General features: G+C 40.1%; 1 protein-coding gene across 10 annotated transcripts; it reads left to right on the plus strand.

Moving 5' to 3' along the window:
• Positions 1-3,722: 3,722 nt before the first annotated feature.
• Positions 3,723-54,797, plus strand: Dync1i2 (dynein cytoplasmic 1 intermediate chain 2). 10 transcript variants are annotated; one of them, XM_036185617.1, is made up of 18 exons: positions 3,736-3,860; positions 6,052-6,168; positions 9,137-9,254; positions 19,652-19,669; positions 20,447-20,537; positions 25,104-25,163; positions 27,944-28,059; positions 36,806-36,901; positions 37,116-37,278; positions 37,372-37,471; positions 37,897-38,022; positions 39,074-39,220; positions 39,607-39,720; positions 40,199-40,332; positions 41,323-41,467; positions 49,716-49,856; positions 52,278-52,403; positions 54,137-54,797. In XM_036185617.1, exons 2-18 carry the CDS (start codon positions 6,061-6,063, stop codon positions 54,248-54,250), a joined length of 1,917 nt encoding a protein of 638 aa, XP_036041510.1. In that variant the 5' UTR covers positions 3,736-3,860; positions 6,052-6,060; the 3' UTR covers positions 54,251-54,797. The 10 variants fall into 10 exon arrangements, with proteins under 10 accessions (XP_036041515.1, XP_036041513.1, XP_036041519.1 ...); XM_036185616.1 differs by lacking the exon at positions 3,736-3,860 and adding an exon at positions 3,908-4,083; XM_036185618.1 differs by lacking the exon at positions 3,736-3,860 and adding an exon at positions 4,117-4,368.
• The last annotated feature ends 1,766 nt before the right edge of the window (positions 54,798-56,563 follow it).

Here is a 56,563-nt window from a genome sequence, read left to right on the forward strand (position 1 = left end):
CGCCTCCACAGTGATACACTTCCTCCAACAAGACCACGCTCACTCCAAAAGGCCACACCTCCTAATTATGCCACACCCTTTGGGGCCATTTTTTTTCAAACCACCAGATGCTATCATTTATTTTTGCTCCTTCCAAGCCCAGAGAGCAAGTCTGCCCCAGCATTAAACCAGCTTTTGTTTGTGCATTCATGAACTATCTGGGAACTACCACTCCAGGCTGCAACTTTTATTTCTGTGAGAGCTTATTCTCAGGAGAGACTGCTTGGTTCCAGAGCCACAGAGAGTCAGGCTGCTGGACATTTTCCAGAAGGGGAGTCAGGGTTGGGGTGGATTTCTTCCATCAAAGATGCATTGGGAAGTGTGAAGTAGGCACTGGTGGGCTTTTTGGCTTGTGCTTACCCTACAAGGCTGTGGAGTCCACCAGGTTAAGCTATGAAGTTCACCTATATGAAGTTCATCTCACCTTGTCTTGCCCTCTGTGTTGTGGATTGAATTTGGGATCTCACACTTGTTAGGCAAACTCTCTGCCACTGAGTTATATCCCCAAACCTCTCCTTTTTTTTTTTTTTTTAATCCTAAGCATTTCTTACTTCCTTTCCAATGCCTTGACATAAGAAGGGGGGTGTTTTACCCAACAGGTTTAGGTATCCAGTAGAAAACTCAGTTGGGTGACTACTATGCTTTATTGCTATAAAAGTATTTGCATAACCTTAACATTTCTCTGATATATTTTTCCTAGTTTCTATTAATAATGCCTTGGTGTCTTTATGGTTTCTGATGCCATCCCCAAATCTTCCAACACTACACTCTGCTTCCAAACTCTCCTCCCCTCCCCTCCCCTCCCCTCCCCTCCCCTCCCCTTCTCCTCTTCTCGCATCCCTCTGAGAGAGGGGTAAAGAGAGCTAAGCAATAGTAAGTGAGCAAACAGGGATGAGATGGGGCTGAGGAGAAGACTCTGTAGGCAAAGGCACTTGCTGCCAAACCTGTCCACCCTGAGTTCAATCCTTAGGACCGGCTTGGTGGAAAATGAGAACAAACTCCTGCAAGTAGTCCTCTGATCTCCACATGTGCACTATAGTACAAGGGCACACGCACACACACACACACACACACACACACACACACTATAGTACAAGGGCACGTGCACACACACACACACACACACACACACACACACACACACACATACACACATACACACACTATAGTACAAGGGCACGTGCGCGCGCACGCACACACACACACACATACACACATACACACACATACACACACATACACACACATACACACATACACACATACACACACACACACACACACACACACACACACACACACACACACATACACACACTATAGTACAAGGGCACGTGCGCACACACACACACATACACACACATACACACACACATACACACACACACACACACACATACACACATACACACACATACACACATACACACACACATACACACACACATACACACATACACACACACATACACACACACACACACACAAATGTAAGAATTTTTTTTTAATGGATGAGGTGGCACTCGGAGAATAGCTATAATAGACCAGTTGATAAAGAAATAAAAGAGAAAGAAAAGGAGAAAACAGTCACCAGAAGCCAGTGAGAACCGGAGTTATAGAAGGAGGAAGAGCTGAAATCATTGGTAGAATGAAATCATTGCTGCCAATGTAACTGAGAAGAGGAGGAGTGGGGAAGAGGGTCCCACAAAGGAGAGTTAGAGGAATGGGTAGACACGGAGAGTGAAGTAGGCTCCCTGAGATGTCAGCCTCTATCCCCAGAAGATACTTTGAGGAGAAACATTGGGAAATCAGGTTAGGTGATGGCATCTAAACAGGACCAATAGGGAAAGGGGGGACTCAGGAGCTCTATAAAACCCCAGCCAGAGTCCAGTTAGTGGACTCAGGACCTTAGGCCTTCCATCCAGAAAAGAAAAGCTGCTACCTTCTCTTTCTCCGAGGCTCAGTCTTCCATTTTCCCCCAGACATTCATTTCTTGGTCTGTTCCAGAGAACCAGCTCAGTGACTGCCTATGTGAATAACCAGCAACACCGCACTACAACGTCTTCATTTTCCAGCTGCTGTATCCTTGCCTGGGGGACTCCTTTTTTGTTTGTTTGTTTGGGTTTTGGTTTTTTGAGACAGGGACTCTCTATTGTGTAACCCTGGTTGTCCCGGATCTCACTATGTAGACCAGGCTGGCTTGAACTCAGAGATCTGCCTATCCCTGCCAGGCCCCCAACCCCTGAGCTGCAAATAAAACCTTGTACCACCATGCCCTCCCTGAGAGGTCCTACACAGAACAGTCCTTAGAGAGGCACCCCCAAGCATGAAAACCACAGAGTTCAGTATAAAAGGGCAGGAAAGAATCAGAGGAACCAAGAAAACACCAGTAAATTGCCTTTCTCCAGTCCGTTTCTAAAGAACTATCCAACATGTAAGCATGATCATGCCATTCTCCTCTTTAAAATCTTTGCTTACATTCACCACCTCAGGTCTCAATCTAAGCTGGATATGAGACTTCGTCCTTCCCATGGCTTCGATCCCCAGGTCTTAGCCTATAGCCCTTCTGAATTATTCCTTGATTCTCCACCATGCTCTGCTCTCTCTTCTTTGATCCTATTTTTCTTCCTTCTCTTCCGCCTTCCCCCTATGGTACCCTGGTATCTTTCTGCTTCTTGTTTACATGGCTAACATCTCATCCACTTTCCAGAATCAAAAACCTTGTCTCTAGAATCATCTCTTCATGAAATGTTTCCTCTCTCTCCTAGTTCTATGGCTTACTCAGTCTTGTCCTAATAGTTGATTGAACTGAGAACCCAGTCTCTCCCTTGAGAAGAGGAGATGTTTTAGCTCTTCTAGTATCAAGCCCCATTCCTGGTACACAATGAGTGACGCTCAGAAGAATTTTTCAAGTAAATAAACAAAAACTAAATATTTGGAAAGAAGGAAACAAAGTTTGTATAGCTAAATACTCTTTGAAATTTTAGAACTTCAAATTTGAGAACAATCTAAACTTAAACAATGTACTCAGTTTTCTAGAAGATAAGAAAGATAATGCTTTGGTATTAGCTTTAATACTTGGCAAATAATGCTTCAAATTATTCAAATAAACATTTCAAGCCATGTGTATCAACCCATACATTTCTGGTAAATTCACATTTCAATAATTTTCTTTATATTTAAAATCTAATCAGATCCAATAAGAGAAAGGTATTCTACTATAAAATGCTATAAATTATTTTATACACTAATTAGTATCTTTTTATTTAGATCTTGTGTTACATGCTACACGAATCCTCAATAAACATACACACACAACCGGCGCGGGAGGCTCCCTTGTAGGCGCTAAAGTTCTATCTACAGGTAAGGTACATGTCTATAGATAAACTCCTTAAAAAGTGTCCCTTTCTCAGGTTCATTATGGAAAACAGAATTTCCTAAGATTTTTGTCAATGTTGGGCTACGGAGCTTAAGAAACAACACATACAACATTGTGAGCACTATTCAACCAAAGAAAACACTTTCAAGACAGGAGACGGAATGTTCCTATTGGCATTTTAAGGGCAGAAGGAGGGCCTTGGTGCTGGAGACTGAAGTTAGGAGAGACTACATTTCCCAGCATACCTTGCTTCTATCGGGGGCCACAATTCCCACAACCATGCAATGCGCCCAGTTGCCGGGGCTTGTAGTTCTCTGGTGTGTTGCGGGCTCCGCCCCAGGATGTGAGGTGCAGTTGTCCAGCTTTTGCCAAAGCGGAAACACTTCGGGCCCTGCGGCCGGTGTATATCTTGTTTCACCCGTCAGTTTAGGCTTCACACAAGGTAAGTAACTCCGCCCCTCCCCGCCAGGCGGCCGCGACTCTGCTTCTGTGAGCGACCGCGTCTCTGCGCAGACGTTTGTCCCTTGGCCCTCGCCGTAGCGGCCGCCGCCCATCCCTCTTTGTGTGTCTGGGACGCCGCGGATCTGCGGTGGGGACAGTTGGAGAGGGACGTTCCCGGGAAGTTACCGGCCGGAGGAAGCTTTCTCCACCCTGCCACCTGACAGGTGGGTCGGCTGCGCTTCCTTCAAGGCCCCGTTGCCGCCGGTGGCCGCGTCGGAGGTCGCGGGGCCGGCCGGCGATCGTTCTGACAGCGCCGGCCCTGGTGACTCTAGGCCTGGGGAGGCCACTGCCGCCCTTGGCAACACTTCGGGACCCTCCGCCGGAGACCGGAGCCTCGGGGCCGGGACACACCCCAGCCCGGACCGCGCGTCCTCTTGGCCTTAAGCCCAGGGAGAAACTAATTCCTTAAGCTTCGCTTGGTTTTACGAATAAAGGTCGCTACTACTTAGGTGGGCAGCATATCCAGGCACCTGGGGGGTGTGGTGTGTGTGTGTGTGTGTGTGTGTGTGTGTGTGTGTGTGTGTGTGTGTGTGTGTGTGTGTGTGTGTGTTTTGTGGAGGTCTCTGAACACTTGAGAGGTTTTGGAGCAGCTGATCACCTGTGCTTCAGCCGAACAGACTAGTTACGGTCGACTGAAGATAGATCTCTTTAATCTAGATAGCAGGTAGGATTGGTATACTTGTTGACAGCTAGCCGTAAACAGAAAATAACCTCGAGTGCAGAGTAATGTGTATGGAAGCTCTCTTCAACAGCCCTTACAGTCTGAAGCTTTTTAGAGACATGGAAAGGGTGGGTGAAGAAACACGGGCTCTTGCTTTGTGAGTTTGTTCAAATGACTTGGCTGGGAGTATATGTAAGAGTATATTTGATATGATTATATTAAAGGGATTTCCCTGTCACCTGCTCACCACTTTTGTCCTCTGTCCTGTCAGTCTTTCTGGAGTACTGTAATCAAGATTTCCCTTTTGCATTTACAGTAGGTGAATTTTGCCTCCTTACCAACTTGCCCTGAATCCAAATTTATTGTGTTTCCTAAGAGAGCCTCCTAAGATTTTCAAGATGTTGTTCGTCCAGTTCCCTAAATCTAAAACATATATTCCTGAAATTGTGCTGAGAGAGACACTGACAGAAAGTAAACCAGTAATGTAGATAAGGTAACAAGTTCCTGGCTCCTAACTTACATTCAGCCCAAAGGTTACTTTTCTAGTTCAGAAAGATCCTAGTTCATCACTCCTTCACGACAGTATGAAGTCATGTTCATGTTTGTAAGTCCATCTGCCTTACACAGGATTCATGTAGCCACTATCATTTTAATGTTAAGATTGCCACACTGTGAAGGTCACAGAAATGACAAAACAGTCCCAGACTCAAATAGATGATAATCACATCCAAATGCTGTGAGAAAGTGTAAGGGTGGGAAAATATCATTTCATTTGATCGTTATGGAACATCTATGGAACTTAAAGAATTTTTAGGAATTTTCTTTCTAACCATTCAGTGTTTTTATCAAGTTTCTTGGAACAAATGCATAAATCTCTGTTAATATTTTTGGTTTCGTGGCTGAAGACTAACCATTCTTGCTATATATGGCCCAGGCTACTTGGAACTCAAAATCTTCCTGCCCTGCTTTTGGAGAGCTGGGATTATAGGTGTGAACCATCATACCCTGTTAAGACTTAAGTTTAATGCCAACCCTGTCTTTTGTTTTAAACACTAGTTATGACTTTTATTACCTAGTACTCAAATACAGAGTCATCAAAAACCTTTGGATCTGGGTGTGCTGGCTGACTCCTGTAACCCTAGGATTGCCATGAGGACATCCTAGGCTACATCATGATTTCAAGGACAGCCTGGCTACAGAGTGAGACATTGTTAAATTTGGTCTTAGGAGCATTAAAGCACTCACTGTCTGCTAGCTATTGTGCTCAAGTTTTGGGTGATACTTGTTCACATATTTGTTCATCATTTTTCTTTTGTCTTAATAGTATGCATCTGTTTTTATTATTTAAAAATAAACTTGTGTGTTCTCCCTTAGGTAGCATTGAAATTCCTAGCTTCTTGGTAAATTTTAAGTCTGCTACTTTTTTTTAATCAATGTAATGATGATTGTAAATGTTGGTATGCTTTTTAAGGTCACAATCATGTCGGACAAAAGTGAATTAAAAGCCGAGTTGGAACGTAAGAAGCAGCGGTTGGCCCAAATCAGAGAAGAAAAGAAGAGAAAAGAAGAGGAAAGGAAAAAAAAGGAAGTATGTTTGAGTTGATAAAACAAACATCCCCTTCATACATAAATCCACTCAGTTTCAGGTGCTTAGCCCTCCAGTAAGAACTGCAGGCGAGTTGATGACAAGCAGTTGCTGTTGTCAATGTAGCATCACCAGTGGATCTTACTCTACAGCTCAGCAGATGAAAGCGATGGACAGGTACAGTATGTACCTTAACAGGCCAGGAGTAGTTCATATCAGTTGGTGCATTTCTAAGTTTTGAGTTATGGAAATTGAATTTATTCCTGTAGTCTTCTAAGGATATATTTTATGCCAAGTAAAGTCACCTGCATTATAATACTTTATAAGATAGCATATGTATATGTTTATCATAATAAATTCATTATTCAGATACTTTGCTAATTTGCTAGAATGATATTACTGGCAAACAGCTATATATAACAATTTATTTGAGTGGAAGATATGCATGTACTTAATGTTAAAATATATTTACTGAGCAGTAGATTTGATAGTACCAAAAAAGTACTTTTATCTTCTGATTTTGCTTATCCCATACTGTAATCTATAAATATCACAAATATACACTAGCTCTGAGCTGGACATGTTTCATTTGTCCTACATTGACATTTACACATTCGTTCCTATTGTAGCTCTTCGGGCAGATTTGTTTACTTGTATTACAGATACATTTCAAATGGCCAATATACCATAACTTGCCCTAAGTGTGCCTGTTGTACCAAGTTTATGTATGTAAATGCCAGCACTACAACACGACTATTAGACATCTCTCAGGAACTAGAGAAAGAGCATTGGCAGAAACAGTTAACACAGTGACTCAGAAGTTATGTGCAGCATTGCTAAGATACTTCTAAGGACTGGAATGAAGAGTTTCCTACTTTTTCCTATAATTTCCCAAACCTTTCTGTGATATACAGAAGAAAGTTGAAGCTTGCATTGGCTATTTGATTCACAGATGACTGGCAGAGTCGATCCAAAGAGTATTTATAACATCAAACTGTTTGGTAGTGAGAACAAACTTGATTTTTATTTTTTACAGGTGGCCATAAGTAGCCTCTAAGGAATAATTACTACGGGATTGATGTCTAACTTAAAATCTTTACAACATCATGAGACAGTAAGCAGTGAGTCTACTATACTGCACACAGTGAAGGGTCAGCTTGATAACAGTATCTCTTTTGCTATATTTTGATGAAAATAAGTTAATATGGCATAAAAATATTGTGACTAACAAAATTCATTCAACATATGAGTAATAGTTGTTTACTTAACAAGCTTTTCACTGAAAGCTTGAGCTTTACTTGATATTTTATATGCTCTAAGCATGTTGAAATTGTCCCGTGTAGCTAGAAGATTTTTCTAAAATTATATATAAATAGCTAAAATAAAAGTTGACAGCTGGGCTTGGGAGGGAGAGGCAGGCAGATGTCTGAGTTCTGAGTTTGACGCCAGCCTGGTCTATAGAGCGAGTTCCAGGACAGCCAAGGCTACACAAAGAAACCCTGTCTTGAAAAAAACAAAACAACAACAAAAAAAGTTGGTAAAAATTTTCTAACATAAATGTTTGCTTTATTAAAAATATAAATTTTGGTTTTAACCCATCCCAGCTATGTGTTTTTGTTACTAAAATAAGACCTGAAAGCTGGCCTTCGTGGCGTTTGCTTGTAACCCTAGCTACTTGGGAGGGTTAGAAAGGAAGATTTCACAAGTCCCTAGAGTTGAGGCCAACATGAGTAACACGAAGAAAAGTAATGACAATGTCTGAACTTTTTAAAAATTAGTGTTCACACACACACACACATAAATACAGGTGCCTCAGGAAGAGTCCAGAAGAGAGTTTAACAGCTGGAGTTAGAGGTGTCGTGAGTTGCCAGACATGGGTGCTGGGGGGCTGAACTCGGGTCCTGCATAAGAGCAGTGTGGACTCTCAACCACTGAGTCATCTCTTCAGCTTCTCTAGAAGAGTTTTTGATAAATAGTCTTTATATAAATTCATTGAAAATTTTATGTAGAACTTAAAAAATTTTTTTCCAACAAATCAAATTGTCTCTTACTTACTTTTTATATCTTAAATTCATCTAATTTCCCCCCTCTGTCACACTTATATCTAAGCTTTTGTACCATAGGGTTGGAAACTTCCATGATTCCTCTCTTTGGTCATTAGTTTCATACTATAGAGATTTGAAATTGACTGCTTTTTAAAGATGTATTTGCTTCTTAAAAAGTTACTTATGCATTTTAAGACAGACTCTTGCATGTAACCTTGGCTGATCTGGAGTTTACTATGTAGACCAGCCTGTCCTTGAATTCAGGGAAATTCTTTGCCCACTGAATTCTGGGATTATAGGCATGAACTATCATTCCTAGCCTTTTTGAAAATATACTTGTGGAGATGCCTTGGTTTGTAGAAACATGGATCCAATGAGAATGATTTATAAAAAGAATGTTATATTAAAAACTAATTTTATCCTAAAAGTTTACAGTTATCACTTTGTTTAAAAATATTTTTCTAGCCAGGCGGTGGTGGCACATGCCTTTAATTCCAGCACTTGGGAGGCAGAGGCAGGTAGATCTCTGTGAGTTCCCAGCCTGGGCTACAGAGTGAGATCCAGGAAAGGCACAAAGCTACACAGAGTAACCCTGTCTCGGAAAAAAAAAAAAAATTTTTTTTTTCATATAGGGCTGGAGAGATGCCTCAGTGGTTAATTGCACTGACTGCTCTCTTTGAGGACTGGGTTTGATTCCCAGTACCCACATGGCAGCTCACAAACATTGATAGGTCCAGTTCTAGGGGGTCCATCTTCTTTTGGCCTCAGTGAGCACCAGGCAAACATGTGGTGCACATACATAACATTCAAGTAAAACACCATACACATCATATAAATAAAACTAAAAAAATTGAAATAAAATATTTTTATAAATAGCAATGTGTCATATTATACATAAACTTGAGTTTTTAACTTAAAACATTTAGACTGATCAGAAGAAGGAAGCTGCTGTTTCTGTGCAAGAAGAATCTGATCTTGAAAAAAAAAGAAGAGAAGCTGAGGCGTTGCTTCAAAGCATGGGGCTGACCACAGACTCCCCTATTGGTAAGGATCTGACTATATCTGTTCATGGGAGACAGGCAGATAGTCTGTCGGGCTCAGACACAGTTGAGCTCAGTGCATTGGTTTGTAGAATATAGTTCTTTCATTTGTTTGAGAAATCAAGATTAATACCTATTAACACATACCAAGCTATGAAACCAAATTTTCTTATTTAAATCAGTAATTTACTGTGCATCATACGGTGTTAAATTTAAAGATGAATATTTCCTAATCTTAACTGTGTATTCCTTTTTGTATACTAGGGAAAGGTATACCAAGTCACAGTTATATCACTGGTACTCACAAGCAGATGAGAAGGAAGAGAAATTTATAGTGTTCTCTCGGAGCAGTTAGACATAATGCTGGCTGCTGCTTTGCTAGTAATTTCACTTGCTCTTGTCCTTCTCCCGGGTCATTCATTTTGACAGTTACATTAGACCAATAGGCTGCCTAGAGATACTGGGACAATCAGAAAACACTTAATGCTTTCTTAAGTAATAATAGTTCTGTGTTGGGGTGCTGCTATGGAGAATGTATTGTAGTGTGGCAATGACATTTATCCTTTAGGGACCTGGCATTTCAAGGTTATTTTTTGAGGTAACATCTTTGTGTGTTTGTGTGTGTGATGTGTGATGTGTGTTTGCGTGTATGCAGTTAGGTGTCCATGCATGTAGAAGCCAAAGATAACCCTGGTATGGTTCCTTGGGTGCTACCCACCTTCCTGACCTAGGGCCCTCAGAGTAGACTAGGCTGCTGGCCATTGAGTGCAGGGATCCACCCGTCTCCATCTCCCGGGCTGGGACCACAAGCATATGCCACCAGGCTGGTTCTGGGGCTAGAACTCAGGCGCTTGTACTTGTGCAGAAAGCACTTGGCGAAGGGAACTATCTCCTCAGCCATGTTCCAGGTTGTTGGGGGCTTGTTTGGAGTTTGGGACAGGATTTTTCTGCCCAGTCTGACCTTGAACTCACAATCCTTTTGCCTTGGCCTCCTGAGTGCTGGGATTACAGGTGTGTAGGCTAATTGCATCTAGCCTAGGGGACATAGACCAGAGCAGTAGCAGAGTGACTGCTGTGTGCCTGTTGTGGAACTTCACTGTCCTTAGTAAAGCTGGTATTCTAAAGGTTTTAAGACAAAAAGGCTAATTACTCTTAGGATCTGTTCATTGTTACTTCTTCCTGCTCCTATTTTTCTTATTGATAGAATCTGAAGACTATAGCACATTAACTTTTATGTCTTTAGTAATCCTGTGCTATATACTTTGATTTTATAACAAATTAGTTAGATTTTTTTTTTTTTAATCCTAGTAACTGAACTACATCACTTACTAGTGGTACAGTCCTTGAGGGGTCTTGTTTTTTGTTTCCTGTGCCGTTGGGTTTGGCTTTCTTCCATGTTTTTCCTCCCCTGTTCCTTTTGCCCCCTTGGACTTCCATTTCACTTGCTCACATGTCTTCACTCCTAGCCTACCTCTGGTGGTGGTTCTTGAGAGAAGTGGGCTGGAAAGGCTTGCCCTCTTTCTCCAGTTCTAATTCTCCTTCCCATCCCAGAATAACCACTCTAGAATTTCTAGAATACATGGCTTCTTTGGGTCCATCTTCTGAGTGCCTATATTTCTAATGTTTTTCATATCTGTGTGTGTTTAACATTGATAACACTGTGTTGTTTAATTGTTTATTCCATGTTGCTACATACGTGTCTGGTTATTTTTAACCTGTATTGTATTCCCTTGTGCATTATATTTTACTTCTCCAGTTCCCTACTGTGCACTTAGGTTGCTTCTGTCTGTTTTAATGCCATAAACAACACTGCAGAGAATGTAGTCCTTCCCTTTGAAGGACAGAAAAGTTTCTCTGGGGATATGTCCAGGAATTGACTTGGCTGTGATGTTTTATATATAGGCTACTTAGGTTCTGCTTATCAGTCTCAAGAGTGGCTACAATTGCTTACCCTCATGTGTCTGTATTATCAGTGAATATTTTCCAAGTTTCTAATTTTTGCCAACTTGATGGGCATTTCTGTTGCTGTGATAAAATTTCCTGACAAAAAGCAACTTAGGGAAGAGTTTACTTTAGCTCACAGTTCCAAGTCACAGACTGTCAAAGAGAAATCAGGTGGCGGCAAGAACTCAAGCCATCTCGTCCCATCACATCCCCAGCCCAGAGCAGAGCAAAGTGAGTGCATGCTGCTCACTTGCACTCAGCCCAGTGTTTCTGCTTTTACACAGTTCAGAAGCCCCTTACTAGAGAGTGGTGTCATCCACATCAGTTAACTTCATTAAGACAGTCCCCCACAAGTGCGCCCCCAGACTAACCTGATGTAGACAGTGCCCCATCACGACTCTCTTCCCAGGTGACTCCAGGTTGTGCCAAGCTGACAATCAAAGCTAACCATCACAGGTAGTAATAAGCCTAACATGCTTTAATACATACTCACCTGGTAACTGTCAGTCATTCAGCTTTTCTCCTCTGGGATTTGCACTTGTATGTTCTTTTGCTTGTTTGTTATTGAGGTCTTTATCTTTTGGTTTGTAGGACTTTTGTTGCATGGTTTAAAACACAAACAACAAACAACCTTCTCTTAATCAGTTACCTGCTGACTCTTTCTTAATCTTTATTGAAAAGAGCCATTCATTTTATGTAGTCATGTCTACTAGTTACCTTCTGTCTTGATCTTGCTGTACAGCCTTGTCAGGAATTTGCTGTGTAGACCTGGCTACCCAGTGTCTGTCAGCTGTTGGTGTGTATAGATGGGAAAGGAGAGCCAGAAGAAATGTGAGCCAAGCCGTGAAAGGGTGCTCAGAGAAATAGCACATGGTTTACTTTAACTGGATGGCAAGGTAGGCAGAGGAAGGATATTGGAAATGAAGGCTGAGGCTAGACTTGGAGTAGCTATCGGGAGACAGTTCACAGATTCTACCTAGGAAAGCTGTGTGATCAGAGCTCTTCTTATCAGCTGTAAATTGTTGGGGGTTTTGTTTTGGGGATTTTTTTTTTAATGTGTGTGTTTCACCTACATGTATGTATATGTACCATATGTGTGCCTTAGAGGCCAGAGAAGATGTAGGATCCTGTTGTTCAAATTTCTAGATGGAATAAAAAACTCAAGAGCCCCAGATATCAGGGTGAAAGCTGAAAGATCAGAGAAGCAGAACAGCCAGCCACTAGTTCTTACCTCTACAAAATCCTCAGCCTAAAGAGAGTGAGTTCCTGTTTCCTCACTCCTTATATACCTTTTTCTGCCCTGCCATATTACTTCCTGGGATTAAAGGCATGTGTGCTTCCCAAGCAAAGGTATGAGATCTCAAGTTCTGGGATTAAAGGTGTGTGCCACCACTGCCTGGCTCTGTTTCTCTCCTATACTGGAGCAATGTAATGTAGCCCAGTGTGGCCTTGAACTCACAGAGATCCAGATGGATCTCTGCCTCCCAAGTGATAGGATTAAGGGTGTGTGCCACCACTGTCTGGCCTCTGTGTCTAATCTAGTGTCTTGCTCTGTCCTCTGATCCTCAGGCAAACTTTATTAGGGTACACAATATATCACTACAGGATCCCCCAGAACTGGAGTTAGGGGTGTTTGTGAACCACCTTGTAGGGGTTGGGAACTGAACCAAGGTTCTCTGGAAGAATACTAAGTGCTGTTCTTTTCTTTCTAAATATTTGTAGTTATTAGTGTGTGTACCACATTGCACATTTGGAGGTCAGAGGACAACTTGGTGAAGTTGGTTCTCTCCACCTTCATGTGGGTAAAGATGATCAAACTTGGGTCTTCAGGCCTTTGTGGCAAGGAAGAGCCATGTGAGTGAGAACAGAATGATCAGGAGGAGCCCAGCATGCTAAAGTAAGAACAGAATGATCAGGAGGAGCCCAGCATGCTAAAGCTGTCAGTAGGAGCAACCCAGGAGGAGGGAATAGTGAGGACCCAGTCCCTGGTAGACCCAGGCTTAGCTAGGTGGTTTCAATGTCATAAGCCAGAGAGCAGCAGAGTGAAGTGGGTGGAGGCCAGGGGATTTAAATCCTAGGGTAGGATAGAAAAGCTTTGTTTTTAACAAAATCAAAACAAAACAAAAAACCTTTACTAGCCTTTAAGAAAACAAACAAAACAAAAACCAACTCCAGTATAACTATGATTAGCTTAGGAAAATGGATGTACATCTTCAAAAGTATTTCCAGTTAACAGAGACTTAAAGACTCTAAACATCAAAGGTTTAAAAATAAATCCAGAATCTAGTATAAGCCAAGAAAGTCCATTCATACTTTAGGTCCTTGTCCAAGAACCAGCATTGTTGTATTACTGCCACTTAACAGAATGTGATCTAATTTAGCAATCCTTTTCCTCCCACGATAGCTTCAAACTCTGAGATAGCTACCAGCATTGTATTGACAAACTCTTCAAATCCTTGAAGCACGCCAACAATCCCGTTTCCACTCTCCATCTGTGTGAGTTCTTGATCCTGTGCACTCTAAGGGCAGGAGCTGGGAAGAGTTAGTGCAGCTTAGCAACGGGAGCCATGCGGACCGTCTGGAGGGGTTTATGAGGATTTCAAGCCAAGACTTCCTTAAATAGAAACTGTACTCATCAGAACGAACTGGCCTTCAATCGTGGATTTTGTAGCCTCTCTTAGATGGCTTGAGTTTCGAATGTTAACTCTGAGGCTAGTTGATTCAAATAAAAATATTGCTAAGTCAGCTGTTCCTAACCAGTAACAAGCTGATTTTTGTCTCAAGCAGAACTGGAAAAGAAGTGATTTTAGCGGAGGCAACTGCAGCACTGGGTGGCATTTTGTAGCTGTCTGGCAATTCATGCCGGGACTGAGCCTGAGCAGGGTAGAGCTCACCCACGTGCTCTCTTTTCTGTTTAGTAGAGTCATTTCGTCAGATTAATTAGGAGGGCGGCTTACATGCCAGGGAAAACTTAAGCCAGTTCTTCTGCCTTTCCATGGGTTCTAGGGACAGAACTCAGCCTCCAGGCTTGCACAGCACTCGTGCCTCCTGGCCAGGCTGGCTGTAAACGTCTCTTCTTTATGCCGTTGTTTTGTGTAGACATGAGAGAGGGGAGAATGAAAGGTAAAAAAATGTTGTTCACCTTCAAACCGTTCCTTTGATGTTCTTGCTACACCAAACTATGGAAAACTGTAAATAGCTGTGCTTTTTCTTTTTAATGAAAATATACTTCATGACTGTGAGTGGTTACCAAAAGGTTTGAACTTTTTCAGTGTTTATTTTTCTTTTTTGAGTGTTCTACCTTTCTACCTGCATGTATGTGTGTGTACCATGTGCATGCCTGCTGTCTGTAGAGGTAAGAAGAGGGTGTCAGCCACCATATTGGTGCTGGGAACTGAACTGGGAATCTTCTGTGGTCTGGTTAGAGTTAGTGTTGCTGTGATGAAACACCGTGACCAAAGCAACTTGGGGAGGAAAGGGTTGATTAATTAGCCTTATGCTCCCACATCACTATTCAACTGAAGGAAGTCAGTCAGGACCGGAACTCAAACAGGATAAGAACCTGGAGACAAGAACCAATGCAGAGGTCATGAAGGGGAGCTGCTTACTCTCTTGTTCCCCAAGGCTTGCTCAGCCTGTTTCCTTGTAGAACCCAGCCCACAGTGGCTCCACCCATAATGGACTGGGCCCTCCTCCATCAATCACTACTTAAGAAAATGCCCTACAGGCCAGCCTGCCTACAGCCTGATTTTGTGGAGACATTTTCTCAACTGAGGCTTCTCTCAGATGATTCAGCTTCTGTCAAGTTGACATAAAACTAGCCAGCACATTTTGTTAGAGCATCAAGTTCTCTTGACTACTGAGCTGTCTCCATCCCCAGTATCTTCTTGATTAAATATAACCTTACTACTCGACATGGGAATATTTAGAATTTTTAGCCACCTGTAAGAGCAGAAAGTTAGATCTGGCCAAAATAGAACAGATTAGGGCAGCAGTAAGCAGGCTTTGAGAAACAAGCTAAGTGTTATTGCCTTCATTTAAGTCATTCAAAAATTTAAATGATATAAGGGCATATGAAATTGTGTTTACCAAAGAGCATAAGCTGATTACACAGGATTAAGACTATCTTTCCATAGCTGCTGTGGCCTGGACTGTGTGTAAGATTTTAGCTTTTCCATTTGCTAGTCAGATCACTACATGTTTTTCCCTTCTTATTTCTAGACTTTTCCATCTCTTAGCTAATTTAACATAATGAAACCAATAAAAGGCTGAACACACTGTGGTGATCTTGTTGCCTTTAAATAGTTAGGCAAAAGTGGGGCAGGGGTGAGAGGACAGGAGGCTGGTTCAGCAGCTAAGACTGTATAACTCTAGCGGGAGACCTGGCCAGCTTCCCAGCACCCCTTAGGTAGATGACAACCACCTGTAATTCCAGCTCCAGGGGATCTGATGCCCTCTTGTGGCCTCTCAGGTCACCTGCATTCTTGTGCACGTGCTTTCCACATAAACATACATGTAATTAAAAATAAATCTTAAAAAATAATTAGGCAAAATGCATTTCATAATCCTTAAACATACACTTATAACCCCAATGTTATGCCCAGTGCTCATTTGTAATTTGTAATATGTCACAAAGAGTACAAGATATGGATAAAGTTGTTGTTGGGTTTTTTTTGTTTTGTGTTTTTCAATAATCCATAGTTTCAAACAAACAAACCCAGAGGCTGGAGAGATGGCTCAGCAGTTAAGAACAGTTGTTACTCTTGCAGAGGACCCAGGTTTAGTAGCTCACAATCATTTGTAACTCCAGTTCCAGGGGATGGGACTCCTTCTGACTTCTGAGGACACCAGAAAAACATGATAGTTTTTTTAAAAGTCCAGTTTGTATCATGACCTAGCATACGGATACTTTTTTTCTTTTCTCTATAAAAATTTCTTGAATCGTTATGAAACATATTTAAGGTTTACTGTTCAAAACGCTTTAATATGATTTTTCTTCTTCTCCTTCTCCTCCTCCACCTTCTTCATGTCATTAGTAAAATATCCCGTCCTATTTGCTGGTAGATTGTTACTTATGTGACCGTTTGGCTGGTTTTTGTCTGATATTCTTAAGAGGGGGATCACTCACATTTTTATCCCTGGTGTCAGTGCAGGCTAGACCTTAAATATTGGTTCAGTTTTTAAGAGCCTGTCTTTCTACTTGGGAAGACCAAACAAAAGACACCCTCTTTAAGACACTGTAGACAAATACATGAAAGAAATTGAAATTTGGATATTGCCTAAAATAAATGTTTTAACTTTTAAGTATCACCATATCTAAGGAGCTAGGTTAAGTGCAGCATTGCTGGTTAAGTATTGTTTTATTGTTTTCCCCTCTGAATTTTCTTTTAAGGTTTGGAATTTTTTTTTAAGTTTTGGATATTTTAAATCAGATTTGCCAGGTCATTTTTTAACTGTAGCTTAATTTTTAATTTTTTTATTTCATAGCAAAGAATGTTGGTTCTTTATGATTTTTTTTGTTTTGTTTTGTTTTTTGAGACAGGGTTTCACTGTGTAGTCCTAGATGTCCTGGAACTCACTCTGTAGATCAGGCTAGCCTGGAACTCAGAGATCTGTCTGCTTCTGCCCCCTGAGTGCTGGGATTAAAGACATGTGCCACCACCACACAGCTTTTATGATAGTTTAATACTACAAAATTATTTTATTAACTTTGTATAAAAAATTAATACTTGGCCAGGTGTGGTGGGCCAGGCCTCTAATCCCAGTACTCAGGAGGCCGAAGCAAGCAGATCTCTTGTGAGTTTAAAGCCAGCCTGGTCTACAGAGCAAGTTCCAGGACAACCAGGACTGTTATACAGAGAAACCTTATCTCAAAAAACAAAGAAAAATTTAATTCTCTAATGCTCTAAATTATATTGAAGAAAATATTCTTAATATTAATACTCATAGCTGGGCTGTGGTGGCGCATCACACTTGGGAGGCAGAGATAGTTTGAGGCCAGCCTGGTCTACAGAAGGAGTTTCAGGACAGTCAGAGCTACACAGAGAAACTCTGTCTCAAAAAACAAAACAAAACAACAAAAACACATTAATATTCATTATCAGAAGAGAGGTATTGTAAGTGGAGAAATTAGTATTTCAAAGGTTAATATTTAAAGCAATGTTTCTTAGAAGGATAGAGAAAGCAGAGAGTGTAAATGTTAAGCCTAGGCTGGGAGCATGTGTCCATCCACAAGGGGGCATGATGTGTGAGTAGTGTGTGTGTTGACTGATGTGCCAGCCGAGTCATGACTTTGAGTTGTCCATTCAGCCTCTATGCCAACATTCTCAATCTCTGCACTCACCTTCCATGTCTGCCTACCTTTTCTGTGCCCTTCTTCCTGGCAAAAGCTCTTTTCCCAGAGTTTATTCTACTACACAATCCTTCACCTCTGAAGCCTCTGTGAGTAGTTGACCAGAGTTAGTGTTAATCTTGAATCTAAGTGCATTTTTAGGTTTCTATGGTTACAAATATTCTAGATATTTCTTCACTGACCAAACACGGTAATATTAATTTTTTATCCTTGGAAAGCCAAGGTCTTAGGTGGTGAGTAAAAGTCTTCTTGACAAAGCTTTCGTCCAAGAGACTGAACCAGTTACTCCTTTAGGATTACTGTGTGACCAGTGAGGGCTGTGTTTTCAGTTCGCACTCTCTGGTTCTCAGAGAGAGGAACAAGTACCATGAACTTCTGTGAAGTTTAAATCCATTTTCATGTGCATATGTTATGACAATGCAAAACCTGTTATTGGCTGTTTTATAAACAGAACTTGAAATAAAGGTAATCTGATCAAATTACTGTCTTGATAAGCAGGTCATATTTTAATTACTCAACAAAAGCTACATAATGGCTTATGATATTTTCAAAGCTAATTATATTTACAAGCCATGGTTTAAAATAAATTCCAGAAGTGAGTCTTTTCTAAGACTTTGTATCTAATGAGTTCAGGGGCTTTCTCCTCCTTGAATGTATGTTTTCACGGTTTCAGTGATTTGTTGATGTCTGAGGACAGTGGTACTGCCTCATTGCATAGCTACTGTATTCTTTCATTTTCTTCGGAAACTAACTGAGTTACAGTGTAGTAGTCAATTAATGTTACCATTCCCTTGTTTTCTATTTACTATTATAAGATGAAGTTAGTCAGCTCGATAAGAGCTTAGACTTTGTTAATGTGTCCTCTCCGTCACTTGGCTTTAAACTGCCCTGAGCCCTGGGAGCACATGGCTGAGTCACCATGAGAATTTGGTAGTTCTGTCACTCTTGATTTTTTTTTTTTTCTGAAACATTCATTTCAGAACTGGGTTAATATACCTATTTATGTACATGTAATTACTATTTAACCTATTTCTAAAGAATTTTGCTGACATTTTTAATGCAGTCTTCACAAAGTGAGTTATTATTGAACTCATTGAATAGAATCATTGATACTTGAAATCTCCAGAAAGAGGAAAAGACAATGAAAATGGAAAATATTTCTGATGCTTCCTAACAGAGAAATAGATTAATAATAACTTTACTATTTTCCTCAGTCTCTCTAGTATTTATCTGTAAAAAAAATTCATTTCTCAGTTATGAAGTTCTATGTACACTGTAAAGAACATGGACTTTCTATTTTGAAGATCTTTGGTATGGAAATACAGTGCCTCTCTATGATTTACTAAACATGTATTTGTGTTTACAGCCCAGTAGACAAGCAGCTGTCACACACTGCCATCCTGTGTGCAGCTGGAGCTTAGAGTAGAGGAGCCTCACAGTGAGGGGCAGGAAGACAAGGACAGGGCCTAGGAGAAGGAAGCTACAGGGTTTTGACCTTGTTACCTGACTTTAGATACATTCATTTCTAGCTATACTGAATTATACATGCAGTACCTAACACAGTGTCAACCATAAGTCAATCAAGTTCATGTGGTTGCATGATTGTTTCTGTTACATTTAATCATAATGTTAGAAGTACTGGTTTTGTTTTTGATACTGGTTGAAATACAAGCAAGAAATCACCTCTATTAGCTCAGAAAACAAGCATTCTAGCTATGGCTTTCCCCCCATATATTACTGATGATAAAACTAGGAATTTACCTTCTGTTTAGTAGATATTAAGTCAGTGCAACATAAAATGTGTTGGTCACTTAATGTTGCACACTGAAAGATTATTTTAAAAAGATACTTGGGATTGGGGACATTTATGGTAAAAATTTAACCAGAAGATGGCAGTGATGAGCCTCCTATACTTCCTGCTACGGTAATCAAAAAGTTTCCCAAATGTCATAGCATGAAATGTGCACGTTTAACTGCTGTTACATGGTGTTGAAACATTGGAGAAAAACAGTTGCTATTGTTTTATAAACTATGAAGAATGTATGTTTTCTCTAAGAAGGGATTAAGACTGTTTTGGGTGTCTGTATCTTTGTCTGTACGTTCAGTTTTTTCTGAGTACTGGGGTAAGAAGTTACCATACATCTTGCCGTGTGTAATTTGCATGTGTTGCTTTATGTGTTGCATCATGTCTAGAGGCATGCTGTTTATGTGTGGCCTGTTTGCACTTCCATCCGCATTGCTGGAAACTGATGAACGTTTTAAAGGAGCCATTCCTTGAGCTCTCGTTTCTCTAAATTGTCTCCTGTCCGCGGAGAGAAATGAACTGATTTTAAATACTACATTTTTGAGGCACCAGGGATTAAATCCAGGACCTTGCACATGCTCAGCAGGCACTGAGCTATGTCCCCAGCCCTAAAATTGTTTGAAAGGAAAAATTATTAGACAGAGATTAATATTTTTAAACAAATCTTAGAAAACCAGAGATTAAATTACTTGAAGCATATTTCAAAGTTTTAATTTTGAGAGGGTAATCACAGTTAACACATGAAATAGGATTGTCTTACAAGCGTGACATTAAAAAAGTGAGAAGGAATGTTCTCCTTTGAAATTGGTGGCTGCCTTTGGTGATGGACAAGATGAAGATGTATCTTTCCGTAATCTTGCCCTTTAAACATAGAAAGCCTGAGTGCATCTTGGCAGAGAACTTGCATGAGTCCTTAGCATGGCTGTTAACTGTCTTTTTCCTTTCTTCCTGCTCTTCATTTTCACCCATTTATTGATGTTGTTGGATTTCTTATCAGTTTTCCCTTTTTTGTTAATTACTTCATGTTGAATTATATTTGAAATACCACAAGCTCTCATTGTAGTAACAGCAGATACCTGTCTGTTTCACTACTTAGTTCCTCCTCCTATGTCTCCATCCTCCAAATCTGTGAGCACACCAAGCGAAGCTGGAAGCCAAGATTCTGGAGATGGTGCGGTGGGATCTAGGTATGTAATTCTTTTTTAATATTTTAATGATAGAACAGAATGCATTCAGTGCCAAGTGCTATCAGTGCTTTAGAAGGAGTCTAAATATCTGTGTTGACTTACTATTTACTTCTTAAAATCCAAATAGCATAGAAATTCTCTTGTAAACTGGGGTAAATTTTTGCAACAATGTTTTAGCCATCACACATTAGTAGTAAATAGTTAAGTAGTTTTTTATGATAATTTATATTAAAGATAGAGGTGTTCATGAATTTAAGTTTGTTCTGCTTAAACAAATATACTGGTTATTGTGTGACTATTTTAACTACAAATATTATATAACATCTTTGTTGTACTTAATTTCCCACTTGCTAATTGAACATTGAAACAATTCAGTTAAGCAGCCCAATTCTGTTCTGTTAAGTAGCTGATTCTATTAAATAAGATAAAAAAAAAAAATAACCATAACATAAAATGTCAGAGCTGGGTAGTTAAGAGCACTTGCTGCTCTTACAGAGGACTTGGCTTAGTTCCTAGCACCCACATCTGCCAGCCCACAACCATCTGTAACTATAGTTCCAGGGCATCTGACCTCTTCTGACCTCTGTGGGCACAGCACACACATTGTACACATACAGACAAACAAGGTATACACACATGCACATAAATAAAATTGTAAAATAATGCACGAAGTATCAGTGTTAAAGAATTACTGCCAAGGAAACACTTGATTTACTTGCAGTTTTATTGAGCTTATGTCTGCCTCATACAACTATTTCATGTTTGTTTTAGGACTCTGCTACATGTTGAAACTTGTTTTTCAGAAATTCACTAATATTTCATCTTTTTTCCTAAAGGCCATATTGAAGAAAGTATTATCAATTCTTCCCGTGGCCTCCTTGTACATGGCAGTTGGCAAGTTTTTAGTTACCAACATCCCCTTTATTATAGCCGAAGCAAGAGTAAACACAGCAGGTCTAAATCCACAGTTGGTTCAGAATCCTTATTTTGGGCCAAAGTTAAATATCCCCCTCAGAAAAACATCTTAACATCCTTCTAAAGGCCAGATTATAGCTCAGTAATAAGGACTTACCTAGCATGTGCAAAGCCCTGGCTGTGAGTACCCAGTACTACAAGAAAAAGAGTTATTAAAACTTCTCATCTTTTTTTTTTACGTGTGCATGTGTCCCTCTGATTAAAGATAAAAATAGACAATTAACTCTGAGAGAGAAAACAAACAAAAACCTCATAACAAACCCTGCAAAGAAAAGGGGCTGGATGGTCTCAAGAGTCAACACTATATTCAGTTCTAAAATAACAATTGAAAGATATAGAAATGGGCTGGAGAGACGAGTCAGCAGTTAAGAGCACATATTGCTCTTGCAGAGGACTTAGATTTGGTTTCCATCACCCTCACTGTGATACAACCATCTCTAGCTGCAGTTCCAGAGACTCTGATGCCTTCTTCTGATCTCTGCTGGTATCAGGCACACATGTGCTGCATAGACATACATGCAGGCTAACACTGACATACGTAAAAATAAAATCTAAAATAAAAGGTACAGAAAATTTTCCAAAAAATGACAAATCTAGCAATGCAAATGTTGCAGGTAAATGATAACTGTCATTTAAGAAAAAAAAATAAAGCTTTCTTTTGACAAGTAATATTACTCTATAAAATATATATTGGGAAGGCAATTTAATTTAAATTAATTTTTAGGGCTACAGCTGTTTGGTTTATGCTTCTATGCTTTTTGCTTTTGTTCCTAATATAGGGTCTCACCATGTAGCCCTGGGTGGCTTGGAATTCACTCTGTGGACCAGGCTGGCCTCAAACTCAGAGACTCACCTGCCTCTGCCTCCCAAGTGCTGAGATAAAAGGTGTGCGCCACCATGCCTGGCATTTCCACACCCTTCTATACAGATATGTCAGTACTGGTATTTTCAAATGAAAAGGTTTTTTTCTCTTCTACAACCAACGTTATAACAGTGAAAATATTTCTCAGCCTAAGTTTCCGTATTTTCTAAATTCCTTAGTATTACATACTATCTTTATTTAAATAATCTATACTTTATGAGTCCATTGGTCCTGGTTTCAAAGAGGAAGAGAGGGCTTATTTTAGAGCATTGTCAGTACGTTTGCTTTGAAAAGGACTGTGTAACATTGACTGAATTTTTAAAGCTCATGTGAGTTAAAAAGTGTCATCCTCCACAAATGACCTGGAGACTACTAGAGCTGCGCTAGGTTATTGTAAGCTGGGAGGAAGTACTGGTGAGAAAAGTATCTGTGTGGGGAGCAGATAGATATTCATCACACTGCCAGCTTTGTCTGGACGACTGTAGTTTACCACACAAGACAGTTTCTCTGCCTTCATAGAATGCCAGTCTAGTGATGTAGTGATGGTGTCGTTAGCTTGAAGATGCTTTTTCAAAATACTCAAAGGAGATTATGTATCTTGTGCTTAATGTAAAGTGTATATTTTATGACTTACTGTAAAATAAGAAAATAAGTTACTTGATAACTTTGAGAAAGAAAACAGTTTTTATGTAAGTTTAGCAGAAAAGAAAAGAACTTTTAAATCTTAATTCAGTGTCCTGTGAAAGCACTGACTCACCTGGAAATAACTTTCAAGAGGGCTATTTGTCCATTTTACACATACAAATAGAAACCTGCATTTTGTTGATTTATCTCCAACTTCCATAACGGGAAAAGAATTTGTTGATGTTTAAAGCAGTAGTAGTAGTAGTAGTGCCTGTCTAAATACATGGCATTTAAATCGACTACTTGGATTTGAAAGTGAAGGGAAACCAGCTATACTGAGCAGGATGCTAATGGAGGAGTGAGAAGAGATGTCACAGGAAATGCATGAAGATGTGTGAGGTGGACCTGGACACTCAGCTGCATTGTTGGCCAGGGTGGCCTAAGATTAGTCCACACAAAGAACAGGAGAAGATAGAGCCAACATTAGAATGTCGGATACTGTTGAATAACTCTTTTTAAATGATAAACACTTTCTGTTGGTACTGCTGATCATTTACGAGTAAGTATAAAAGGATGAGCTGGTCAGTTTTGCATGTGGATGTTCCATTTTATTGTTTTCTTTCTTAATCACTTTTGTTCTAAAATTTAAGTGATGGTTATTCAGTTAGGTAGTCCATGCTTATTTCTTTTTTTCTACTTTTGATCAGTTTTCTTCTAAGAATTAGAATTGTACTTTATATGTCTAAAGAACCTTTTAGTATATATAACCATGTATTTTGAATGGTGTATTTTGTAGTACTGGCTGTATTCTGAAATGAAGTTTTGCTCAATTTTAGACCAAAAAGACATTCTCAACAAGGGGGTCTATGTTATTGGTCAGCTAGAGTCTTTTATAATGTAGAGGCTGTTGACAGAACATTCCTTGGAGACCATCTCATCAAACTGCTTTTGGTTTAACAAAGCCTAAGTTTGTTACTGTTCGTTGCTCAATACAAAGTAGGTCTTCACTGGGCCCTCTTTTCTTCGTTGCATACATACAGCCCTGTTGAAAATCGTAGGATCTCTCCTCGTAAGAGGAAGGATTCCTCTTATTACATTTGTTGTTTTTTTATTGATAAACTATGCAGGCAAACTGATAAATCATTTGTTGTATTAAAAATTATAGAACTAAAACTAGGTGTATCTTCTATAACTTGTGTAAATGAGAAGCAATATCCCACAAAATGCTAGTACTAAATGTAGAACTGTACTTAGCCTTTGTATGGCTGTGAACATTGTAAGTGTTGCTACCATACAAGAATGCCAATGTGATAAAGTATCTTTTGTTCTGAGAAAGATAGATTTCTCTTAGGTGGAGAAGGTTAGATATAAGATATTTACTTACCCAGGCAGTGATAAAACAGCATTGACTTTGTTAGGATTGAGATTCTCCCAAAGTTAGGGGAAATCCTTTGGGAAGGGAAAAATCTCTTTTCTCCTAGAGGCAGAAATCTTCAGTGCTTTTCTAAAGCAGTGACATGTAAGCCCAAGGCAGTGCTTAACCCATGAATTATAGAAGGTCACGCCTTGGAAACGTTAGCTATTCAGTATCCCAGTGGAGTATTCTTGGTGTTCTTACCAAAAGGCTTATGTGTTGACTCATTTCCTTTACCAATATGGCAATTTCCTGCACACATTTAAAGCTTTGTGCAAGATTAGAATGTTAACTATTTTCACTAATCTTGTTTTCATTAGGAATCTTAAAACTCCTTTTAACTCTTTGATAGCCTGTTATGTTTACCATCCATAAATAATGTGTATTATTGGTTTGTGTTCTTTAGCTGTTTGTGTACTTTTTTGTGCAATACTAATTTCCCACATTCTGAAGATACACAGAATTATTCTGGATTATGTACCTGCATCCTTAACCACCTTGATGCTTACTGTGTGCACTGGAGCATTGGAGTGAGACCTAGTGTGAGGGCTTTGCTTTGGTCTAACTAACCAACACTCGTAGTTCTTAGTTGTGAGTAGTACTTTCGCATTAGCCATTTATAGACTGCATTTGCTTGACTAATCTCTGACCTTTTTTACTAATGCTTCATGGCTGTCCTACAACCATTTAGGACGCTGCATTGGGATACAGACCCGTCAGTTCTTCAGCTCCACTCAGAGTCCGATTTGGGGTATTGCATAGATTTATTACCTTCTCTCTTTAATAGTTCATTTGCTTCTTTGTGAAACTGTCCTGATTTTACTCTGCTTAAGTTTCTAATAGTATATCTAGTTAAGACAAGAGTTATTTTACTGTGACATCTCATTTTTCCTTTTAATTAAATAATTAATCATTGTAATTGAATCTTTTCTGAGTTACTTGATATGAAAATTAACTTTTCTATAATAAAATTAATCAGTGAGTCTAAAGTCCTGAAAGGAACAAGCTACATTAGTCTCTATAGGCTGGCCCCGGATTTCTGTGTTTTAACTTACTGTGTCACTGACTCATTCATTCATTCTAGGCTCCAGGACAAAAACAAAACAAAAACTTGCTTGGCCATTGTACCTGACTAAGATAGCTCTTTTCCCTTGGTAACTTGCAGCTTCTGAAATATGCAACCATACACTTGAGCATTGCATCTGAAGCAAGAATAAACACAGGAAACGCCTGTGAGCCCCGCCAACAGACCCACCCCTCTCTGGCCACACTAATCTTCTCCCTCCCCTTCCCTTGGCTCCTTATTTTCAGTAAACGTTGCTTTTGGAGGAGTGAGGTGTCCCCTGTCCTTCTGTAAAGTCTTAGAATTCTTAAAAACTGTTTTCCTTTGCTGTTGGGTTTATTGTGCTTTCACTCTTTCTAGGGAAGCGAGTGGTGTATTCTTTAATGGTTTGCATCTTAAAGGAAGTATGAAGTTCGCATTCCAAACTTTACTCTTAGACTACTCTAGACTGCTTCAAGTATCCTTAAATCTTGCCATTTAATCATTTGAAGACACTTCCCACCCTATAACTAAGTTATTCCTAAAGTAGGAAACAGTAAAAATGTATTATGGCTCACATGTAGTTCCTTAGAGCAAGAATTTTTGTTTTGGGTTAGGGATTTAGCTCAGTGGTAGAACGCTTGCCTAGCAAGTGCAAGGCCCTTGGTTCGATCTTCAGCTCCACATTAAAAAAAAAAAAAATTGTTTTGTTTTTTAAATTTTCTTCTTTTGAGATAGTGTCTCATGTAATCCAGGCTGGCCTCAAACTACTGAATCTTATACTCTCATCTCCCAAGTACTGGGATTACAAATGTATGTCACCATGCCTGGCTCACAAATTAATTTTTTCAGTGTGTTAATTTTATTCCATTTTTTATAAAAAAAAAATATCTAATATAGTGGTTAAATAAAATAGAAAAATGTTTATATTGTTGTTCGATTCTTAGATGGTCTTTTAATAAAAAACTCAGAGCCAGATATCAGGGTAAAAGCTGAAAGACCAGAGAAGCAGAGCAGCAGTCACTAGTTCTTACCTCTACGAAATCCTCAGCCTAAGAGAGTGAATTCCTGTTTCCTCACGCCTTATATACCTTTATATACCTTTCTGCCCATACATCACTTCCTGGGATTAAAGGTGTGTGTGCTTCCCATTACTGGGGTTAAAGGTGTGTGCCACGACTGCCTGACTGCTTCCAGTGTGGCCTTGAACTCACAGAGATCCAGACAGATCTCTGCCTCCTGAGTGATAGGATTAAGGGTGTGTGCCACTATGCCTGACCTCTGTGTCTAAACTACTGGCTGGCTCTGTCCTCTGATCTTCCAGCAAGTTTATTAGGGTACACAATATATCACCACATTATATGTATTAACAGTGACATATATTGAAAAAGATATGTCTATGAAATGTGAGACATTTATTACAGACACTAGGGAAGTTTATATTGGATATCCTTTCAAGAGAATTTCATGATTATGAACTTTTGACAGTTGGAAATTTGGGAAGGTATAATTTAAATACCTAATAACCAAGTGAAAGTTCCCAGAATAGCTAAAAAGAGGTATTTTTTTTCTTTCAACTCTTGCTATTTCTTCCATTTTACTCAATCAGAAGTGACTTCGGTAGTTTGATTATATTCAAGAAACTTGTTACTTTAGGCTTAGAATATTTCAATCATAGTTTGTCCACCATGAATCACAGAGAATATTGACTATGTAGAGATTGAAAAAATTAAATAATTTATTTTAAAATCCACACTGATGTCATTCTAATGTCTGTCAAATGTAAGAAATAGAAAAATGGCTGTCAAGATGCCTTGGCCATGCCGGCCTGGCCACCTGAATTCAATCCCTGGAACCTACAGAAAGGTAATGGAGAGAAGTGACTCTCAGAGTTGTCCTCTGACCCCCTCTCTCTCTCTCTCTCTCACTCTCACACACACACACACACACACACACACACGCACACACACACGCACACACACATGCATGTACACACATTAAAACACTTGTTTAAAAGAGAAAGTTTCAACAGAAACCTACTTTTCAGTCTTAAAGTCAAAACCCAGCAATGGTGAGCGGAACTAATAAGGGCTGGGTGAGGCATTTGAAGAAAGTCTGGAATCCTAAATTGTTAGTACTTACAACCTACCCGCCATGTTTAGCAGTCCATTCTGAAACTCCTATCCTCTCAAACTGTTACTACTTACACACTTGTCCTAAGAAATGGCACCACTCTCGCCTTTTGAAAATGAAAAATAAGGGCTCTGAGCGAATCAGAAATATCTTTTGTCTGTACCAACCACCTTCTAATCCTTTTGCTAAAATAAAGCCAATTCATTGTTCACCTCACATTTCTCTAGGAAAACAAGGTTTTAAATTTCAGTGTTAGATACACATGAATTGATTCTTAATTTTTGAAAATAGCAAGCTTGGTGTAGTTAAAATTTATCATTCGTTGTGTTTAAAAGCATTTATATTTACTCATTTAGACGAGGACCTATTAAACTTGGGATGGCCAAAATTACTCAAGTTGACTTTCCCCCTCGAGAAATCGTCACTTATACAAAGGAGACTCAGACGCCAGTTACAGCCCAACCCAAAGAAGGTGAGTATCTGACCTTAATATGACTCTCCTTAAGACTCTGTGGGAAGTGAGTAGATTTGGATTTGTTTTGGTTTTCAAGTCAGGGTTTCTCTCTATAACCCTGGCTGTCCTGGAACTTACTTTGTAGACCAGGCTGACCTCAAACTCACAGAGATCCAGCTCTGCTGCCTCCCAGGTGCCAGGACTAAAGGCGTGCGCCACCACTGCCCAGCTTCTTTATCTTTTATGTTTGGCATTTAGAGGGTGAAGGAATGTGGTATATGAACACATGTATGTGCATGGAGGACAGAGGAGGCTGGGGGTCCTGCTCTATCCTCTGCCTCATTGCCTGGACACAGTTCTGCCTTGCTGAACCTGGAACTACACTGACAGCTAGCAAGCCCTGTAACACTGGAGTTAAACACACACACACACACACACACACACACACACACACACACACACACACGCCCTGTAACACTGGAGTTACACACACACACACACACACACACACACACACACACACACACACACACACGGTCCTGCCTGACTTTTTTTTTTTTTAATGTGGGTTCTGGGGATTTGAACTTAAGTCTTCATGCTTGCTTGCCACAGCAAGAACTCTTACCCACTGAGCCATCTTCCTAGCCTTACTTTTGACATTTTCTTAGAGAACCATTATAAAACTAATGCTTCAGTTTCTGTATTTATATACTTTTTTTTTTTTTTTTTTCGTGGAGCTGAGGATCGAACCCAGGGCCTTGTGCTTGCTAGGCAAGCACTCTACCACTGAGCTAAATCCCCCAACCCTTTATACCTTTTTTAAAAATCACGTTGTAAAGTGGGCAGTGGTGGCGCCTTTAATCCCAGCACTTGGGAGGGAGACAGAGGCAGTCAGATCCCAGTGAGATCAAGGTCAGCCTGGTCTACAAAGCAAGTTCTAGGACAGCCAGGACTGTTACACGAAGAAACCCTGTCTCAAAACAAAAATAAAAACAAACAAACAAAAATATCACATTGTAATGAACTCACAGACTAAAAACATCACACAGCTAAATTAATGTAGCCACTCACACATTTGCTCAGTCTCATTTATTTGTTTATTTAAGAATTTTAGAGGCTGAAGAGATAGCTCAGCAGTTGAGAGCACTGGCTGCTCTTCCACAGAACCTGGGTTCAGTTCCCAGCGACCACATGGTGGCTCACAGCTGTCTGTAACCCCAGTTCTAGGGGATCCGACACTGGTTCTGCCTCCCGAGTGCTGGGATTAAAGATGTGGGCCACCACTGCCTGGCCTGGATAGCCTTAAATAGAGACATAAGCGTGTGTCTACTTTGTGTTTTTTGTAGCTCTCTGAATTCAGAACTAAATTGAATCTGTCTGCATCTCTTAAGTATACTATTGAAGCTATTTGTTTATAATAGTTCTCAAAATGCTTACATTTTGAGAATTTTAAAATTCTGTTTAAATCAGTGGGAGAAAATTTTAACTGCACAATGCTCACTACATACCAGGCATTGTATTTCTAATCCTCTCACCAAAACTTTGAAAGTTGGGGTCTAGAGAGATAGCTCAGTGGTTAAGAGCACTCGGTCTCCAGAGGACCCCAGTTACCACATAGCGTCATTTACAACATCTTGGAACTCCACGTCTAAGATAGCTGATGCCCTCTTCTGGCTTCTGTGGGCACACACACATACTCATGCCCACTTGCACACACACACATGCAACAACCCCAAATGTTAATTAAGCCTTGATTCCTTTTTTTTTTTTTTTTAATATTACTTATTTATGTATGAGTGCTCTATCTGTATGTACACCTTTATGCCAGAAAAGGGCATCAGGCTCCATTAGAGATGGTTGTGAGCCACTGTGTGGTTGCTGAGAATTGAACTCAGGACTTCAAAAGAGCAGCCAGTGCTTTTAACTGCTGAACCATCTCTCCAGTCCAAACTTTGACACTTATTTGCACACAAAGAAGCTTAAAAAAAAAAAAAGAGGTGGCTATCAAGGCTTACCAGCTCGTAACTACTATTCTAAACCATGTCTAACCGATTCTGAGATAGCCATTCTCTCATGGTGCCACAAAACAGCACACTTTGTCTTTTTATGATGGTAACTTATAAGTAGTTTTAAGTTTTATTACAGTCCAATACAATTTTTTAAAAATAATACCATCTCTTTTCTCACTATTTCTCCTTTTTAAAAAATACTGACTGCAAGTGCCAAGTTTATTTATTGGTCTAGAGCTATGGTTTAGTGACGCTTGGTTCAAAAGGGGAGTGTGGTTCATAGCATATTGCTTTGTCTGCAGTGTCATTTAGTGGTGTCCTCCAGACAGTGAGTACGCACCGAAGCCCTTTCACTGAGAGTAAACCGAATGTTTCTTCACGAACAGAAATGAAGGGGCAAGATGGGTGAATGGAGCCATTTCAGGGGGTCCATCTAGTTAACCGTCCTTTAAAGTCTTCTTGTGCAGACTAGAGTTAGAGGTTCCCTTCATGAAGTCCACGTTGGTTTATTCAGTCCAGCAAGTGTCCCTGAGTGTAGTGAGTGCTGCCCTCTGTGAGAAGGCCCGAGGTGTCCTTCAGTTAGAGTTGGAGTGTCCGGAGTGGAAAGAAAGCCTGTTCCAGACGGTGAAGCTGTTCCTAGCCTTGGCAACCACTTACAACAATCAGGTCATTTGGTTTTTATGTCATTACAATTAACTTCATGACGGTGAATTTCAGTCCCATGTTGTAGAAGTTCTAGAGGCAAGAAGAAAAAACATAAGATTTTTGTAATGAAAACACTTGGTGCTTAACCACGTTCATTGCCTTAATTCGGTGCTCCTCCAACTCTGCCCAGATGGTTACCATTTAAAATTACTTAAGGGACAAGTGTTTTGTGGTAGCATGTTCGCCTCATGTTCATGAAATACTGGGTTCAAGCCTTAGCAGTGCAATTTTTTTAAATTGTAATTATCTGAGAAAAAATTTGCCATGAAAAAAAATGTTTACTCCCACAGCTGGAGTGTAACCGTAAATCCAGAAGGCAGTATGTTCAGTGCAGGAGTAATGTGAGTGAAAACTGGTCTTTAGTCTTACCAACCTTCCTTTATTTAAGTGGCTAAAGCTACCCTTTTCGAAGACAGTTTCATTCTGCTCTGGTTTTCTCTATTCCAGCCATCTTCTTACTGTCAAGTCTGCTCTGAGTTAGTGGGGATGTTTCTGAATCAGGATGCTTTCGCTGTCTTAAAGCACCTACTGGGAATGAAATTGCCTAAGACCATGTGACTCAGTCAATTCCCTTCTCTGCAGGCAAGCAGCTTCCAGAACAGACGAGTGTGCCCACAGGCACACTCCTACTTACTTTCTACCTCTTCCTTTTAAAAGTTTCACTCTTGAAAATAGCGTTTTTTTCTTACCCACCTCTTCAGTGTGGATTTTTGTTAATTGTATTTTTGGTTTTTAATTACAAAAAGTATAAAGACATCCAAAAAGGCCCTTTAACCTACCCAGCTAGTTTCCATCTTTGGAAGCTGAGGTCCTGGAAAGTTAGCTGATGAACCGAAGTCTTCAGTGAGGGAGCACTGGGGTGGTTAAGCAGAGCAGCCTGCTGCTGCTGGGTTTCTGTGAGAAGACATCTCCTTCCTCCATTCCGCTGCGTGTATGGAGGGCTTTTTGACCTATTGCTTCTTGGTTTAATGAAACAGATATTAATGTTGATTAGCATTTATAGTGTAGAGAAGATTGTTATATGTAAACAATCTGTAATCTTTTGTTATATAATCTTATTATCTAGAATCCACACTTCCCACTTGTAGAACAAATTTGTGGGTTTTCTAGCTAATAATTTAGTATTAGCCTTATCTAAAATGGAGTTTTAAAAAGCTCCAAAGTAAATTATGTATTTAATGAATTAGCTTTAACCTTTAATATGTGAGAATATGAATAGAACTGAACATTATGTCATTTGTTCTTAATTTTGAACTGAAGAATTTAAATCTGAATAAAACTGGCCCAGAAAAAAAGTAACATTTAATGAGATCACAGATAACTGAATTACTAATAATAACAATTCAGCCAAAATAAAATCTGAATTTTATATTTAAAAAAGGTATGTTGAGAGGGCTGGAGAGATCTGGTTAAGAGCACTGGTTGCTCCTCTGAGACCTGAGTTTGATTTCCAGTATTTCAGCATTCATGTGAGCACAACTGTCTAACTCCAGTCCTGGCGGGACCCAGTATTGCACATATGTGCTGCACAGACATCCATGCAGGCAAAAACCATCATACACATAAGCTAAAATGTTTATTTCCTCCCAACGTTATATCTGAATTCAAAATACGTATGATTAAAATATCAGCAAATAGAAGTGATCCTATTCAGGATGCAAAAAAAAAAAAAAAGCAAGAGAGAAAGTAATAAATTTGTTTTATTTTATTTTATTTTATTTTATTTTATTTTATTTTCAGAGACAGGTTTTTTCTGTGTAGCCCTGACTGTCCTGGAACTCACTCTATAGACGAGGCTAGCCTCACACTCAGATCCACCTGCTTCTGCCTCCTGAGTGCTGGCTTTACAGGTGTGGGCCACTACTGCCCCACAAAAAGGAAGAAATCTTATCAATACAATGATACAAGTTTGTTTCATTGAAGGTTATTTTAATTATTAATTTGATTTGAAGGTATAAGAAGATAGCTGTCTATGGGGTGGGCAAGATGGCTCAATGGGTAAAGATACTTGCTGCCAACCCTAATGACCAACTTTGATCCCCAAGACCCACATGGTAGGTAGACTTAACTCCCACAAGCAATTCTGTCATCCCATGTGCACCATGGCACACGTGGGCCCAGGCATGTACCTGCCCACGTATATACACATATTAAATATAAGTAAATAGATAAATTTTAAGGTTATTTAGAAAATATGAAGGGACAGTTGTTCTGTCTGGTCTGGATTTTCAAATTAATAATTGGGGAATCCCCACTGCTGATAGATGTTTACAGGGTTACTCATTAGCTGAATCATTCTTATGAGCATCAAATTCCCTTATTAAAGTTAGGGATTCATCATAAGATACTAAATCATCTTAAAAGGGTATATTATCAATATATAAAACTAACAATGAACTGGTTGCCAACAATTATATTTCCTGGACAGCAAATGCACTAGTGATGGGATTTATTAACTTTATATTGAAAATGATAAGTGGTGGATTTATAAGTTGCAGTGTTTGTTTACTATGGATAGTCTAGGATCTTGCATATTACTATTTAAATACGGCTATTGTAGAATTATTCAAAAGTGTACTTTATGGTTTCTTAAACATACCTTAAGTATGAATGGGATGTAAATGAGAGACCCTGTTCAGAAGCCACCTTCCTTTAGTTTCACAGAAGCCACCCATTTCACAGATGATTTAACTGATTAACCCACTGTTTTGCTGATTATTCTAGCAACCAGAGCTTCACTCCTTGGTGTTGTCCCTAGGTGCAGCTTAATTTACAGAACAGTTTTCTTTTCATCTCACCAAAATGCATCACAGTTTTGGTGTTAACTCAAAGTAAAAATTCAGTGGTTCATTAACCCTACTTTTTCACGCGTCGACAGGAGATGTGTCTTTGTGAAAGGAGCTGCTATCTCTCTGCACTCTTTACTGCTCAGCCTGTAACCTCAGCTCCTCTGTCAGGGAAAGCGGGGAGTTAACCACTTAGCATGGAGCCATGAATATTCATCAGCAAACTGATGGGCCATGGCAGTCTCTCTGTTCACTTACAGTCTTCCAATTTTAAGTATGTTATAGCTTACCACACAACAGGGAGTGTCTGAGACAGTCTTTCCAACTGTGGTATTGGATCTGGGGCCATATTAGTGGTCCTGTGATAGCTATGGTTGTGGAAGTTCTTAGTAAGAAGGGCATCTTGGCTCCAGAGGAGCATTCACATATATATGTGATTATTTAAGATATATGCTTTATAACAAAAATAGGTCACTTTGTAGTTTTGTTTTGTTTTTTTTTTAAATAGCTTGTTGTTTGCTTCTATATTCCTGGGAAATTAGTTTAGTGACCTTTCTGAAGCTTGATTTAAGTACTAATTATAGTTTTTAAGTCCATATTTGATCATTGTAGAAAAGGATGTATGTTCATTGATTCTAAAATAAAATTCCAAGGAGTGTTTGCAGAGTTGCTACTAACCATCCAGCTACAAATGCTATCTATAGCCAGACACAGACCATCGGCTAATGTACTTCATCTACATATCTATTTCAGAAGGAAAGAGTGTCTGTAAACAAGAGCCTTTCTGTTAAATATGCAGATTAGTAGGTCACTTAGCACTAGCAAATACTGACTCTATGCATATGACAGGACTTTGACACCTGTCTTTGGAAATGGTGCTTAGAAGTGGTATAATACAACAGAGTAGAGAGAGGAGAAGATGTGGGCAGGACGCTGCAGTTTATAATTCACTTGTCCAGAGTGACTCCAAGTCTACATCCTTAATTTACAATTTACATACAGTGAGCCTGCTAGTTAATAGAATTGATTAGGAAAACTGATAATATTAGCAAAACCTGAGCTACATTCTTTTCTCACACTAAATGTAAAAAAGAAACCCACAGCACTATAAGAACAGTACTCATACTAAAGTTTTCATGGAAATAGGATCTCCTGTTATTCTAGAAGTCAGAAGTAAATGTAATTAAATGATTTCATTTCAGTATCCCTGTAGATTATTTTATGGCAGAGTCACATCCTAATGTTAGAACAGTACAGGATGGAGTCACCATCAGACACACTGTTTTCAGATTAATAATCCTTTGTGTGTGAGAATTCATGTAAGAAGGAGTAGAGTCTTTCTGTTTCTCTATGTGATTATTTTGCCCCCCCCCCAAAAAAAAGCTTTCATTTTTTAAGTAGCACAAAAGCTATAATTGGCATGCTTTGTAAGGAAGTGTCAGTGTGCAGGAGAGTGGCGATCACTAAGGATTCTTGTACGTGTTCTTTCCCCTTTGCGCCACCGCCTCCTCAGCAGGGTCACTGAGATCACTAGCTTTTCTTGAAATGGCCATTTTCACTGGCAGGTGCATTATACCCTGTATTTTCAGATTGTTTTTCCATTCTGAATGTTTGGCAGGTTGATTGCTCTGGCTGCATTGACGGAGAAAGGGCTGACAAATGCGGTTGGGCTGCCTGAAAAGACAGTGATTACTGTTTTCCTTTGTGGCTGATTGAGGCCCTTGAAAGGAAAAATTTTAACCTTCACCATTTGGTTCAAAAGTACGAGCATATATTGAAATCACTCGTGCCATTTATCCCAGTTCTGTAAACTTGTCAGACGTAAAAATCGCTCCATTTCAAGTAATGTACGATTGGCATACGTCATTATCATTCTGATTAAGTTGGAGCTTGTATCATTGTGTGCGTTATACGGTGTCATTTAAAGCTTTCTGTGCACAGATACAGTTATATTTTTATTGCTTATACTATAGAGTTGGGAAGATTTTCTTAGCTCTCTAAATCTAACACTGTGTGTGGTTTGGCAGCTGGTGTGGCCTACAGGCTGCATTTTGTTTGCAGGGTAAAGGCTTGTCTGTAGCCTCCTGGAGTGTGGGTAATTGCACATGCTCACCATTGGGGAGAGACACGGGATTGGAAGCAGTCAAGCGGAAGAATGTTATGCCATCCCCTTGCCACCTTGCAGCAGAAAGACACAGTCCCAGCAGTGCCATCTGGTTGCTGCTATCTAGTCAGCTGGCGTGACTGCTGGGACCGTGACTTGGCAGCTGGTTCCCATCCTTGACCGTTCTTTTGTGTAGGTTGTATGTGTGTGTGTTTTAGATCATTCTGTACATGGGTCAGGGAAATGACTGTAACAGACAAGGGAAGTCCCTTTATTGAATAGGCTTTCATTACTTGAGATGCACTCTGGTGCAGATGCCTGCTGCCATTCCCTACTAGACAGCTAAGAGGTGCTTAGGCAATAAAAATACACGTTTTTCTTTATGAAATCTGCCTTGGTTTATAACTAAAAGAGATGGTAGACAGGGTTATATGTACTATAATATTTTTTAAATAAACTGTTTAAAGCTATATGCTGGTTTGAGGATTTATGAGATTTGATAATTTTTAAAAGTCATAAGCATTATATATTTCTGAATATTTTTATTAAAATTAAAGAAAACTGTTTTAAGTGCTATTGCCACATTATGCAGTGATAGATAATGAGACTTGCATTTAAAATGACAGAATAGAAAATGTGATCTCAAAGCTATTATCTTTAGAATCTGCCTCTCAGATAGCAACCTGAGAGTTAATGTAAGCATCTTTATGTCCTAGGAAGACCCATCAGACACTGATGGTTGCAGATCACGAGTAAGCAGCCAGCTCTGGGCCTGTTTCAGACATTTGATTTCCTTCATTCCGCAGCACTAATGGGTCAGCATGCTCTACAGAACTATGTAGGAGTCATATGTTGTTCTGTCTAGAATAGTAATCCTGGTAAGCTCTGAAAGACTTCCATGAGGAATTCATCCTACTTACATATCTTACTCATGTTTTATGTAGTTACAGAACTTAGGATAACTCTTGACCCCCGTATCTCTAAAAATCGAGTTTCCATTTCATTCATTAAGTTGGTGCTGGTAAAGTTCCCGCTGTTTGTACGCAGTCTTTACAGTGGGGTGTTTCACCTTGAGGGGTTGTGATGCTTCAGAGACACTGCTTCAGAATCACCAGCTGTTTGATTAAGCTAGTTTTTGCTTTTGTTCCATCCCTGTTCAGATGAGGAGGAGGAAGATGATGTAACAACTCCTAAACCTCCTGTTGAACCCGAAGAAGAGAAAACCTTAACAAAAGATGAAGAGAGCGATGGCAAAGGTATCCTAACATATTTAAGGTGTTTTTATTTGCTGATTGCTCTGAAAACCTGTTGTTATTTATGAACTAAAGTAGGATAAAATGTCCGAAATCAGAGAGGTGACTCTCATTTTAAAAGAATGTGTGGTATTTCTTTATCCAAACTGTAATAGTGAGTTGACAGGATTTGATTGGCCTAAATCATACTAAAAAAAAAAAAAAATGTTTTTCCCAGCTCCCCCTCATGAACTAACTGAAGAAGAAAAGCAACAGATTTTACACTCAGAAGAATTTCTAAGTTTCTTTGACCATTCTACAAGAATTGTGGAAAGAGCCCTTTCTGAGCAAATTAACATCTTTTTTGACTACAGTGGGAGAGATTTGGAAGACAAAGAAGGGTAATGTTTAATTCTTAAGGTCATAGCTTCCGCAGCTTTAAAGTGTGACATAAACAATAACACTGTCTTTGGGGGGTTGATCTTTTTCTATAGAGAGATTCAAGCAGGTGCTAAGCTATCATTAAATCGACAATTTTTTGATGAACGTTGGTCAAAGCATCGAGTTGTTAGCTGTTTGGATTGGTCATCCCAGGTAAAGTATAGCACAACTTTACTCTTTAATTCTAATTAACATAAAATTTTGATATAGGACTTTTGTAATTAAGTCAGTATGTGTCATTTAAAATAAGTAATAATGGGTGATGATTCTAATGTTGCCATTATCACTTTGACTTGTGTACACTGGAAGGAAGAATGGAACTGCTTTAGATTTGAAATGCAGGACTTTATGCTCTAATCTAATTACCCACTGAACACTTTAGATAACATTTAAACATTTTAATGAACTACTTCAACATTTAAACATTTTAAATAATCAACTGTGCTGATTTAAACTCGGACTAACATCTTGGTGAGCATAATTGTAAGGATCATTTTCAGAACAGTCTGATAGATAGTTAAGAACATAATAGTTCTTATTATTCATCAACTTTTTTTCTATTTGATTCTTGTGAATAGTATCCAGAGTTACTTGTGGCTTCCTATAATAACAATGAAGAGGCTCCTCATGAGCCTGATGGTGTGGCCCTTGTGTGGAATATGAAGTACAAAAAGACTACCCCAGAGTACGTGTTCCACTGCCAGGTAAGATGGCCATACAACTGTCTTCCCATGCTTAGGGATCCACTCATGAGTGTAGACAAGTGCCTTTTTTCTTTTCGTCAACATGATGATGTCATTGGACTGGCATTTACTAAACCACTCCATATTTGCAAACAGATGTCAGAGAGCTGAACACTCTCAGTTCAGTATGATCTGCATTTTATAGCTTTCCTAACGTCTGACGTGAATTCACACCTAAGGTCCTTTGCAGTTGTGACTTTCTGTTATTGTGATCGACTATATGAAAGGAATCTTTTGGAAGATGTCTTTCCCACAGGGAGTTTTTCAGGGACTTATTGCTGAATATATAATCAGACATCGCCCACTGAATCACTTAGACATGGTCTCAAGAGTTGCAACCAAATAGTTTTAAGTAAAAACATATGGTTGAAGTAGGAAGCAGATGTAGACTTTTTTTAAAGTGGATTTAGCAAAAGGTTAGAATTTGTGACTCTTTCTGATTGTATATGTTAAAATCTTAATAGTGTCATAATCCAAAACAAACACTCTGAATCAAAACGAGTATATTCTTTACTGTCGTAATATAGTCAGAGGTCAGTCACAGGCCAGCTTTCCTTTAAAAATGTAATTGATTGAAGCAACTTTTGCTTTGTTTGATAACTGTGTAAACATATAAATACCACATTTGACTTCTGAACACAAAATATTATATTTTTTTTATTTCTTACAAAATTAAAATTGAATGGATTGTTTTTAAAACTTCTAATGCCTTAAGTGGTAGAGAGGGAAATATTTCAGATAGTAGATTTGTTTCTCTAACTCATCAGACTTTTCCCACTTAAATCTTTTTGTTTGGTTTGTTTGTTTGTTGCTTTTTGGTTTTTGTTTTTTGTGTTTTTTTGAGACAGGGTTTCTCTGTGTAGCCCTGGCTTTACTAGAACTTTGTAGACTAGGCGGCCTTGAACTCAGAAATCTGCCTGCTTCTGCCTCCCAAGTGCTGGGACTAAAGGCATGTGCCACCATGCCTGGCTCCCACTTAAATCTTAAATACAAAAATTCTACTTCTTTGCAGTCAGCTGTAATGTCTGCTACATTTGCAAAATTCCATCCAAATCTTGTCGTTGGTGGTACATACTCAGGCCAGATTGTGCTTTGGGATAACCGTAGCAATAAAAGAACTCCCGTGCAGAGAACTCCACTGTCCGCTGCTGCACACACTGTAAGTAATTAGACTTCTGTGCGCCCTCACTACTGACCTTATAGTAGGATCTGGCTGCGGGGGTTCCGAGTATGCTTCCTTGTATGTGGGGGTGTGTATTTCAGGAAGTCATCCTCTTCTAAGACAACCTTTGTTAATCATCAGAATAGCAACAGACTTCACGTTAGACGGACCCCAGGGCTGAGGCTGGAACTGAGTGGTGGAGTGCAGTTCCAGAAGTGCTCACGGACCTGGGGTCAGCTCCCAGTAGAACAAAAGGAAAGCTGTCAGCATACAAAGCGGTTCGATGTGAAATGGAATACCTACAATTAGACTGATTGTTTCTGGTGTTTTTGTTTGTTTATTTGTTGTTAAATAACCCCTGAAAACCCTGTTTCGTGTTTTAGCACCCTGTCTACTGTGTGAATGTTGTTGGAACACAAAATGCTCATAACCTGATTAGCATCTCTACTGATGGGAAAATTTGCTCCTGGAGTTTGGACATGCTTTCCCACCCACAGGTGGGTTAAACTTAGAAATGTAGAATTTTGAAGTAAATGTTAGTTTTTAATTGTATATATACCCCAGTTTCGTTTATATAATTTTTATCATTTATAGATATTTTTATATTACACAGACTATCAACCTGAATATGTGTTGATAGCTTGAATATATCTTGCCAAGCCTTTTTCATTTAACTGAGGTAGGTTTATATTAATACTATGTGAAAACAATAACTTACCAACCAGTTAAAAGTAAAAGCTTTTGCTGGGCGGTGGTGACGCACGCCTTTAATCCCAGCACTCGGGAGGCAGAGGCAGGAGGATCTCTGTGAGTTTGAGGCCAGCCTGGGCTACAGAGTAAGTTCCAGGAAAGGCGCAAAACTACACAGAGAAACCCTGTCTCGAGGAAAAAAAAAAAAAAAAAGTGGAAACTTTTTAATGAAGAATTGAATTAAAGCTTTACAAAATAGTTTTCTCATTTATTTTTTCTATGTAGGATAGCATGGAGTTGGTTCATAAACAGTCAAAAGCAGTAGCTGTAACATCTATGTCCTTCCCTGTTGGAGACGTCAACAACTTTGTTGTAGGCAGTGAAGAAGGTTCCGTATATACAGCATGCCGCCATGGCAGGTAAACCTAACAGGAATTAGCCTGTTATTTAAAATTGTTCTTGAATCATCTCATTGAAACAACTGCTCCTTATTTAAGTAGAATCCTACTCTAGACTTGTGGCATATTAAATTCAGGCACCTAAAACCTAAGTTAATTTTTTTCTTAACAGAAGTAGTTTGGCTTCATGTGTTTTGGATTGTGGATTGTGGTATATTGTAGGGATCTGTGTGGACTGTGCTCACAGAAGTTACTGGTAGGAGGCATGTTTAGCAATTAGAAATGTAGTGTGCATGTGCCACAGATGGCCTTCAGGTTTGTAAATGTGACTGTCGCCTGCTTTCCGTTTGGGTTGATTTGAACTTTGAGCTTTAGTGCAAGCCTACTGATAATGGTAGAGTAATGTCACTGCATATGTTAAACTGACTAGGATTTCTCCAGCTGTTTAATCTGTTTTGAAATTGTCTAGCTGTCCTTTAAAAACATTGAGCATCTGGACCTCATTTCCAATACAGATCACCTTCACTTCAAAGCCTTTGGTTGAGATTAGTCCAGATTGTCTCTTACACAGCATCTCTTTGTCCTCACTCTACCACCATGGACACTGGACTTCTGAATTCTCCTGTCAACAGCGTGGTGTTTATGGCTCCAAAAGTCCCCACTACTTGAGTAGTGTTATCAAATCTGAATACAATAACATTTGGCATAAGTTATGCTAATGAACTATGAACATAGAATTGTGTTTGAAATTAAGTAAAGTTCTGGTATAGAACCCACAGTAAGATACACTGGCTGAGTGTGATGGTACACATGTTTAATCTCAGCACTCTGAAGCAAAGGAAGGTGAGGCTCTGAAGTTGAAGCTAGCCTGGCCTATAGAATAAGTTCCAGAGCAGCTCAGGCTACATAGTGAGACCTTGTCTTTAAAAAAAATAAATAAATAAAAACATTCAGAAAATATGTGGGGTGCTTATAAGCGAGGTATCTAACATTTTCACTTTTATGAAATAGCAAAGCTGGAATCAGTGAGATGTTTGAGGGACATCAGGGACCCATCACTGGAATCCACTGTCATGCGGCTGTTGGAGCAGTAGACTTCTCACATCTGTTTGTCACTTCATCATTTGACTGGACGGTCAAACTTTGGACAACTAAGGTATCTGAAATACAGCTTTCTGTGCATTCAGTCATCTCCTGACACAAGGTGGTGCTCTAATACTGCAGAGAAAGACTCAGGTCTTAGACCTTAGATGATGATGTCTTAGAATTGTTTCCCAATACATAAAACACTGTGTGCAAGTATGCTGATGTCGGGGTGCCAACAGATAAGGTGACCCCACAGAAAATGGAAGGTAAGTCCTCCCACCCGGTGGCTTTTCGAGCACAGACCTGTTTACTCTGAATTGAGTTGGAGAGAAGCCACTGGGTATCTCCTGTGCTCCCTCAAGGATTTCATCCAGCCCCACACAAAAGCCATTCATTTGCTCTGTGGAGAGCTAGGAGCCTCAGTTCAGCACTGCAGTAGCTCCCAGGGCTGATGGGAAATAGAGAAAAGACAGACACTATTTGCAGTAAGTCCTGTACAATAAGGCTACACAATAAATTGGAATTATTAGAAAGCATTGGGAAGGCACGTGTGTGTTTTCTTATTCCAGTCTAACTAATGTTGTTTATTGGGGCTTAGTGAACCATTACTTGAAATACCTTTCACTTAATGATGAAAGGGCTTCCTAGTCCTCTGGTAGTTTCAGTGAGTGTGGCCTGGCCTGGCCAGTGAAAGTCTCACAGGCAGCGCTTAGGGAGCATGACCTCCTGATAGATAGACTGTCATTTTGCTTGGCCTTATTTTATAATTAAACTTAACTTGCTTGCTTTCCAGTTTTCTGCAGGATCACAGTGTTGTTAGTAAAACTGCACACTCAGTGTATCCTCGTCTACAGAAGCTGCATTTTAAGCTTTCTTTTTCCTGTCCATCTACTTGATCTTAATGTTGACTTTTTGAATCCTTCACCATGGAACAAAGTTTAGAGACATGCTGTGGTTCTTGGAGATCTCTGAGAAAATCTAGTGTTCTTAAGAGGTGCCTTTTACTGTAGTGAGCTCCTATTTATGCACTTACTAAGTTCTGGTATAGTGTCCAGAGTGCACTTGCTGTTCACCCTTGTCCTGTCTCAGTGTCTCCTTTCAGTCTAACATGAAATGATTTAAAAACAGCCTTGCAAAGCTTGCCTTAAATTGAGCATTTTCAGCTTTGACATTAACAGATAAAAATAGCACTTACCTGAAGTCTAATGAAGGAAATATCTAGAAAAGTGCTTGACACAGTGTCCATTCTAATGGGGGTCAGAGCCTAAATGTATGTAATCAGTCATCTCTTTCATCCTTGGATCATAGACTGGCAAAAAAAACCTAGAGAAAGAAGTTCTCATAGCCAGAAACAAAGAAGTGCATGATCTACAACTCTATCTATATGGGAAAATACATAGTGTGCTACCAAAACAAAGCAAGATACAGAATTGCAAAGATAAAACCTTCTGTTTCCATATAGGTTCCAAATAGCCATATAAGTTGCAAGATTTCTGGGTGTGCTTTCTCGTGGGCTGGCCTGTAGCAGTCCAGAGAAGTATCTGTCTTGGCTGTGCTCTGGGCCAGCTTCTTTCCTTTTTTGGCTATTGAAGTAATCTTCATTTGGGGACTGACTGACTGAGTGGTTGATTTTTAAATGTCAAATTTTCAGTGTGCTAGCTTTCTTTGTGCTTGAAATTTGAACATTCATTAACAGGATTTGAAAATGAAGAGCTCGTCTTGCCTATTCGAGAACAATTTTCCCTGTGATCGCAGACTAACAGGCATTTGCTTTTGTGGTTCTACACAGATCTTCATTAATAGTTAATATTTTTGTTTCTGTATTTTACTGTGTTTCATAGACATTTATTTAAGTGTTGTGTGTGTTTGTGTGTGTGTGTACACACGTGATATGTATTGTGTATGTGTGTGAGTGTAGGTGTGCTTGTGCCATCGTGCACAAGTACATGTCAGAGGACAGCTTTGAGAATTGCTTCTCTCCTGCCACATTGCAGGATAGGGGTAGAACTCAGGTCATTAGACCTGCACTCAGGCACCTCTGTCCACTCAGCCATCTCCCCTGTCCCAGAAGAGATTTGGCTAAGAACAATAGGCAGACATCTCTTTTCCTTGCTAATTAGGTTAAGTTTTACAGTTTCTTTCATTCACTCTCAAATATGATAGATACCTCTTCCCTGCCTCTAACACCCTTCCTAGTGGCCAAAGGGTGGGCCAGCATAGAATAGTGTATTTTATATCATATATGAGCAAGAACCCCCTAAAATGTTATCAGAAGAATTGTCTTGGCCTAGGTTGTTGTTACACAGTTTAGTGATAGTATACTTGTCTACTGTGCATGAGGTCCTAGGTTCAATCCCCAGCTCTGGTAGAAAAGAAAAGAATAAGAATTATTACCTTTTAGTCTATCCTTTCTGCACACAATTCTGCTCTGTGAAGGATCAAACAGTAACAGTCTGCTAAGTAGATTTATATATATGGCCAGCCTTGTGCACACAGAGTCAACTGATTCAGACGGGAACTTATGCTTCCTAGTTCAGTTGTTGGTATGTATCTGCCCCTCTAAATAATTTGATTGAGGCCCTACCTGTGCTGGAATAAAAAGTAGTAGGCATGTGCATGAATGATGAATGCTAATGAATAGTAGACAGTGTCTTAAAACCACTTTAAAATCATTGTTCCATCTCCATTTTAAGGGTTTTTGTGTGTGTGTTGTTTTGTTTTGTTTTTGGAGACAGGGTTTCTCTGTGTAACAGCTCTGGCTGGCTGTCCTGAAACTCATTCTATAAACCAGGCTGGCCTCAAACTCACAGAGATCCGCCTGCCTCTGCCTCCCAAGTGCTGGGACTAAAAGCATGTGCCACCATTGCCTGGCCCATTTTAAGCTTTCGTTGTTAAAATTTTTAAATTAATTTATTTGTTTTATGTGTGTGGGTGTTTTGCCTCCGTGTATGTCTATGGACAACACATACATGCCCAGTGCCTGCAGAGATCAGAAGAGGGCATCAGATCCCCTGGAACTAGAGTTACAGATGGTTTTGAGCCACCACATGAATGCTGGCAAATAAACCTAGGTCCTCTAGATGAGGAGCCAGTACTCAAAACCTCAGAGCCATTTCTCCAGGCCCCAATATTAAGCATTGGTTGCGGGGGGGAGGACCGGGCAGTCATGACAGGGTTTCTCTGTAACAGCTCTGGCTCTCCTGGAACTGGATTTTTAGACCAGGCTGGTCTCGAACTCACAGAGATCTGCCTGCCTGTGCACCACCACACCCACCTCACCATTTTAAGCTTTTAAAACCAGTTGCTCACACGTATGCACTTAACAGACTTCGCAAGTCTTGCTTCTCCGCCTGTCATCTTCAAGTGCTCTCCTGCCCCAGGAACTGAACCCTGTAAACTGGAAGAAAGAGTCATTAGATGCTGTGTGTCTCTGCGTCCATTAAGATCTGGCTCTGCCCCAATATCAAAACAAGATTCCTCCGCTTTCTCTTTTTGTATAAGTCCTGTAAAAGTGGCATACAGAAACTTCAGTCTGGCACTGCCTCAAATGTACTTTAAAGTGGTCTTCAGTGTAGAAGTCTCCAATCTTAGCTTGGTTGGGAAATTTAAAGCCTAGCCCCATAGTTCTGGCTCATCAGATTGTTTGAATATTTTTTTACTTAAACTATTGGCGGTGTAGAGAACACACAACAGTAGGTGATCATGATCATCCACATATTGGTGAACTTGTTGTTGTTGTTTATTATTGAGACAGGTCTCTTTACTTAGCCCTAGCTGACCTGCAACTCATGAAGCAGGCCAAGTTAGCCTCAAACTCACAGAGATCTGCCTGTCTGTCCCTCCTAAGTGCTAGAATTGAAGGCATGAGTCACCATGCCCAGCTCTTTCCTATTGGTGAACTTAAGCCAAGATGTTGCTTCTAAACTATCTAGAAGACACTATTAAAATCTCAAAACACCAAATTTGGAAGTCCACAATAAAAGTGCATTGGTGGGTCTGAAAAACAGCAGGGAGAATGGATGACCAATGGCAGTTTTTTGGGGGATAACCTGAATGAAAGATAGTGGTTTCAGGTCTAACCTGGTAATTAGATGAACGTTCAAGCACATCTTAATATACCTGTCATAGGTTATTCTTAAAAGAAGTATTTACAGGAGATGATATCTTAATGTATGCATAATATATTGTAGTTTCAGAACCATATTTACTATGGAATGGCAGAGTCAGGGGGTTAATAGGGCATACCTAAAAAGAGTTTTTAGAACTTGAACTTTCCACAGCCATTGTTTCAGTGCCCATCTTTAATCTGACAGCATGCTTGCTTAACTCTCAGCAATACTAGCATTAAAGAGGGTTAAAAGAGCCTGCCAATGCTTAGAAAAAGAAAGGTTCATGTAGTAGACAAGTTAAAATGAAAATATGCTTTGAAATTGAGGGCAGGTCTAAGGGAAGGCTGACTGACGGTCTAACCCAGTCCCACCTGGTGGCGCTTACCTCAGTAACTTGCTGCAGGCCAGTGTCTAGCCTCCTTTGCATATTTAGACAATCAATTTTGTCAGCTACTGGGATTGATTAGACAAGGGAATGCTGCATGTAACTACCAGGCTCCTAAGACACTGGCACATTGGAGAATGTCAATTTATTAATTTATAGTCAGAAACTTAACTGCCAGAAGGCCCAGATACTCCTGCTGGCCTGACCAGCTCATTGTTTCCCTGTAGACTACCCACATGGGAAGCCAAATTATAATCAGAAGATTGCTTGGTGAGCAAGGACTTAGAACAAAAGAAGTTCTATCATTTGAATATTCAATGGCATCAAGCTAAGAGAGCTTGATTCATTCATCTTCAAGTAAAGATAGCCTTGCCATGGGGTAGTTGATTCTTACAGTCTGTTGTCTGAGACCCCTCTCTTCTGGCCGAGGTTGAAATGGTGCTATCTTCATATGCCTTGTAAGACTCTGTCTTTCATTGCTTTAATAGATACACTCTGCGAAGGTTATCTTTAGTCAGGTATTATGGGAAGTTATTTTTGACCATGGGATGGTGTGTGTGTGTGTGTGTGTGTGTGTGTGCGCGCGCGCATAAACATTGGGTCAGAAGCATTGGATTCCCTGGAGCAGGAGTGACAGGCAGTTTGCTGGACATGGCTGTTCTTCTCTGCAAGAACAGTATGTGCTCTTAACCTCTGAGCCATCTCTCCAACCATGGAATGATTTCTTTTCAAAGGAAATTTGTTTATTTCTCTCATCATCTAAATTGAGGTCATAGTTATATCCAGTTCACTGTTAATTCTGATGTATTGACTATAGCGACTATTGTTACTAATCTAGAACTTCCCAATTACCTCAGCTTTGCAGGGGTAGGAGGGTATATGTGTATTAGGTTCTTATTGCTGCTGTAGCAGCTTATCACACAGCAACTCAGAATAACAGAAATATGCTGTCACGGTTTAGGAGGTGTGGGTGGGCTGCTTACTCTTGGAGGTCTGGAGATTTGTTCCATGCTGTCTCCTAGCATCTGGTGACTGCCAGGCATCCTTGGTGCTCTGGCCTGCAGCTGTACCCTCCCGTCTCTGACTTTGTCATCGTCACATGGCCTTCTGAACTGTCGGCTTCATCATGTCTGCAGCACGTTTCCTCTCTGAAGAACACAGGTCATAGTAGATGTGGGGCCCACCCGAGTACAGTATAACCTATTTAACTTGGTTACGTTTAAAAGCACTAGATGGACATGAATTTTAGGGCAACACCATTCAACCTGGCATATACCTTGAGCTTAGGAAAAACTGTATGGCCTGTCCCTTGACCATGCTCCCTGACACCCAGACCTGTGAGATCAGACCCCAAGAGACCCACACTAGCCTTAAGACGCTCTAGATGGTCACAGCATACAGTCCGCTTAAATTGTGGTCTTTTCAGCTGGGTGGTAGTGGCACACACCTTTAATCCTAGCACTTGGTAGGCAGAGGGAGGTAGATTCTGAGTTCAAGGCCAGCCTGGCAAACAGAAGAGTGAGTCCAGGACAGCCAGAACTACACAGAGAACCCTGTCTTGAAAAAACAAACAATCAAAAAATTTTGCTATATAGCAATTCACTGAGTAAATTAAATATTTGATCTGACCATTTCCTGAGACAATTAGCAATCTTTTTATTATAAATGTTTTAATCTAATTTATGTATTGCTTTTTAATAGTTTGTAGATTGTAAAAAGAGTATGTACTCATTCTGGCTTGCTGAACACTATATGAGTTTCATGTCGCTGAGTATAGTTACAGATGATTCTTTTTTCAGCCATGTAAATAAAACATAGTTTATGTTTCCATTCTCCTGGTGGTATGTGGGTTACTTCAGTCTTGCTTGGAGCATAGTTATAATTGTCTTTTTCTCCCTTTTCCCGTCTTGCTATGTAGCCCAGGCTGGCCTCAAACTTGTGATCTTCCCAAGGACTGGGGATTACAGGTGTGTACCGCCGTGCCAGGTCATAGTTGTCTTTGGTGGCCGCAGACAGTGCTATGGAGCACATACTTAGCATGGAATGGCTTAGTCAGAGGACATGCATGTGTATTCAGCTTGAATAGATAGTACCTGAAGAGCAGTTCCGAGTGAGTCCACCAGTTCCTCATCCACCAGGAGCAGTGTGTATAGGTCCAATTGCTCTGCGGCCTTGTCCCCACTTAAAAGTTTTCTGATGTTTTTCCTTTTAATCTAACAGTGCGTAAAGTGACATTCTGGGTGTTTTCATTTGCGTCATTGCCATTAAGCACCCTTCCTTGAGGTTATTGTCCATGTTGTGAAATGTTCATTCTATTGCCCTTGTTTGCAGTACTTGTTCAACTCAGAGTCTGGTGCATGCCAGACACTTGTTCTAACAATGAGCTATGTTCATCACATTTTTTGTTCCCTCCAGTGCTGAGATTGAATCTAGCTAGGCAATTGCTCTGCCACTCGGGTACCACCCCAGTCCCCAACACACATATTTTTATTGAATGTATGGATATGATTGGTTTTTGAAACAGGGTTTCTCTTTGTAGCCTTGGCTGTCCTGGAACTCACTCTATAGACTTTAGACCAGGCTGGCCTCAAACTGGCAGAGATCCACTTGCCTCTGCCTCCTGATGCTGGGATTAAAGGTGTGTGCCACCACTTCCTGCATGAGTATGATTATTAGCAGCTTTGTTTTAAGTTTTTGATGATAAACCTTAAAATTGCCTGGAAATGGGATGTTTGAAGTGTACTATCACCTCAGGAGTCAAAGACTTTAGAATCTTTGGTGTGCCAGAAATACCGCTGTACCTCGGGGTGGCTTCACAAAGTTTAGCTGATGACTGCATGCACATTCCAGGCTAGGCAAGCTGTGCCCCTACTCTCACAACAGCGGCTTTAAGGGGGGGATGATCTTCTGTGTTTGGCTTATTTTATCAATTTTTTTGTTCATTGAAGGAGGCAGGGTGTATTTTTTGGGTTGTTTTTGTTTTTGTTTTTAGTTAAAAACAAACTAGTACAATTATCATGTTGTTGACATTAACTGTCATATCTTAAAATTTTAAACTCACAGTTTAAAACTTTTTATTGAGCTGGCAAGATGGCTTAACAGGTGCTTTCCACCAAGCTTGACAGCCTGAGTTCAGGCCCTGAGACCCACATAGTAGATAGAGAACAGGCTGTCTTCCAGCCTCCACACTCACACTCACCTCTCTGTTTTAAGAGCACATAAGGCCCGACAGCAGCATCAGCCTGTGCTTACATCCTCGGCACCTGTGGCAGCCGTTATTCATGGAAAGGTGCTGAACTAACTCCCCTGGTTCCTGCCGTTCCAGGCTGCTCGCCATGCTACCAAGTGAGCGCCTGTGCGGCAGCTGTCAGTCCCATCTTCCCACAGATGCTAGGACGTTCAAGCTCTCCCTGCTTACAGCTGGAGTCTGTCTCCCTTTTGCTGGAGACTCTGTAGCTTTGCTTGTGCTGTCCTTGTGGCTTTATCTGCTTCTGTAGGGAGATTTCCAAATGCTTCGAGAAGTAAAGTGCCACCACCACTGTCGTCTTCCAGCAGCTGCTCACTGACAAGTGTTTTGAAGCACGTTCCATTTCTTTTTCAAAAACAGGAAGACCACTACAAGCTAAAAAGGAACTGCAAGCTAATACTTGGTTCTTAGTTTATAATGTCAGGTGATTCTGTAGTGGAACGGACTGCAGGAACATTTTCAGGCTGGGTGGGTGTGAAACAGTGCCCATAGACTGTCGTGTCTTAGGGATAAGTAGTTAAGGATTTCTGTGTGTAGCCTATGCTGACTGTGCTAAGAATTAGCTTTTCCTTTTCAGAATAACAAGCCTTTGTACTCATTTGAAGATAATTCAGACTATGTTTATGATGTTATGTGGTCACCCACCCACCCAGCCCTGTTTGCCTGTGTGGATGGCATGGGAAGACTGGATCTGTGGAATCTCAACAATGACACAGAGGTGAGCAGGAAAATAACAGAAAATTGGAGATTTATTGAATAATTTGTGCAACTTCTTTTATCCCAAGGAATGTAAAAGTGCTCTGTGATTGTAGCTTCATCACAAAGAGACCAAATAAGCTTTGTGCCCTCCATGACAAAAGCATGCTGTGCAGAGCTGAGGGAGAAATGGTATGGCCGGGGCACTGGGCATTCTTTACCTTTGAAAAGCAGCAGCAGCATGTGTCTGCGTCCAGAAGTCCATGGGGCTCTGAATATGCTTTATTCTTAGGCTAGAAAAAGAGAGCTCTAGATTGTCAAAGTATGTTAACCGTAACTCCAAATTACCTGTTAGCCTTGAAAGGGTTGTGTATCATCCATAAATGCTAGTCTTAGCCTGACTCGTCTGAAAGAAAGGAAGTACAATTTGATGACCTTTTCCCATGAAGGATTAAGATCAGTGTACCATTAACTATAAAGTGAATATGGAGCTGGGCATGATGGCGCATGTTCATAAACCATACTTGAGAGGCAGAGGCAAAAGTGTCATGAGTTAGAGGCCACATATGTGGCAAGATCCTGTCTCAAAAATCCAAGGTCTGAAGCCCAGGTGGCACACACCCTTAGTCCCAGCACTCGGGAGAGAGAGGCAGGTGGAGCTTTGTGAGTTCAAGGCCAGCCTGGTCTACGGAGAGAGTTCCAGGACAGCCAGAGCTACACAGAGAAACTCTATCTCAGGAAAGAAAAAAAAAAAATCCAAAATCTGGGCATGTAAGTCAAAGGTAGAACATTTGCTTAGCATGTGCAAGACCCTGAGTTTAATTTCCCAGCACCATAAATAATAATAATAATAATGTAGAAACCATCATATTTCCTATTTGCTATACCAAATTTAACAATGCAGTTTAACTGTGTCTGAGTTATCCTTAGCCAGTTGATAGAGGCTTAAAATGTTCTTAGGTTATTAGTTACAGGTTACTGGTTAGCAGAAGCTACCAGTTGTCAATAGTGGTTGTCGAGGAGTGTCCTCTTATTTCTCCTATTTCCTGGTGGCATCTTTCCAGATCCCTGGAAATCAAGCACTTGGTTATACAAAGATGAGGAAAGGAGAAATATGTTGGAAATGCAAGAACTTTAATACTGGTATCTACTGGTTCTGTGCTTTGGGGGTGAACATTCAAATACTACTAGGAAAAAAGTATAAGCTACATAATTACATTTTGATTGTACATGTTCTAGAATGGTACCAATTTGTTTGTTAGCAAGCTCGCTACATAACTCTGGAAATCACTATGCAGGCTAGGCTGGTTTTGAACTCACAGAGGTCTGCCTGCTTCTACCCCCTCATACCCACCCCTGGTATGGGGATTAAAGGCATACACTATCATGCCCTGCCCAAGTTTACTTTCTTAGTTTAGATTTTGCTACCAAAGGTTTATGGCTATAATTAAATGAGGATCTTTCCCTTAGTAGTTATAATGTCTATAATATGCCTGGGCTAATCACTTGGGAAAGACTGATGTAAGCATACGGACTACTTTGGTGATATTTCAAAACTTTGAAGTTTCCTTATGCTTTCTGGTCTACATCAGTGAATGTTAGTTACTCCAGGTGTGGCTGAGGTGCAGTCAGACTCCAGAGCCTGCTGCCCCTGTTGGTGCTATCTCCTGCCTTCCTGGGGAGCCCGGCTTGGGAAAGCTTATTCCAGGAGCTGCTGTCCTTCAGATCATCCAGTTTTGGCTGGGGAGGAAGGTACAAGCTGCAGAAGAAATTCCTGTCTTTAAGACTGAACTGTGATCTCTTTATGAGGGGGCTGGAAATACTCCTTTTTTTCTTTTTCTTTTTTTTTTTTTTTCTTTTTTCAGAGCTGAGGACCGAACCCAGGGCCTTGCACTTGCTAGGCAAGCGCTCTTCCACTGAGCTCAATCCCCAACTCCTGGAAATACTTTCTTTTAAATATTTTTAAATGAGTTTTAGTCTCATGTTTTTAAACAGCTTGACTACTTAAAGAAGTTAAACACAAAAACCCTTTACAGAAGAAATACGTGCAGCCATATAAGAATTTCTTAGATAAGTTCTGAGTATTTTCCCAACTCTTCTTCAAGGGTTGAAGGTAATGTCATTATAATAAACCTCTGAACAGAGGGAAGGTGGGAAAATTCTTTTGTTGTTGCTATTTGCTTTGGGGTTTTGGAGGTTTGGTTTTGGTTTTTCAAGACAGGTTTTCTTTGTGTAGTCCTGGCTGTCCTTCAATTAGCTCTCTCTGTAGACCAGGCTGGCCTTGAACTCAGAGATCCACCTACCTCTGCCTTCTGAGTGCTGGGATTATCTTTTATCTATTATCATCTACTTTTTAAAAACACAGATTGGAGAAGAATTACTGTTTTATGTGTTTAGAAATTTTGATAAAACTTTTAACTGTGCTGTATTTTAAATGACTCAGGTACCAACTGCCAGCATTTCTGTAGAGGGAAACCCTGCTCTTAACCGTGTGAGATGGACCCACTCTGGAAGAGAGATTGCCGTGGGTGATTCTGAAGGACAGATTGTCATATATGATGTGGGAGAGGTATGGGCCTGTAATTTTGACATCCATGCTTAGTGGCACTGTCAGGTATTGTGGTAGCTAAGTTTTGCCATGTGCCTCCTGAATTATATAAACTGCATTCTTGTGTACTTTCACCACAGAAGCAGCTTCTAAGGCATGTCTCTAACTGAGCATCCTGTACCCATGTGCAGCAGATGTGAGGGTAATTCCAGATTCCTACATTGCTAGGAATTCTTTAGGCAGAAAAGTAAATGTAGGATTGCAAGTGGACTTGGAGTTTTCTAGAATTGATGTTGAGATAAAATTTTATTTTTTTGTATAGTTTTGTTTGAACCAGATAGTAGAAGTCAAAGATACCATCTTTTGATAGGGTTTTTTCCAAAGTATTTAATGTGTGTGTGTGTGTGTGTGTGTGTGTGTGTGTGTGTGTGTATATACACACACACACCTGAGTATATGTATGTGCACTGTGTATATGCAAGAGCCTGTAGGGGGTCAGAAAAGGGCATTGGATCCCCTGGAACTGGAGTTATGGATGGTTGTAAATCACCTTGTGGGGGTTGGGAACCAAACCTGGGTCCTCTGGAAGAGCAGCCACACCTTAGCCATTGGGCCACCTCTCCAGCCCCTTTGTGTAGTTCTCTAGCAACTGTGGGAAAAGTGCAAAGACATGAGATGGAGTTCAGCAAGATGAGTCCAGCTCTCTTGTCACTCTGCTTGACTAGACACAGCACCCAGGGACACAGTGCTCAGGGTTCAGTTCTTCCTTTTTGCTTCTGACCAGAGCCTTCTGGACCTTTTCTTCATTATTCTCCATCTTGTCCTGATACTTTGTGGCTACAGCAGTCAGATCTTGGGGACAAGAGATGGGATCATTTAGAGCAGCCAGTGGACCATGTGCACAGATGGACAATGTACACAGGTTGGGCAGTGGGCAGAGGTAGTTGCTAGCTGCAAAACCCTATTGAAAAGTTGTGGTTAGTCAAGCTCAACAGTGATTTTTAAGTTAATTTTAACTAACTTACTGTAAGTTGTCACACTTGGCTAGTGACTACCCTAGTAGCTGGTGTAGATTGAGAAGCAGGTTTGTCCACTGGCCACAGTGGATGATTTGTGCCCTGTTATGGCAGTGTTGGTTAGTCTCTGTGATAGTATAAGAGCAGCTATAGGGAAATTTGGGTTGCCTCTGTGAGGTAAAAGCACCATTCACTTCATTTTCTTCTTTGTTCTTGATTCAACACTATGCTAAGTAGCAATGTAACTTCTCACAAAGGAGTTAGAGAATCAAGACAGTGTACCTTATATTCCAAACAAACCCTGTGTTCAGGAAGCTGACTCGCGAGGTTCACGAGTTGGAGGCACTCTGGGCTGCACAGAGAAGTCCTCTCTCAGAAAAGAATAAAATAACCTTCATACTAGCAATTTTGCAAGAAATACACTAAAAATTTGAAGGATTCCTCTCCATCAGCAAGATCCACGGGGTGCCAGGAGGTCTGTTGACCAAGCATCCTTGTTGCCATCCTTGCATTGTGGTGGTGACAGCAAGTTCATGTCTGAGCTGTCATGACATGTTTCACAAACGCTCTCTTTTGTTTTGAAATGTCGTAAGTCATTGTTATAGTCTCTGTGAGTATGGAAAGGCCCTTTAGGTCAATTACTAATTTTTAATGGAAAAATTATTTGAAAACAGAATAATAGTAGATAAGATGATCTTTGATTTTATTGCTCAGCAAACATTGTCTTTCTTTTAACAGCAGATCGCTGTTCCCCGCAATGATGAATGGGCAAGATTTGGCCGAACACTTGCAGAAATCAATGCCAACCGAGCTGATGCAGAGGAGGAGGCAGCTGCTCGGATCCCTGCCTAGCCTGACGAGTGGGCTGCAGCCTTAGCGAAGGAGGCAAAGATGATGATGAAGTGATTCCTAAACTATTTGCATGCTTCTGGTTAAATGCATATTAAAAGGAGATTCCATGGATAAACTGGGTTTAATGCAGGAAGCAAAGCTTATAATACCCCTTTTATATTCTATTCATTTTGTTTTGGATTGGTGTCATTTTTAATACCGCTGACAACTTTACAGAATGCAGCCTTTTCTGAATTCTAACACATAGGTGTATATTGGTAATTATTCTTTTGGCTTCTTTTCAACTTGTAATACTATATATAATTATTTCTAAAGCACAGACTAAAGTTCTGCATATTTCTAAATAACCACAATTCCTTATTATGCAATACAGTACACACATAATTCTTTGTCAATTATGGTCTCACTGCCTTCACCGTGTAGGAACATTGTTCTTAGTCCCAGCATGCATTCGCCTACCTGTTTTAAGTTTCATTTGGATGCCCTTTTCCTTCTCTATAGTTCTATGGTAGTTATCTATAAATAAAAACATGTGTTAACTTTTCAATTTTCATTTTTACTTCTTGAAATTTGAAATTTTCTCTTATAAATTTTTTGTTAATTTTTTTTTTTAAGTTCTTAATGCAAACAGCCACCTTAAATCCCATACGGCCTTAAATATACACCATACAGGGATAATGTAGCTCCCCCTGGGCATTGTGAACTCACGTTGGATAATTTGTCAGCGGAAACTTTCTCTTCAGTTAGCTTTCACCTGACTGTTACTTTCCTTCCATCCCTGTTCAAAAGAGTAAATGCTCAATCTTTTTCGTCTGCCCTGATTGAGGCAGCTGTGCATGTAAGCTCTGACAGGAAACCACAGCAAGCCACGAAGGAGCTGTGCTCAATGCCCACGCTCGGCCATTACACCCTCTCTCCATCTTGGAATTCACGAGGAAGCTTTACAAATCTGCAAGGCAGATGGCAAGTGTCTGCGTTGGTGTGGGAGTCACCTGTCTCGGACGAGGGAGGGAAGGCTGAGATTGGATCCTGAAGAGTTATATACTGAGTTGTCCTTTCTTGGATCCTTCTGAGTTTAACTTTTCACTCGACAGAACTTGAACTAAGAGATTAGAAAGAGATTTGAACTTTTACATTTTGGTTTAACAGCAAGGATTTATTGAGAGAGAATTCTCCATAGTAGAACTTCCTCATTCTTAGTACTCTGTGGTATAAGGAATAATTGATCAGAGATACTAGACCCAAACTGTAGTTCTAGCCTTGACACTCATGAGAAATGTGATGTTAGCCAAGCCTGAGCCTTATTCTTACCTTTATGAATTGTCAATTACATTATTTATAAATTGTCTCCCAGCTCTAAAATGAGTAACCTTAATTGTATCATTTACTTCTCTACTTTAGAATGTTTGGTTTTCACGAGTTGACCCCCCCACTTCCCCTTAGATGCCTGTTACATACCAAAGACACATCTCCTGGTCTAAGTCCAAAGTTCAGTGTCAGCAGGGCCCACTGTCGTTCTGTAGAAGAGTTCAGATACTCAGAGGTGCTGCGTGTCTGCTCTTAGTCTGGAAACATGACTAGGAAAAAGGGGGTCAGACAAATGTTAAAATAGACCATCGAATGAGGTTGGACATTGATGTGGCAACTCAAATGGTCACTGGTCTCAAGTTGTTCTGTTATCCAGGTTGAGAACACTGGCTGCTCTTCCAGAGGACCTGATTTCGATTCCCAACACCCACATGGCAGCTCACAACCAAGTGTATGTAACTCCAGTTCCTAGGGATATAACACCCTCTTCTGGCCTCTGGGCACAAGGCACACACGTGATACACAAACATACATTCAGGCAAAAACACCTATACACATAAAATTCTTTTAATTAAAAAAAAAAGTACAGCTGACAAATATTTATAAAATACTTATGGACAATGAGTTTTGCTTTAGGAAACTAATTTCTCCCCCACCCCACAGGAAACTTTTATGTAGACCCTTGCTCATTCAACCTTCCTGTGCATTTTTACAAACGCGTGTTTACTGTAAGGAATTATCTTTGGAGTCTGCAATTTAAAGACTAAGGTTTACTCGGTGTCAACAGTTCTGAGGCTGTTGTAACTGGCACAGAGACTGATGAGACCCAACTGGCTGGGGCGGGGAATCCTGCCATTTCACTTTTAGGTGTGAAAGAGCTTTGTGATTTTGAAAACTATCCTGTGACGTTAGTTGCAGTTTCGCCTTTTCCTAGACAGGAAACAAGTTGCAGCCTTCGGGCTGACTTTGTCGTTATGGGAAGTTAAATGTCATCACCCTGGTGTG

This window comes from Onychomys torridus, chromosome 4 (assembly GCF_903995425.1).
Source record: "Onychomys torridus chromosome 4, mOncTor1.1, whole genome shotgun sequence".
Classification (NCBI taxonomy): domain Eukaryota; kingdom Metazoa; phylum Chordata; class Mammalia; order Rodentia; family Cricetidae; genus Onychomys; species Onychomys torridus.

Excerpts from the sequence above, each read along its gene's own strand:
- Dync1i2 (XM_036185617.1), top strand. The coding sequence starts at position 6,061 with ATGTCGGACAAAAGTGAATTAAAAGCCGAGTTGGAACGTAAGAAGCAG. Across the intron at positions 20,538-25,103 it reads GATGGTGCGGTGGGATCTAG|GACGCTGCATTGGGATACAG; the intron begins GTATGTAATTCT and ends ACAACCATTTAG. Across the intron at positions 37,472-37,896 it reads GTTTGGATTGGTCATCCCAG|TATCCAGAGTTACTTGTGGC; the intron begins GTAAAGTATAGC and ends TCTTGTGAATAG.